The sequence below is a fragment of the Medicago sativa genome, chromosome 6, assembly GCF_051527215.1.
Source record: "Medicago sativa cultivar Bolivia chromosome 6, Bolivia_mono, whole genome shotgun sequence".
Taxonomy (NCBI): domain Eukaryota; kingdom Viridiplantae; phylum Streptophyta; class Magnoliopsida; order Fabales; family Fabaceae; genus Medicago; species Medicago sativa.
In genome coordinates this window covers 59954853-60026733 of record NC_140754.1, presented here as the reverse complement: position 1 = coordinate 60026733, position 71881 = coordinate 59954853, and the positions used below count along the sequence as shown (strand labels likewise).

Here is a 71881-nt window from a genome sequence, read left to right as displayed (position 1 = left end):
CTTGCCATTGACCAAAGATCATCCTTGGGAGTAACCTGCTCGTAACATGTATTGAAATAGACATTGACACTCATTTATTCATGCATGTTTCATTGAAATGTACCCTATTGCTCAGGTTTGCTTTCAAAATAGACAGGAAAAGATGTTTCAATTTTCAAAAATGTTTGTTTCAGACATTGACATTATCAAATGGAAAGGAAATATTTTGTATACAGCATTGAAAGTAGAAAGAAAAATAGAATTTCAAACAAATAGCACAGGCTCAAATTGATGTAGAAGAGTGAGGGTCAGCCGAAGGCATGACTTCACGGATTTACAAAGCTTGGAAAATGGTAATTTTATTGGTTGGTGATACATTGAACACGATGACCGCTACATTTCATAGAAATTTTGAATTCACAAGCACAGAAGCCTCTGATGAAGACGATCATTGACAGTTGCAGATGCCCCAAGGAGTGATGGTGATTTGCCAGATATAGTTACTTGTCTTTTATTGACCTCATTTTTGCATGAACCGCCCTTTCGGGTTTTCGGCTCATCGAGGCGCTCATTCTTGCCTGAGTTGCGTACAATCTCAGCGAGCTTTCCCATATTCATTTTTTTTGTCCCTAACTTTTGCCTGGATCGCCCTTTCGGGTTTTCGACCCACCGGGAAGCGCATTTTTGCCTAGGCCGCCCTTTCGGGTTTTCGACCTACCACGCTGTTCTTTTCTTTTTAGACAAAGTATTTCTTAACTATATCGGCATTAACAGGATTTGGAAGCTCAACACCATCCATGTGTGTAAGAATCAAAGCACCACCAGAGAAAGCCTTCTTGACAACATAAGGACCTTCATAGTTAGGTGTCCACTTGCCCCTTGGGTCGGGTTGCTGACTTATCCTTCTTTTCAATACAAGTTCGCCTTCCTTGAATTCTCGAGGTCGGACTTTCTTGTCAAAAGCATTCTTCATTCGCACTTGATACAACTGTCCATGAGTTATAGCATCCATACGTTTCACTTCAATCAGATTCAATTGATCATACCGACTTTGACACCATTCAGCCTCAGTTAATTTCGCTTCCATGATTACTCGAAGAGATGGAATCTCCACTTCCAGAGGGAGAACTGCTTCCATGCCATACACAAGAGAGAAAGGAGTTGCCCTGGTTGAACTACGCACTGTAGTACGGTAACCATGCAAGGCAAACGGTAGCATCTCATGCCAGTCTTTGTAAGTAGTGACCATCTTCTGAACAATCTTCTTGATGTTCTTGTTAGCGGCCTCGACTGCACCATTCATCTGAGGTCTATAAGGAGAAGAGTTGTGATGTTCAATTTTGAATTCTTCACATAAAGCTTGCATCATGCTATTGTTCAGATTGGAACCGTTGTCAGTGATGATCTTGTTGGGAACACCATATCGACAGATGATGTTATTCTTGATGAACTTGACAACCACTTGCTTGGTCACATTTGCATAGGAAGTAGCTTCGACCCACTTGGTGAAATAGTCAATTGCCACCAGAATGAAACGATGTCCGTTGGAAGCTTTTGGCTCAATCCTTCCGATCATGTCAATGCCCCACATAGAGAAAGGCCATGGGGAAGATATAACATTGAGGGCATGTGGAGGCACATAAATATTGTCAGCATAAATTTGACACTTGTGGCATCTCTTAGCATGTTTGTGGCAGTCACGCTCCATGGTTATCCAGTAATAGCCGGCTCTCAACAATTTCCTTGACATGGTATGACCCGAAGCATGGGTCCCAAAAGTACCATCATGTACATCATGCATCAATTTCTCAGCTTCTTGTTTGTCAACACATCTCAACAAGACCATGTCATAGTTCCTCTTGTATAGGATTTCTCCGTCCAGAAGGAATTTACTGGCCCATCGTCTTAAGGTCTTTTTATCCCTGTTGGAAGCACCAGGTGGATATTCACGATTCTGCAAGAATTGCTTGATGTTATAATACCAAGGCTTTTTATCATTCACATCTTCATCAGCCCGATCTGGCGTATTTTCAATAGTGAACACATGAGCGGGTCTATCAAGACGCTGTACTTTGATTACGGGCACATCATTCCAGTGATTGACACGAAACATAGAAGACAAAGTAGCAAGAGCGTTGTTTTATCTTGGTTTTCGGGTGTCAAACATTGATTACGTTTGAACCTTTTAAACCGGTGATATCTTATTTTTTCTTGGGAAAGGAAAAAGTAAGCAAAACCCTTGAGAATCGAGGTCCGGGAGTTGTTTTCGCTACGGGAAGGTGTTAGGCACCCATAACGACTATAGTATCCTATAGGAACCGTCTTCATTTTCTACGCGCGCGCTTTATTTTTAAATGCTATTTTGAAAGTAATTATTAGGCCTAAGAGTTTCTAAGTGAAGAATTGGAGGGAGAAGAGTGTTTTTGGATTTTTTATTTTATTTGAATTGAAGGAATTTTGTTCCCTGCCTACGTACCCGTTTAAGGGATCAAATCCACCGTAGTTCTCTCTCAAAAAATGTTTTTGTTTTTGTTGGTTGATTTTAAGTTTGAAAATTGAATTTTGAAGAATAGAAAGAGGCCTCAAGGGCATGAGATTATGAAATTGTGAGGTTTGATTAGTGATTTGCAAAAGAGAGTCAAAGTAGGATTAAAGTTCATTGAAATTTGATTAAGAAAATGAAGAAAGGGAAATACAATGGGATTTGGATCCCAAGGTTTATTTTGAAAATGATTTGAGTGATGTTGTTCACATTTGTTTGGAAAATTGGTTTTTTTAAGTATAAATCCTAGGCATTCATCTAAACATACAATCCTAAACATACATCTAAACATGCATATTCTAGCTATTTATCTAAAGTGGAGTGTGTGCATGTGTCGGTGCTTGTGTCGGTGTACATCATTAGAGTCCATTGTCCTTTACATCATACCCTAGATACATTCTATGGCCTCTTTGCCAAGAAATTAAAAGTGACATGAAAGTGAAATGTTACAAAACTCCTAAATATTTACATTCTAAACTTGGCATGAATTCTAAAGGGTAGAAAAATAAAAGAATGAAGATGTGAGATGGGGAGAGAAATGCTCACGATGTATGAAACACAATGGAAGAAATGGTTAGTAATATGAGGCATAAAAAGAAGAGACATAAGCAAGTAAAGCTATTATAACCAAAAGGAGGAAAAGAATGGATATGAAATAAGCAAAAGTAGTGTAAAATAGACCTAAAATTCCTCATCAAGGCAAGGCTAACTATGACCTATAATTCCCATGGTTCAACACATTTTTTAAGATATGAAATTCAAGACTTAAAAGAAATGAGAATCTAAGAGTCATAGTAAGCCTCACACCTTAAGGTGAACTTAGACCTATTTTACACTAACATTACTTGCAAAACAAGTAAGTAAACCACATATGCATATGACCAGTAGAAAACACATTCAAGTTATGGTAAACTCTTCAAAAAAAAACACACATCATGAATCTCAAATGCACATCAAGACTTAGAAGCAAAATTAAACCAATTTCTACCAATTTTTAACAATAAAATTCAAGAGAATAACTCTAAAAATGTCTATGTTTTTTTTATCAAGTTTTTAGTGTAAAAACAACACAAGAACATCACAAAAGAAACACTAAGAAAATTCTATAAATTTCCTAGGATCTTATCAAAAAAATTTTAAACCTGCAGTGGTGCAAATAACAAATTAAAGTGTCAAAATAGCAAAGAATAAGGGCAAAACGAAGACTGTAAGAATATTAGGCCCAGGCCCAAGGGGAAAACGGATTCTGGATCATCCAAGTGCCTCAGAGGCGTTGGATTGATCCAGATCAGTTTTAACCTGGATCCAACAGTCAAGAACGTACAGCATACCATAAGCCATAACAGACACGCACAAGGATTAAATCTACACCATACACGTCTTTGAAAAGCAGATCAAACGGACACAAACACGCAGCACACCATAAGACCAAACAGGAACACAGAAACAACGCATCAGGATCATCCACGTGGAGGATTGAGGATCTGACGAAGGAGATTGGGAGATGGAATGAACCGAATTGAACCAGACCGGTTCAAGTGCCTATATAAGCACAAAGAGACCGGTCCAGTTCATTTCTTCTTTCCCTCTCTCTCACTACAAAATTCTAGAGAGAGATGCTCTGCAATCTCTCTTCATCTTCTCCGATGAACACGACGGCGGAGGTGTGGTGGTTCGCCGGCGGCGCCACCACACCTGGACATTTTTTCGAAACTTTTTGCACCATCGTGTTCATTTGAGTCTCCTCTTTACGATTCTTACACTCGTTTTTCAAAATAAGGCATGGATTCGAATAGATCTACACTTGTTTCTACGTTTTAGGGATTCGAAAATTTTCTTCAATCTTTTCGAGACTAAACCCTATCTTGACTTATTTTACATGCTGATGATGAATCTATGCTTTATTTCGAAGAATAAACAGTGAATCTTCATGATTTTTGAAATTAGGGTTTCGTTTCAATTTTTTTTGAATCTTTTCGAATTTCCACTTCAATTCACCGTTTAATCTTTCAATTAGAACCTTCAATGATGATTTACGAACTACACGAGAAGGTTTACATGAATTTACCTGGATTTGTTTGGAGATTCGAACAAAAGAGATCCTGCGTTCGTTCTTGATTGTTCTGGTGAGTATTCGAAGCCTCTTGGACCGAAAATAAATCGGTGAATCCTCTTCTCTCTCTTGACCGGTTCAATTCTTCTTCAATTCTTCTTCTTCTCTCTCTTGACTGGTTCAATTCTTCTTGTGATCGTTTCGAACTTGAATTGCAAGAAGATGCGAAAAAGAACGTTCGATGATGATGATTTTCGTGGAAAATCAACTGAGAACAAACTTAATTCTATGAAATACTTCTTCGAATTGGATGCTTCAGTCCTTGTTTTCTGAGAATTTGTATTGATTTTCTGTATGAATTTGATGAAAATTGATGCTAATTTGAGTGTTTGTTATGGTGGTTTAATTCGGTTACGGTGGTGACTGTGGTGGCCGTAATAGTTTGTTACGGTGGAGAGAGTTGGAAGAGAGAGAGAAATGTGACTGTGTTGTTGATGATGTGTAATCTGATGTATGGTGATTTTTTTTGTGCAATGATGAGTTGGCCCTTATTTATAGGTGCCAAGTGTGATGACTGGACCAATAGGAATTGGACACCTGGACTTGGACTTGAAATGGCTCGGCCTTGGCTTATTTTGGACCTGGGGACCTTTCTGCAAATTTTAAGACCTTGGGGACCTTCCTGCAATGACTTGAAAAAAAGACTAAATACCAAAAAAATGGACTTGAAGGACTGAAATTCGAATTAAAAAACCTAGAAAAGAAATAAAATGAAATAGAGGGACTAAAAAGCAATTTTCGAAAGTTTTTAGGACTTAAAATAAAAATGAACTAAAATTGGTAACTGGAACATAACGTAAAGAGAAACAGTTAAAATTGACAAAACGGACTAAAACGAACCAATGGCCTAAATGAGGTACTTTAAAGTAACCTCTCTCTGCCGAAATTTCGTGTGAAATGGCCAAAATGCCCCTAGGGCTTAAAACGACTGAAAATGACTCAGATACGAATCTTAAAATGGATTTTTAATAAGAGATTGAAGCAAAGACTCATACAAGCAAAATTAAAAGACTCAGAGACAATTTTTTAGGATTTAAACAGGGCTTTGACATTTGAAAAGACTAAAATGCCCCTAGGGGCAAAACTGACTTAAAATGACTTCAAAGGCAATTTTTAAAATGGATTTTGTCATAGAATGAAATGAAGACTTATTCAAACTATTTAAAAGGACTCAAACAAAATTTTGAAAGACTGAGAGAAAATTGACATAGGAAATGACTAAAATGCCCTTGCATGTGAATTTTGCAAATAATTTTGAAATAAAGTGCAGAGAAAGATGCAATTGATCAGAGACATGTCCAATGACTTGAAATGCAAGATAAGAAGAATTGAGTTAGTATTTTTAGGTCCAAAATTAGGGTATAACAGCTGCCCCTATTTAAGTTTCTTTGTCCGGAGAGTCAAGAGACGAAGTCTTTGATTTGACGGGACGAAGATACTTAAATATTAACATTTGCACTGCTTTTGGACATAAAAAATACACTTTCAGAGTTTCAAAGATATGAATGCCATGCAATACTTTGATTATGAATGCAAGACAAACAACTGGAGTCTATGGAACCTGTCATGTCACTGGGGATTCAGGTGGACATTGACAGGGTAGACAAACCAGGGAGCAGAAAATAAGGTGCAAGTTGTTCTTTGGGTCGAACTAGCCACTTGACCAATGAATACAAAACAAGAGATAGGTACAAGTTGTTCTTGGGATTGAACTTGGCACTTGACCGGAAACATAGACATATAGGCAGATACAAGTTGTTCTTTGGATCGAACTTGACACTTGATTGAAGATACAAACAGATAGGCAGACACAAACTGTTCTTTGGGTTGAACTGGCAGTTTGGCTGGAGACATAGACAAAAAGGGTAGATACAAGCTGTTCTTTGGATCGAACTTGCTTGTTGGATTATCACCACGTCATGTGGGAGGGTGCAAACTGTTCTTTTAGATCGAACTTGCCGTTTGACCGATAACAAAGCATAAGCTGGGTACAAACTGTTCTTCAGATCAAACTTGCCGTTTGTCCGGAAGCATAGGTGTATAAGCAGGTACAAGTGGTTCTTTTTGGATCGAACCTGGCACTTGACCATTAACAAGATACAAATTGAAAGTCTGGTTTAACAAGATACCGATTGAGGGTAAATTGTCATTGACCTGGTTTGAAAATAGACATGACCATTTCGGTTGGCCCAAGAGTAAATTGAGAGTGAATTGACATTGATTTGAATTGAAAGTTGACATTGAAAGAGAGGTTGAGAATTGAGATTGAGCAGAGACATAGACATAGACATTGTATAAGATTGGATTGAAATTGGATTGAAAATTGACATTGACATTGGCATTGACATTGAGATTGGAATTGAAATTGGAGATTGACATTGACATTGGCATTGAAATTGGAGATTGACATTGAAATTGGAATTGAGATTGCTTCGAATTTGACATTGAATTGAAATTGAGATTGGAAATTGCTTCGAATTTGACATTGAATTTGAGATTGAGATTGGAAATTGCTTCGAATTTGACATTGAATTTGAGATTGAAATTGGAATTTGAGAGTTGAGATTGCATTGAATTTGACAATTGAAATTGAGTTGAATTTGACAGTTGGAATTGGATGATTGGAATTGAAATTGAGTTTGACAGTTGAAATTTGGATTGAATTTGACAGGATATGCAACATGTATGTATGGCATAACAAGATTATTGGATGTATGAGCACATAAAATGCATGATTATGCATGTATGAATGCTGGAAATGCATGATTGGTTTGTAATTTTGACAAAGGAGTTTCACAAAGGCAGACAAGACATTGGAAGATTGGGCACGTAGTGGCTCGTGCTGCAACATATTCACAGGGGAAAACCTCTTTGGAGAGACCGTCGTTGAGACGTATCAAAACCATGGCTGAGGGCAATAAAACTTGTAGAGGAGGGAACCTTTGGAAGATTCTTGGATACAGGTCGCCGTTGCTAGGCGTGTCAGTGCTGGGTAAACATTGGATGTTCGCATCTGTGGTCAATGCTTTTATATTCTTTCATTTTTCATTTTCAAACCCCATTTTTGCCTGAACCGCCCTTTCGGGTTTTCGATTCACCGGGGAATAGATTCTTTTCATTGCCCCATTTTTGCCTGAATTGCCTTCATAGGTTGTCAATCAGCGGGGTGCTCATTTTTGCCTAAGCCGCCCTTTCGGGTTTTCAACTTAGCGAGCTTTTTCATTTTCATTTTCCATTTTTCATTTTCATTCTGTTTTTTCATTCTTGCCATTGACCACAGATCATCCTGGGGAGTAACCTGCTTGTAACATGTATTGAAATAGACATTGACACTTATTCATTCATGCATGTTTCATTGAAATGTACCCTATTGCTCAGGTTTGCTTTCAAAATAGACAGAGAAAGATTTTTTAGTTTTCAAAAGATGTTTATTTCAGACATTGACATTATCAAATAGAAAGAAAACATTTTGTACATAGCATTGAAAGTAGACAGAAAAATAGAGTTTCAAACAATAGTACAGGCTCAAATTGATGTAGAAGAGTGAAAGTCAGCCAAGGGCATGACTTCACGGATTTACAAAGCTTGGAAAATGGTAATTTTATTGGTTGGTGATACATTGAACACGATGACCGCTACATTTCATAGAAACTTTGAATTCACAAGTACAGAAGCTTCTGATGAAGACGATCATTGACAGTTGCAGATGCCCCCAAGGGGTGATGGCGATTTGCCAGATATGGTTACTTGTCTTTTATTGACCTCATTTTTGCATGAACCGCCCTTTCGGGTTTTCGGCTCATCGAGGCGCTCATTCTTGCCTGAGTTGCGTACAATCTCAGCGAGCTCTTTCATATCTTTTTTTGTCCCTAACTTTTGCCTGGATCGCCCTTTCGGGTTTTCGATCCACCGGGAAGCGCATTTTTGCCTAGGCCGCCCTTTCGGGTTTTCGACCTACCACGCTGTTCTTTTCTTTTTAGACAAAGTATTTTTTGACTATATCGGCATTAACAGGATTTGGAAGCTCAACACCATCCATGTGTGTAAGAATCAAAGCACCACCAGAGAAAGCCTTCTTGACAACATAAGGACCTTCATAGTTAGGTGTTCACTTGCCCCTTGGGTCGGGTTGCTGGCTTATCCTTCTTTTCAACACAAGTTCGCCTTCCTTGAATTCTCGAGGTCGGACTTTCTTGTCAAAAGCATTCTTCATTCGCACCTGATACAACTGTCCATGAGTCATAGCATCCATACGTTTCTCTTCAATCAGATTCAATTGATCATACCGACTTTGGCACCATTCAGCCTCAGTTAACTTTGCTTCCATGATCACTCGAAGAGATGGAATCTCCACTTCTAGAGGGAGAACTGCTTCCATACCATACACCAGAGAGAAAGGAGGTGCCCCGGTTGAACTGCGTACTGTAGTACGGTAACCATGCAAGGCAAAAGGTAGCATTTCATGCCAGTCTTTGTAAGTAGTGACCATCTTCTGAACAATCTTCTTGATGTTCTTGTTAGCGGCCTCAACTGCACCATTCATCTGAGGTCTATAAGGAGAAGAGTTGTGATGTTCGATTTTGAATTCTTCACATAAAGCTTGCATCATGCTATTGTTCAGATTGGAACCATTATCAGTGATGATCTTGTTGGGAACACCATATCGACAGATGATGTTATTCTTGATAAACTTCACAACCACTTGCTTGGTTACATTTGCATAGGAAGCAGCTTCAACCCACATGGTGAAGTAGTCAATTGCCACTAGAATGAAACGATGTCCATTGGAAGCTTTCGGTTCAATTCTTCCGATCATGTCAATGCCCCACATAGAGAAAGGCCATGGGGAAGATATAACGTTGAGAGCGTGTGGAGGCACATGAATCTTGTCAGCATAAATTTGACACTTGTGACATCTCTTAGCATGTTTGTGGCAGTCCCGCTCCATGGTTATCCAGTAATAGCCGGCTCTTAAAAGTTTTCTTGACATGGTGTGGCCCGAAGCATGGGTCCCAAAAGTACCATCATGTACATCATGCATCAATTTCTCAGCTTCTTGTTTGTCAACACACCTCAATAAGACCATATCATAGTTCCTCTTGTATAGGATTTCTCCGTCCAGAAGGAATTTACTAGCCCATCGTCTCAAAGTCTTTTTATCCCTGTTGGAAGCACCAGGTGGATATTCACGATTCTGCAAGAACTGTTTGATGTTGTAATACCAAGGCTTTCTATCATTCACATCTTCATCAGCTTGATCTGCCATATTTTCAATAGTAAACACATGAACGGGTCTATCAAGACGCTGCACTTTAATTACAGGCACATCGTTCCAGTGATTCACACGAAACATGGAAGACAAAGTAGCAAGAGCGTCAGCCATCTAATTTTCATCCCGAGGGATGTGGTGCAGCTCAACCTTTGTAAAGTATGTCAACAGACGTCTTGCATAGTCACGCTATGGGATCAGCTTCTCATGATGAGTCTCCCATTCACCCTTTATCTGATTAATAACAAGTGCAGAATCTCCATAGATGTCAAGGTGCTTAATTCTCAAATCAAGGGCTTCTTCAATGCCCAAGATGCATGCTTCATACTCAGCTATGTTGTTTGTGCATTCAAAAGTTATTCGAGCGGTGAAAGGAATGTGGTGCCCCTGTGGGGTTACAATGATGGCCCCAATTCCTTTACCATAAGCATTAACAGCACCATCAAACACCAATCCCCATTTGCTATTGGGGTCTGGCCCTTCATTGATCAGCGACTCTTCACAGTCTTTTGCTTTCAGATACATAATCTCTTCATCAGGGAAATCAAACTTAATTGGCTGGTAATCATCAAGAGGTTGATAAGCAAGATGCTCAGCAAGGACACTTCCTTTGATTGCTTTCTGAGCTTTGTACACAATATCAAATTCAGACAACAACATTTGCCAACGTGCAATCTTTCCAGTAACAGCAGGCTTTTCAAAGATGTACTTGATCGGATCCATTCGGGATATCAACCAAGTTGTATGATTCACCATATAATGACGCAGGCGTTTGGCAGCCCAAGCTAAAGCACAACAGGTCTTTTCAAGCATCGTATACCGAGTCTCACAGTCGGTGAACTTCTTGTTCAGATAGTAGATAGCATGCTCTTTCTTACCAGTCTCATCTTGTTGACCGAGAACACAACCCACTGAATCATCTAACACTGACAAATACATGATCAGAGGCCTTCCTTCCACTAGTGGGACAAGGATGGGTGGTTCCAACAGGTATTCCTTAATGCTATCAAAAGCTTCCTGACATTCATCATTCCATACAACAGGCTGATTCTTTCTGAGCAATTTGAAAATCGGACCACAAGTAGTAGTCATGTGAGATATGAATCTTGAAATATAATTCAGACGTCCGAGGAAACCTCTGACTTGCTTTTCAGTTTGAGGGGCCGGCATTTCTCTGATGGCTCGGACTTTGTCAGGATCAACTTCAATGCCTTTTTGACTGACAATGAAGCCTAGCAACTTTCCAGATCGTACACCGAATGTGCACTTGTTAGGATTCAACCGTAGCTTGTACTTTCTCAATCTTTCAAACATCTTTTTCAAATACACAACATGCTGCTCTTCATCACTTGACTTCACAATCATATCATCAACATATACTTCAATCTCTTTGTGAATCATATCATGAAACAGAGTGGTCATACCTCTTTGATAGGTAGCACCAGCATTTATCAAGCCGAACGGCATCACTTTATAACAGAACGTTCCCCACGGAGTAATGAAGGACGTCTTTTCTCTATTTTCAGGAGACATTCGTATCTGATTATAACCAGAGAAACCATCCATAAAGGAGAACACTTTGGATTGAGCAGTACTGTCAACAAGCACATCAATATGAGGCAATGGGAAATTGTCTTTGGGACTGGCTTTGTTCAGATCTCTGTAATCAACACACATTCGAACTTTCCCATCTTTCTTTGGTACTGGTACGATGTTGGCAATCCACTCAGGATATTCAGCTGTCATGAGGAAACCCGCATCAATTTGCTTTTGTACTTCAGCCTTGATCTTAAGAGCCATGTCTGGACGAGACCTTCTCAATTTCTGTTTGACGGGAGGACATTCAGGTCTTGTCGGTATCCGATGTTCCACAATCTTGGGATCTAGACCCGGCATATCTTCATAGGACCATGCAAAGACATCTGGATAATCATGGAGGAGCTGAATAATCTTCTTTTTCACTTCTGGCTCAAGTGCAGCACCAATCTTGATCTCTCGCTTGTTTTCTTCAGTACCCAGGTTGATGAGTTCAATCTCTTCCTGGTGAGGCTGAATGGCTCTTCTTTCTTGCTCAAGCAGTCGAGTGATCTCATATGGTATCTCTTCATCATCATCATCCTCATCTTCAGCTTCATATACAGGGAATTCAAAATTTGGAGGAACCATAGGGTCATTGTGTTCAACGGGTTTATTATGGTTCAATCTGCATAATATGATTGGGATGATTTTAGAAAAATGTTTTTCATGCAGATTTTTGAAATTAATAAGAAAACAACAAATGTTTTGGTTTTTTCTAGCATTACCATTATTTCCAAGAAAAAGGCACTAGAAAGTAAAAAAACAAAGAGTCGTGAGAAAGACGACAACTTTTTATTGATTAACGACAATGCCGAAACAAACACGCCCTTACAATGATATCACTTTCGCCTTGGGCAGAGCGAAAGGATTGTTATTTTGAAAACAAAAGACATGAGCAACAAAACACATTACATGGAAGCATGCATGACTAAAGGAACATCAATGGCCTCCCAATTTCTCACAGTGCCTCCTGGTATAACAAATGTAGGCACATGACTACTCTCAGTAGCATCTTCAGTAATAGCATTGATGAACCCAGCACTGTAGAAAGTTCCCTTTGAAACACCAGAGGTTGGGGAGAATCCAAGGCCCTCCTTACGCTTGTTTTCCAGAATCTGAATCACTTTGCCCCAGCCAGCAGCTTGCCCTTCCCGAACAGCCTTCTGTGCATCCTTTAGTGAAGCCATGCTAGTACCAGCCCTCCGGGGTTCTGCACCCTCAACAGTCAAGCCTTGAAACGACGTCCCTTCAGCGGACCCTGCTTCAACACAAGAGAAAGATGATACTTGGCTAACTAGGTATGCTTCCTCACCATACACAGTGACAATCTTACCATTCCTCATGAACTTAAGCTTCTGGTGCAAGGTAGAAGTTACTGCTCCAGCGGCGTGGATCCATAGTCTTCCGAGGAGACAACTGTAAGAAGCATTGATGTCCATGACTTGGAAAGTAATCTGAAATGTCTCAGGACCAATGGTAATTGGCAAGTCTACTTCCCCGAGAACATCTTTGCGGGATCCATCAAAAGCTTTAACCAGATAGCTGCTACCCCTCAGGGAGATTCCATGATGACTCAATTGCCTTAGCGTGGACTCGGGCATTACATTCAACGATGATCCAGTGTCCACCAACACGTTGGATATCATATCAGACTTGCAGTGCACCGAGATATGTAAAGCCAAGTTGTGATGCTTCCCTGCTTCGGGGAGTTCATCGTCACCGAATCCCAAGCTGTTGCAAGCAGTGATATTACCCACTATTCCATTGAATTGCTCCACAGAGACTTCATGATCAACATAGGCCTGCTCCAGTATCTTCATCAACACCTTCCTGTGAGCTTCCGAGCTCATGAGCAGAGACAAGATGGATATCTTTGATGGGGTTTGTAGCAGCTGGTCAACAATCTTATAGTCACTTTTCTTGATAAGCCTCAGGATTTCGTCCAGGTTGGACTCCTCAATAGATTGGCCTGCTGGGCCGGTGTTCTTGTCAACAGGAGGAGCGACTGGTGGAGTTATTGTGGCAATGGGTGTCACCACCTTCTTTTGAAACAAGGGTGGACGGACTTTTCCGCTTCTCAGAGTTGTAATTTCACCGGCAACATTGTCAACTGTAGCTGGGGATACCAGAGGCACCTCCACTCCGTTCTCAATCATGGTTGCATTGTACTTGTAGGGAATTGCTTTGGTAGAGGTATAAGATACCGGACCAGGTAACCTGATCACCAAAGGCTCAACATTCTTTGCACTTTCAACAAGAGAGTCATGAAACACTGGGATAATCACACATACATCACTGGCAATCAAGTGTTTGTCATCCATCAGACTCTGGATATCATCTTGCACAACACGACAGCCCATAGGATTTTGCAGACACCCTAAACAGGAAGCATGATCATGATTGAACAAAGAAGCCTGGCAGAGCTTGACATGTAACGGTACCAAGGGAGTAACAACATTGCGGACATCCAACATAGGATCCTCTTGAGGAACGGGGACCCCTTCAAAAGCCTCAATCATATTGACAGCAGCATGGTTTGGAAGCGGGTTGTCAAGAACATGCGGAACACTATTCTAAAAAGTTAACCGTCCTTTTTCTATCAGGTCTTTCACAATATACTTCAGAGCAAAGCAACCTTCAACATCATGGCCTTGAGCGCCCTGATGGAATTCACATGTTAGATCCTGTCGGAATCTAGGAGGCAAAGGATTAGGCGGAGGCTTGCCTGGTCTAGTGACACAGTGTCCCTTAGCCAGTAGAGTTGGAAGCAGCTCACCATACCGCATTGGTATTGGTGGAAAAGAAGGTTTGGGTCGGGGACCCTGTTGTTGCTGCCGTTGCTGTTGAGCAGGAGGCTGTTGTTGTACTTGCTGAGCGATGGCATTGACGGGCACTGGTGGTTGTCCCGGTGGCAGAGGATATTGCTGGTAGAACGATGGGAAGAAAGGGTGTTGAGAGTACTGCATGTAGTGATAGGGCAGAGGTAATTGTGTAGCAGCTGCAGATGGGTTACCAGACACCATCCCTACATCAGATTCTTTCCTCTTGTGATGACCGTTACCGTACTTCTTTGGTGCACTGGTTGATGATTCACCTTTCTCAAGGATAATAGTACCATCTCGGACGGCCTCCTCTAGACGAGTTCCCATTGTAACCATATCAGAGAAGTTGTTTGGGGCAGAGACTATCATTCTCTCCTTATATTCCTTCTTCAGAGTCTTCAGGAATGTCTGTGTCAACTCTTCCTCATCAAGTCGTGGAGAAACACGGGCAGCTGCCCCTCTCCACCTCTGGGCATATTCACGGAAGGTTTCATCTGATTTCTGAGACAGAGCCTTGAGAGAGTCCCTGTTTGGCCACAGACGGGTGTTGAATTCATATTGTCCTTCAAAAGCAGCAGCAAGTTCCTCAAAAGTGTGGATGTTGTCTTTGCTCAGACTAGTATACCAATCTGCTGCATCATCTGTCAAACTACTCTGGAAGCAGTGGATCATCAGTGCATCGTTGTCTGCGTAATTAGCCATCTTTCGGACATACCGGATGACATGGTTGTGTGGGCAAGAAGTCCCATTGTATTTGTCGAATTCTGGCTCTTTGAATTTCTTAGGAACCTCAAATCGGGATACCAAGCATAGATCACGAGCTTTAGCAGGAGCACCATTATTTCCCCGGCTAGCCTTGACCTCACGGAGTTCTCCGGCCAACTCCTGTAACTGTCTCTTCATAGCTTCCATTGCGGGATCTTGTCCACGCGGAGTGTCAACATCAATCACCTGTTGCACAGTGTGTACAATAGGGTCGGTAACAACAGTAGTCACTTGAGGCATAGCAGTGGACACAGGAATCTGTCCTTGACCAGCAAAACCAGAGACACCAGCAGCAGTATTAGGAGAATAGAAAGGTGGGAGTCCATAAGGACGGCCGTTGGGCATAACAAACCGAGCATCAGTAGCCACAGTAGACAGTGGGATAGAGGGAATCACCTCAGTAGTAACTGGAACAGAAGTGGCTGGTTGTTCCTGTGCAGCCATCATAGTGGACATAGCGTCATGAGCCTTAGCCAGATCTTCTTTCATAGCAGCCAATTCGGCACGGAGCTGAGCATTTTCTTCTTCAAAGTTAGCCATAATCCTTCTCTTGTGAAATCTTGTCTGATGAATTCTATCTGGTTGGTAGACTTTGCGAGTACGAGCCACTTTTCAGACTGCGGCGAACAAAACCAGGAGGCAATGAGCACGAGAGAAGTTTTTTGTGACCAATGGATGCATATGATGCATGAGATGTGTTAATGCATATGCAAAAAGACTCTTTTTATGTGTTATCGAAGGGTTTTAGACAAACTAGAAACTTGTAAACATTACTAACAACAATCAACATGAATGGGAAACAAACAACCAACATATAGTTTTACAAGACAAATTCAACATAAACAAATGGAAATAACAACAGGAAATGGAGGTCCTCAGGCATAGGAAGTGGAAGCATCATCCTCAGACTCAGACTCATAGTCGCAGTATCGTGCATAGAAGTCACGGGCACCCCTAGCCCTCTTGGAGTCCCTCATAAGCAACCTATCTTTCTCTTCAATCTCTCTCTTAGCCTTAGCTAACTCTTTCTTCAGTGTCGAGACCTCATGAGTCTGCTGCTCATCCTTTCCATCCAAAGTCATAATCAAGTTCTCGGCCTCATAGTATCTAGCCCTCCACTGATGCTTCTCCCGACTCTCCATAGCTAGATGCTCCTGATACATCTCCTGGGTAGGTGGGAGTAGAGGCAAAGGCATGGTAGGAATAGATGCAGACACATATCTCATAGAAGGGTAAGGCATACCAATCTCCTCAGCTTGGTTTATCACCCACTGTGTATAGGCCTCTTGAGCAACACCGGACCTTACACCCATATGCTTCACCTCTTTCTTCCGAAGTTTAGACCAAGCTTCCATGAAATCCTCTCTAATTCCGGTGGGAGCACTGGAGTAGTGAAAGAAGTAAGGAGCTGTAGCAAGATTGATGGGTTTATCTTTCATCGGGAAACCAAACTGTCGCAAAGCAAGCTCCGGGTTATAGTTGATTCCACCCCGGGTACCAAGAAGAGGTACATTAAGAAACTTTCCACCACCAAAGATGATTTCCTTAACCCTAGAAGCGGGAGTAAGCCAAACCACTTCATTAGGAGTGAGAGCCATAATCCTTTGTGAAATAGACCAACTCTCCGGGTTGTCGTGGAAAGACTCCGGAAGGTGCGAAATAAACCACCTATAGAGGAGAGGCACACAACAATGAATGTATCCACGACCCTTGCCGGAACGATGGTGAATAGCATGATATGTGTCCGCTAGCAAAGTAGGAACCGGATTCTTGGAGTGGAAGATCATAATAGCATTCATGTCCACGAAGTCATCAAGATTTGGAAAGAGAATAAGCCCATAGATGAGAAGTGCAAGAATAGCCTCGAGAGTCTCCTGACAAGTGGTATTGAGGTTGGCTTTCCCAAGAAGATACTCTGAAGTGAACCCTCGGATACGTGCCTTAGTGATAAGATTCTTGGAGACATCGGAGGTTGTAAGATGGAGATCCTTAGCAATAACCAGAGAAGTAGGAGGATGCTCAAGTCCCGCAAAGGGTACCCCCTTAGCAATAGATAGACCCATCAAGTGAGAATATGCCTCTAGAGTAGGCATCAACTGAAAGTCTGGAAAAGTAAAGCACCGATACCCCCGATCATAGAATTGCACTAGAGTGTGCACAAGCTTCTCATCCACATTAGTATGAAGAATAGGAAGTAGAGCCCCATAACGGTGTCGGAAACCAGTCGGATCCTCAATCTTGAGTGCCAAATCTCTCAAACTAGCCAAATCCACTTCCTTGAACTTGTAGGACTTAGTCATCTTCATCCCTGGATTGTTTACAAATTCAACTTGTCTAAGCCCTTCGATAACGATGCATGACAAAAGGTTTATGCATGAATGCATGTATGCATGAATGCATGATTATGTTCAAGTTCGGAGAAAACATGGTGGGTTAAAGTTCAAAGTCGAGGAGTCATGGGTGGACACGATGTCCAGTGAACTAGGGCTTTAGGAGATAGTAACCGGGTTCTAAAAGGGTTCCCAAGTTGCAACCTCTCCGACGTATATCACGGTGTCACGAGACAACACTCGCTCCATGATTATGCGTGGAAGGTCTAACTTGAGTGTAGTATCGCGTGACGACTAAAACTCGAGACAACACTCGGTTTAGCCACCGCACTACATCCTAGAAAATGGCCATGGATGGGTTCGGTTATCTACGGTTCATAGCGTCATAGAACAATTAGAAGTAAAGTGCCTAAACGCGACAACACGCGCCGACAACATCACCCCCAAAATGCCTCAGCTATGTGGGATTGATCGCATAATCCAAAACACGAGGCAACCCCCAGAATGAATTGTCGATTATATCCCTCCTAAATCCTAAGTTCACTCAGCCCGGGTGCAGGACTTTTGATATTCTCACCCCACACGTTTGCAAGAAATTAAACATTTATTCTCATAGGAAAGCAAGTAAAAGAAACAAGTAAAAATAGCGCAAGCGTGGAAATAAAGACTAGGCGTAGCTCTCGAATCTCCCTAGTGAAGTCGCCAGCTGTTTTATCTTGGTTTTCGGGTGTCAAACATTGATTACGTTTGAACCTTTTAAACCGGTGATATCTTATTTTTTCTTGGGAAGGGAAAAAGTAAGCAAAACCCTTGAGAATCGAGGTCCGGGAGTTGTTTTCGCTACGGGAAGGTGTTAGGCACCCATAACGACTATAGTATCCTATAGGAACCGTCTTCATTTTCTACGCGCGCGCTTTATTTTTAAATGCTATTTTGAAAGTAATTATTAGGCCTAAGAGTTTCTAAGTGAAGAATTGGAGGGAGAAGAGTGTTTTTGGATTTTTTATTTTATTTGAATTGAAGGAATTTTGTTCCCTGCCTACGTACCCGTTTAAGGGATCAAATCCACCGTAGTTCTCTCTCAAAAAATGTTTTTGTTTTTGTTGGTTGATTTTAAGTTTGAAAATTGAATTTTGAAGAATAGAAAGAGGCCTCAAGGGCATGAGATTATGAAATTGTGAGGTTTGATTAGTGATTTGCAAAAGAGAGTCAAAGTAGGATTAAAGTTCATTGAAATTTGATTAAGAAAATGAAGAAAGGGAAATACAATGGGATTTGGATCCCAAGGTTTATTTTGAAAATGATTTGAGTGATGTTGTTCACATTTGTTTGGAAAATTGGTTTTTTTAAGTATAAATCCTAGGCATTCATCTAAACATACAATCCTAAACATACATCTAAACATGCATATTCTAGCTATTTATCTAAAGTGGAGTGTGTGCATGTGTCGGTGCTTGTGTCGGTGTACATCATTAGAGTCCATTGTCCTTTACATCATACCCTAGATACATTCTATGGCCTCTTTGCCAAGAAATTAAAAGTGACATGAAAGTGAAATGTTACAAAACTCCTAAATATTTACATTCTAAACTTGGCATGAATTCTAAAGGGTAGAAAAATAAAAGAATGAAGATGTGAGATGGGGAGAGAAATGCTCACGATGTATGAAACACAATGGAAGAAATGGTTAGTAATATGAGGCATAAAAAGAAGAGACATAAGCAAGTAAAGCTATTATAACCAAAAGGAGGAAAAGAATGGATATGAAATAAGCAAAAGTAGTGTAAAATAGACCTAAAATTCCTCATCAAGGCAAGGCTTAACTATGACCTATAATTCCCATGGTTCAACACATTTTTTAAGATATGAAATTCAAGACTTAAAAGAAATGAGAATCTAAGAGTCATAGTAAGCCTCACACCTTAAGGTGAACTTAGACCTATTTTACACTAACATTACTTGCAAAACAAGTAAGTAAACCACATATGCATATGACCAGTAGAAAACACATTCAAGTTATGGTAAACTCTTCAAAAAAAAACACACATCATGAATCTCAAATGCACATCAAGACTTAGAAGCAAAATTAAACCAATTTCTACCAATTTTTAACAATAAAATTCAAGAGAATAACTCTAAAAATGTCTATGTTTTTTTTATCAAGTTTTTAGTGTAAAAACAACACAAGAACATCACAAAAGAAACACTAAGAAAATTCTATAAATTTCCTAGGATCTTATCAAAAAAATTTTAAACCTGCAGTGGTGCAAATAACAAATTAAAGTGTCAAAATAGCAAAGAATAAGGGCAAAACGAAGACTGTAAGAATATTAGGCCCAGGCCCAAGGGGAAAACGGATTCTGGATCATCCAAGTGCCTCAGAGGCGTTGGATTGATCCAGATCAGTTTTAACCTGGATCCAACAGTCAAGAACGTACAGCATACCATAAGCCATAACAGACACGCACAAGGATTAAATCTACACCATACACGTCTTTGAAAAGCAGATCAAACGGACACAAACACGCAGCACACCATAAGACCAAACAGGAACACAGAAACAACGCATCAGGATCATCCACGTGGAGGATTGAGGATCTGACGAAGGAGATTGGGAGATGGAATGAACCGAATTGAACCAGACCGGTTCAAGTGCCTATATAAGCACAAAGAGACCGGTCCAGTTCATTTCTTCTTTCCCTCTCTCTCACTACAAAATTCTAGAGAGAGATGCTCTGCAATCTCTCTTCATCTTCTCCGATGAACACGACGGCGGAGGTGTGGTGGTTCGCCGGCGGCGCCACCACACCTGGACATTTTTTCGAAACTTTTTGCACCATCGTGTTCATTTGAGTCTCCTCTTTACGATTCTTACACTCGTTTTTCAAAATAAGGCATGGATTCGAATAGATCTACACTTGTTTCTACGTTTTAGGGATTCGAAAATTTTCTTCAATCTTTTCGAGACTAAACCCTATCTTGACTTATTTTACATGCTGATGATGAATCTATGCTTTATTTCGAAGAATAAACAGTGAATCTTCATGATTTTTGAAATTAGGGTTTCGTTTCAATTTTTTTTGAATCTTTTCGAATTTCCACTTCAATTCACCGTTTAATCTTTCAATTAGAACCTTCAATGATGATTTACGAACTACACGAGAAGGTTTACATGAATTTACCTGGATTTGTTTGGAGATTCGAACAAAAGAGATCCTGCGTTCGTTCTTGATTGTTCTGGTGAGTATTCGAAGCCTCTTGGACCGAAAATAAATCGGTGAATCCTCTTCTCTCTCTTGACCGGTTCAATTCTTCTTCAATTCTTCTTCTTCTCTCTCTTGACTGGTTCAATTCTTCTTGTGATCGTTTCGAACTTGAATTGCAAGAAGATGCGAAAAAGAACGTTCGATGATGATGATTTTCGTTGAAAATCAACTGAGAACAAACTTAATTCTATGAAATACTTCTTCGAATTGGATGCTTCAGTCCTTGTTTTCTGAGAATTTGTATTGATTTTCTGTATGAATTTGATGAAAATTGATGCTAATTTGAGTGTTTGTTATGGTGGTTTAATTCGGTTACGGTGGTGACTGTGGTGGCCGTAATAGTTTGTTACGGTGGAGAGAGTTGGAAGAGAGAGAGAAATGTGACTGTGTTGTTGATGATGTGTAATCTGATGTATGGTGATTTTTTTTGTGCAATGATGAGTTGGCCCTTATTTATAGGTGCCAAGTGTGATGACTGGACCAATAGGAATTGGACACCTGGACTTGGACTTGAAATGGCTCGGCCTTGGCTTATTTTGGACCTGGGGACCTTTCTGCAAATTTTAAGACCTTGGGGACCTTCCTGCAATGACTTGAAAAAAAGACTAAAGACCAAAAAAATGGACTTGAAGGACTGAAATTCGAATTAAAAAACCTAGAAAAGAAATAAAATGAAATAGAGGGACTAAAAAGCAATTTTCGAAAGTTTTTAGGACTTAAAATAAAAATAATAATAAAAATGAACTAAAATTGGTAACTGGAACATAACGTAAAGAGAAACAGTTAAAATTGACAAAACGGACTAAAACGAACCAATGGCCTAAATGAGGTACTTTAAAGTAACCTATCTCTGCCGAAATTTCGTGTGAAATGGCCAAAATGCCCCTAGGGCTTAAAACGACTGAAAATGACTCAGATACGAATCTTAAAATGGATTTTTAATAAGAAATTGAAGCAAAGACTCATACAAGCAAAATTAAAAGACTCAGAGACAATTTTTAGGATTTAAACAGGGCTTTGACATTTGAAAAGACTAAAATGCCCCTAGGGGCAAAACTGACTTAAAATGACTTCAAAGGCAATTTTTAAAATGGATTTTGTCATAGAATGAAATGAAGACTTATTCAAACTATTTAAAAGGACTCAAACAAAATTTTGAAAGACTGAGAGAAAATTGACATAGGAAATGACTAAAATGCCCTTGCATGTGAATTTTGCAAATAATTTTGAAATAAAGTGCAGAGAAAGATGCAATTGATCAGAGACATATCCAATGACTTGAAATGCAAGATAAGAAGAATTGAGTTAGTATTTTTAGGTCCAAAATTAGGGTATAACAAGCGTCAGCCATCTGATTTTCATCCCGAGGGATGTGGTGCAGCTCAACCTTGGTAAAGTATGTCAACAGACGTCTTGCATAGTCACGGTAGGGGATTAGCTTCTCATGATGAGTCTCCCATTCACCCTTTATCTAATTAATAACAAGTGCAGAGTCTCCATAGATGTCAAGGTGCTTAATTCTCAGATCAAGGGCTTCTTCAATGCCCAAAATGCATGCTTCATATTCAGCTATGTTGTTTGTGCATTCAAAAGTTATTCGAGCGGTGAAAGGAATGTGGTGCCCCTGCGGAGTTACAATGATGGCCCCGATTCCTTTACCATAAGCATTAACAGCACCATCAAACACCAATCCCCATTTGCTATTGGGATATGGCCCTTCATTGATCAGTGGTTCTTCACAGTCTTTTGCTTTCAGATACATAATCTCTTCATCAGGGAAATCAAACTTAATTGGCTGGTAATCATCAAGAGGTTGACAAGCAAGATGCCCAGCAAGGATGCTTCCTTTGATTGCTTTCTGAGCTTTGTACACAATATCATATTCAGACAACAACATTTGCCAACGTGCAATCTTTCCAGTAACAGCAGGCTTCTCAAAGATGTACTTGATTGGATCCATTCGGGATATCAACCAAGTTGTATGATTCACCATATAATGACGCAGGCGTTTGGCAGCCCAAGCTAAAGCGCAACAAGTCTTTTCGAGCATTGTATACCGAGTCTCACAGTCGGTGAACTTCTTGCTCAGATAGTAGATAGCATGCTCTTTCTTTCCAGTCTCGTCTTGTTGGCCGAGAAGACAACCCACTGAATCATCTAACACTGACAGATACATAATCAAAGACCTTCCTTCCACTGGCGGGACAAGGATAGGTGGCTCTAACAGGTATTCTTTAATGCTATCAAAAGCTTCCTGACATTCATCATTCCATACAACAGGTTGATTCTTTCTGAGCAATTTGAAAATTGGTCCACAGGTAGTAGTCATGTGAGATATGAATCTTGAAATGTAGTTCAGACGTCCGAGGAAACCTCTGACTTGCTTTTCAGTTTGAGGGGCCGGCATCTCTCTAATGGCTCGGACTTTATCAGGATCAACTTCAATGCCTCTTTGACTGACAATGAAGCCTAGCAACTTTCCAGATCTTACACCAAATGTGCACTTGTTAGGATTCAACCGCAGCTTGTACTTTCTCAGTCTTTCAAACATCTTTTTCAAATACACAACATGCTGCTCCTCATCATTTGACTTCACAATCATATCATCAACATTACTTCAATCTCTTTGTGAATCATATCATGAAACAGAGTTGTCATACCTCTTTGATAGGTAGCACCAGCATTTATCAAGCCGAACGACATCACTTTATAACAGAATGTTCCCCACGGAGTAATGAAGGACGTCTTTTCTCTATCTTCAGGAGACATTCATATCTGATTATAGCCAGAGAAACCATCCATGAAAGAGAACACTTTGGATTGAGTAGTACTGTCAACAAGCACATCAATATGAGGCAATGGGAAGTTATCTTTTGGACTGGCTTTGTTCAGATCTCTGTAATCAACACACATTCGAACTTTCCCATCTTTCTTTGGTACTGGTACAATGTTGGCAATCCACTCAGGATATTCAGCTGTCATGAGGAAACCCGCATCAATTTGCTTCTGCACCTCTGCCTTGATCTTAAGAGCCATGTCTGGACGAGACCTTCTCAATTTCTGTTTGACAGGAGGACATTCAGGTCTTGTCGGTATCCGATGTTCCACAATCTTGGGATCTAGACCCGGCATATCTTCATAGGACCATGCAAAGACATCTGGATAATCATGGAGAAGCTGAGTGATCTTCTTTTTCACTTCTGGCTCAAGTGCAACACCGATCTTGATCTCCCGCTTGTTCTCTTCAGTACCCAGGTTGATGAGCTCAATTTCTTCCTGGTGAGGCTGAATGGCTCTTCTTTCTTGTTCAAGCAGTCGAGTGATCTCATACGGTATCTCTTCATCATCCTCCTCATCTTCAGCTTCATATACAGGGAATTCAAAATTTGGAGGAACCATAGGGTCACTGTGTTCAACGGGTTTATTATGGTTCAATCTGCATAATATGATTGGAATGATCTTTTTAGAAAAAGTTTTTCATGCAGATTTTTGAAATTAATAAGAAAATACAGATGTTTTGGTTTTTTCTGGCATTACCATTATTTCAAAGAAAAAGGCACTAAAAAGTATAAAAAACAAAGAGTCGCGGAAAAGACGACAGCTTTTATTGATAACGGCAATGCCGAAACAAACACGCCCTTACAATGATATCACTTTCGCCTTGGGCAGAGCGAAAGGATTGTTATTTTTGAAAACAAAGAAAAACATGAGCAACAAGACACATTACATGGAAGCATGCATGACTAAAGGAACATCAATGGCTTCCCAATTTCTCACAGTGCCTCCTGGTACAACAAATGTAGGCACATAACTACTTCCAGCAGTGTCTTCAGCAATGGCATTGATAAACCCAGCACTATAGAAAGTTCCTGTTGAAACGCCTGATGTCGGGGAGAATCCAAGGCCCTCTTTACGCTTGTTTTCCAGAATCTGAATCACTTTGCCCCAGCCGGCAGCTTGCCCTTCTCGAACAGCCTTCTGGGCGTCTTTCAATGAAGCCATGCTAGCACTAGCCCTCCGGGGTTCTGCACCCTCAACAGTCAAGCCTTGAAATGACGTTCCTTCAGCGGACCCTGCTTCAACACAAGAGAAAGATGACACTTGGCTAACCAGATATGCTTCTTCACCATGTACAGTGACAAGCTTACCATTCCTTACAAACTTGAGTTTCTGATGCAAAGTAGAAGTTACTGCCCCAGCGTCGTGAATCCACGGCCTTCCGAGGAGACAACTGTAAGAAGCATTGATGTCCATGACTTGAAAAGTAATCTAAAATGTCTCAGGACCAATGGTAATTGGCAAGGCCACTTCCCCAAGAACATTTTTGCGAGATCCGTCGAAAGCCTTAACCAGATAGCTACTTCCCCTTAGAGAAATTCCATGATGACTCAACTGTCTTAGTGTAGACTCAGGCATTACATTCAAGGATGATCCAGTGTCCACCAGTACATTGGATATCATGTCAGACTTGCAGTGCACTGAGATGTGCAGAGCCAAGTTGTGGTGTTTTCCTGCTTCGGGGAGTTCATCATCACCAAACCCCAAGTTATTGCAAGCGGTAATGTTACCCACTATTCCATCGAACTGATCCACAGAGACTTCATGGTCAACATAAGCTTGTTCCAGTACTTTTATCAACACCTTTCTATGGTCTTCTGAGCTCATGAGCTGGTCAACAATCTTATAGTCACTCTTTTTAATAAGCCTCAGAATTTCGTCCAGATTAGACTCTTCAATAGATTGGCCTGATGGGCCGGGGCTCTTGCCAACAGGAGGAGAAACTGGTGGGGTTATTGTGGCAATAGGTGTAACCACCTTCTTTTGAAACAAGGGTGGACGGACTTTCCCGCTTCTCAGAGCTGTAATTTCACTAGCAACGTTATCAACTGTAGCTGGGGATACCAGAGGCACCTCCACTCCATTCTCAATCATGGTTGCATTGTATTTGTAAGGAATTGCTTTGGTAGAGGCATAAGATACCGGGCCAGGTAACCTGATCACTAAGGGCTCAACGTTCCTTGTCTGAGATGTAGTTTCAACAGGAGAATCATGGAACACTGGCACAATCACACAAACATCACTGGCAATCAAGTGTTTGTCATCCATCAGGCTCTGTATATCATCTTGCACCACACAACAACCCATAGGATTTTGAAGACATTCTGAACAAGAAGCATGATCATGATTGAACAAAGGAGCCTGGCAAAACTTGACATGTAGCGGTACCAAGGGGGTAACAACATTGTGGACATCCAGCATGAGATCCTCTTGAGGAACGGGGACTCTTTCGAAAGCCTCGATCATGTTAACAGCAGCATGGTTTGGAAGTGGATTGTCAAGAACATGAGGAACACTATTTTCAAAAGTCAACCGTCCTTTTTCTATCAAGTCCTTCACAATATATTTTAGAGCATAGCAACCTTCAACATCGTGGCCTTGAGCGCCCTAATGGAATTCACATGTAAGATCCTGTCGGAACCTGGGAGGCAAAGGATTAGGCGGAGGCTTGCCTGGTCTAGTGACGCAGTGTCCCTTAGCAAGCAAAGTTGGGAGCAGCTCAGCATACCGCATTGGTATTGGTGGAAAAGAAGTTCTGGGTCGAGGACCCTGTTGTCGCTGCTGCTGTCGTTGAGCAGGAGGCTGGTGTTGTACTTGTTGAGCAATGGCATTGACGGGCACTGGCGGTTGACCCGGTGGCAGAGGATATTGCTGGTAGAACGGCGGGAAGAAAGGATGTTGAGAGTACTGCATGTATTGATAGGGCAAGGGTAATTGTGTAGCAGCTGCAGGTGTAGACTGATTACCGGATACCATCCCTACTTCGGATTCTTTCCTCTTATGGTGGCCATTACCATACTTCTTTGGTGCACTGGCTGAAGAGTCACCCTTTTCAAGAACAATGATACCCTCTCTGACAGTTGATAGGGCCAAACCGCAAGTGCACGGCCTATCGAAGTAATAGTAGTAAGAAAGAGTATCGTTCCGCTAGGGAGTTGTGAATTCAATTATCTTTTAGAGAATGATTAGAAGAGAAGAAAGATTATAAAATAGGGAGTTAATTGCTGAAAGTAAATAAAAATAATAATAAAAGAGCCTTGGGATCATTGGTTCATCATAACAACGAATCGTTTCACAAGCAAGCCTTAAACTTATAATTATGCGTCATTCTTAATTCCTAAGGGCAGGTTTCTCTTTGGCATATCAAAGCTTCTCTCGAAGTCAGTGAGTGTATCCCTCCAACAACCACACCTATTCTCATGGGTGATTGCCTTTGGGACCCTTGAAGATCGAAACTTTATGTGTCCCAAGGTTTGCTAGACTATTCTCTTGTTTCGCAAACCTTGTCTAAATTCACTTGTTCGAATGTCAAAGCTCCGCGTTCGCTTTATGAATTGATATTTGTGATGATGAATTAACCATTATCAAACCCTCCGCGTTCGCTTCCACAGTTTGATAATAATTAATTCATGTTAAAACGGTGAATTTAGATAAGAAATTAAGGTAACATATAATTAGGGTTTAAGGCTTGGATTGATCCGGATTACGTCATTAGACTTATCCAACAATCCCAAGACAAAGAAGAGTCTACTCACTAACGTTCATTGTAGACATGGGGGAAGAAGAGAGAAAGCAATAAAGTAAAAGAACAATAATATAAAAGTGAACTTTTATTTCGAGAACAAAAGATGATTGTTTATGATGGAGTGCTACTCTATTTATAGCTTTACAATCGACTTAGAAACTAAGCAACTAAAAGGGCAAAACAGTAAAACTACAACAGAGTAACTTGGGCTCGAAGAAAAGCAGCAAAAGAGGCTTCTGGGAGGTGGCACGGCCGTGCCACATGTTGGCACGGGCTGTGCCAAGCTTCTGGTTAGAAGGGATCATATTTTTGTCCCATATCTTCGTATTCTTGCACCGTATTTGCTCCAGTCCTCTTTCTTTTGCTCCAAGACACCTTCCACCATATATTTGTTCCTAAAATAAAATAAAAGACAATTTAAAGTAAAATATTCTAAAAGGAAATAAAATGCAATAAAATAAAACTAAATCTTAAATAAAACTAAAGTAAATAAAGCAATAAATTAGACTATCTATGACTCATCAACAGCCTCCTCTAGACGAGTTCCCATAGTAACCATGTCGGAGAAGTTGTTTGGAGCAGAGATTATCATTCTTTCCTTATATTCCTTCTTCAGAGTCTTCAGGAATGTCTGTGTTAATTCTTCCTCATAAAGTCGAGGAGAAACACGGGCAGCTGCCCCTCTCCATCTCTGGGCATACTCACGGAAGGTTTCATCTGATTTCTGAGACAAGGACTTAAGAGAGTCCCTATTTGGCTTCAAGCGGGTATTGAATTCATAATGACAAAAGCAGCAGCGAGTTCCTCAAAAGTATGGATGTTGTCTTTGCTCAAACCAGTGTACCAATCTGCTGCATCATCTGCCAAGCTATCCTGGAAGCAGTGGATCATCAGTGCGTCATTATCTGCGTAGTTAGCCATCTTTCGGACGTACCGGATGACATGGTTGTGTGGACAAGAAGTTCCATTGTATTTGTCAAATTCTGGCTCTTTGAATTTCTTAGGAACCTCAAATCGGGATACCAAGCATAGATCACGAGCTTTAGCAGGAGCACCATTCCCGCGGTTAGCTTTGACCTCACGGAGTTCTCCAGCTAACTCTCTTAACTGTCTTCTCATAGCTTCCATTACAGGGTCTTGTCCACGCGGAGTATCGACATCAATCATTTGTTGCACAGTGTGTACAATAGGGTCGGTAACAACAGTAGTCACTTGAGGCATAGAGGTGGATACAGGAATCTGTCCTTGACCAGCAAAACCAGAGACACCAGCAGCAGTATTAGGAGAATAGTAAGCCGAGAGTCCATAAGGACGTCCATTGGGCATAACAAAATGAGCATCAGAAGCCACAATAGATAGTGGGATAGAGGGAATCCCTTCAGCAGAAACTGGAACACATGTGGCTGGTTGTTCCTGTGCAGCCATCATGGTGGACATAGCGTCATGAGCCTTAGCCAAGTCTTCTTTCATAACAGCCAATTCGGAACGGAGCTGAGCATTTTCTTCTTCAAAGTTAGCCATGATTCTTCTCTTGTAAAATCTTGTTTGATGAACTCTATCTGGTTGGTAAACTTTGCGAGCACGAGCCACTTTTCAGACTGCGGCAGACAAAACCAGGAGGCAATGAGCACGAGAGAAGTCTTTTGTGACCAATGAATGCATATGATGCATGGAATGTGTAAATGCATATGCGAAAAGACTCTTTTTTTGTGTTATCGAAGGGTTTTAGACAGATTAGAAACTTGTAAACATTACTAAACAACGGGAAACAAACAACCAACATATAGTTTTACAAGACGGTTCCCTTTGAAATGCTAAGCCAAGGGATGGACTTTGAAATGTAAATCAACACAAACAAATGGAAGTAACAACAGGAAATGGAGATCCTCAAGCATAGGAAGTGGAAGCATCATCCTCAGACTCAGACTCGTAGCTGCAGTATCGTGCATAGAAGTCACGGGCACCCCTAGCCCTCTTGGAGTCCCTCATAAGCAACCTATCTTTCTCTTCAATCTCTCTCCTAGCCTTAGCTAACTCTTTCTTCAGTGCCAAGACCTCATGAGTCTGCTGCTCATCCTTTCCATCCAAAGTCATGATCAAGTTCTCGGCCTCATAGTATCTAGCCCTCCACTGATGCTTCTCCCGACTCTCCATAGCTAGATGCTCCTGATACATCTCCTGGGTAGGTGGAAGTAGAGGCAAAGGCATGGTAGGAATAGATGCAGACACATATCTCATAGAGGGGTAAGGCATACCAATCTCCTCAGCTTGGTTTATCACCCACTGTGTATAGGCCTCATGAGCAACACCGGACCTTACACCCATATGCTTCACCTCTTTCTTCCGAAGCTTAGACCAAGCTTCCATGAAATCCTCTCTTATTCCGGTGGGAGCATTGGAGTAGTGAAAGAAGTAAGGAGTTGTAGCAAGATTGATGGGCTTTTCTTTCATCGGGAAACCGAATTGTCGCAAAGCGAGCTCCGGATTGTAGTTGATTCCACCCCGGGTACCAAGAAGAGGTACATTAAGAAACTTTCCACCGCCAAAGATAATTTCCTTGACCCTAGAAGCGGGAGTGAGCCAAACCACTTCATTAGGAGTGAGAGCCATAATCCTCTGTGAAACAGACCAATTCTCCGGATTGTCGTGGAAAGACTTCGGAAGGTGCGAAATAAACCACCTATAGAGGAGAGGTACACAGCAAAGAATGTATCCGCGACCCTTGCCGGAACGATCGTGAATAGCATGATATGTGTCAGCTAGCAAAGCAGGAACCAGATTCTTGGAGTGGAAGATCATAATAGCATTCATGTCCACGAAATCGTCAAGATTCGGAAAGAGAATAAGCCCATAGATGAGGAGTGCAAGAATAGCCTCGAGAGTGTCTTGATAAGTAGTTTTGAGATTGGCTTTCTCAAGTAGATACTTCAAGGTGAACCCTCGGATGCGTGCCTTAGTGACAAGATTCTTGGAGACATCGGAGGTTGTAAGATGGAGATCCTTAGCAATAACCAAAGAAGTAGGAGGATGCTCAAGTCCCGCGAAGGGTACCCCCTTAGCAATAGATAGACCCATCAAGCAAGAATAAGCCTCTAGAGTAGGCACCAACTGAAAGTCAGGAAAAGTAAAGCACCGATACTCCCGATCATAGAATTGCACTAGAGTGTGCACAAGCTTCTCATCCACATTAGTCTGGAGAAGAGTAAGTAAAGCCCCGTAACGGTGTCGGAAACCAGTCGGATCCTCGATCTTGAGTGTCAAATCTCTCAAACTAGCTAAATCCACTTCCTTCAACTTGTAGGACTTAGTCTTCCCCATCCCTACAATGTTTACAAATTCAACTTGTCTAAGCCCTTCGACAACAATGCATGGAAAAAAGTTTATGCATGTATGCATGAATGCATGATTATGTTCAAGTTCGGAGAAAACATGGTGGGTTGAAGTTCAAAGTCAAGGAGTCATGGGTGGCCACGGTGTCCGGTGAAACTAGGGCTTTAGGAAATAGTAACCGGGTTCTAAAAAGGTTCCCAAGTTGCAACCTCTCCGACGTATATCACGGTGTCATGAGACAACACTCGCTCCCTGATTATACATAAGAAGGTCTAACTTGAGTGTAGTATCGCGCGACGACTAAAACTCGAGACGACACTCGGTTTAGCCTCCGCACTACATTCTAGAAAATGGCCATGGATGGGTTTGGTTATCTACGGTTCATAGCGTCATATAACAATTAGAAGTAAAGTGCCTAAACGCGACAACACGCGCCAACAACATCACCCCCAAAATGCCTTAGCTATGTGGGATTGATCGCATAATCCAAAACACGAGGCAACCCCCGAAATGAATTGTCGATTATATCCCTCCTAAATCCTAAGTTCACTCAGCCCGGGTGCAGGACTTTTGATATTCTCACCCCACACGTTTGCAAGAACTTAAACATTTATTCACATAAGAAAGCAAGTAGAAGAAACAAGTAAAAAGAGCGCAAGCGTGGAAATAAAGACTAGGCGTAACTCACGAATCTCCCCAGTGAAGTCGCCAGCTGTTTTATCTTGGTTTTCGGGTGTCAAACATTGATTACGTTCGAACCTTTTTAACCGGTGATAGCTCATTTTTTCTTGGGAAGGGAAAAAGTAAGCAAAACCCTTGAGAATCGAGGTCCGGGAGTTGTTTTCGCTACGGGAAGGTGTTAGGCACCCATAACGACTATAGTATCCTATAGGAACCGTCTTTACTTTCTACGCGTGCGCTTTATTTTTAAATGCTATTTGAAAGATGATATTTACACCTAAAAGTTTACTAAGTGAAGAATTGGAGGGAGAAGGATGTGTTTGAATTTTTATTTTATTTGAATTGAAGGAATTTTGATTCCTTGCCTACGTTCCCGTTTAAGGGATCAAATCCACCGTAGTTCTCTTCCAAAAATGTTTTTGTTTTTAGTTGGTTGATTTTAAGTTTGAAAATGGAATTTTGAAGAATTAAGAGAGAGGCCTCAAAGGCATGAGATTATGAAAAGAGTGAGGTGGAATTAGTCAATTGCAAAAAGGTCTAAGTATGATTAAAATTCTTTAAAATTTTTGTTTAAGAAAAGAAAAGGAAAATTCAATGGGATTTTGATCCCAAGGTTTATTATGAAAAAGGATTTGAGTGAAGTTGGTTCATATTTTTTGGAAAATTGATTTTTCTAAGGGTAAAGCCTAAGCATTCATCTAAACATACAATCCTAAACATACATCTAAACATGCATATTCTAGCCATATACCTAAAGTGATGTGTGTGCATGTGTCGGTGCTTGTGTCGGTGTACATCATTAGAGTCCATTGTCCTTATTACATCATTGGCCTAGATACATTCTATGGTCTTGCAAGAAATTTAAAGGCATAAAGTAAAATACAAGAATTCCTAAGCTTTACATACTAGGCCTTGGCATGGAAATTAAAGTGCAAGAAATAAGGAACTAAAAACATAAGATGGAGGATGAAATGCTCATGGATGAATGAAATATGAAATGAAAGGGTTAGTTAGCACAAATGATGTAATAGCCAAAGATGAAACAAGTAAAGTATAACAAACAAAAGCACATTGAAACTTGACACTTTCTAGACATTTTAGAAGGGTAGAATCATGGAAAAAAAAGAGTAATGACATAGAAGTAATCAAGGGATTGTGAGCACATATTTGGACACTTTTTGAAAACAAGAATTCATCAAGAGCAAAAAGATTAACATGCAAGAAACCAACATAACAACATGCTTAAAATAAATCATTATGGATTTTGTAAAGTATGAATCCAATGACCTAATATCATAACCAAATTTTCAGTCATGATACGAGGATCAAAGGGGGTAATACCTCACAAAATTCACAATGATTCCTAGGAACATAGTTACCATGCTTATTTCTACATTTTTTACCAAGATTCAAGTACAAACTTAACAAGCAACAAGAATGAGAATCTCATGCACTTTCCATGTTTTTGGAGGTGGGATTTAACATACATGAATTCAAGAAACGCACACAAGAAAATACTATGCAAGAAATACATGATTAATTTGGAGTTTTTTCAATATTTTAACAAAAAAACAAAAAGACCAATGGATTAACAAAGAAATCAATATATTTTTCGCATGTATATTTTTTTTAAAATCCAAATTAACCATGTATTAATGCTAAAACAATTAGAATTAATCAAGAAAAGCCTTTGCAAAATTTTTAGAACCTCTTTAGTATAAGGATTGATCAAACAGGGGGGTGTATACTGCAAGATTCAGCACAAACGTAATAAAAGGGGGGGTTCCTATAGCAGGAGGCCTGGAAATTGGGTTCAAATGGCAAAAGGCCGGTTAGGGTTAAAAAACGGGTCGAACCGGTTCACAGGCCTATATAAGACCTTGAACCGGTTCCATATGCCATTTCCAACCCTAATTTCTCTCTCTAAAGTTCTCCCTCTCTCACTCTTGCTCTCTCCAGACACAACACGTCGGAAGTGATGAAGTCTGGCCGAAAACTGGAGAGTTCCGCTGGAAACTTCATCGTCTCCGATGAACAAAAACCCTAAGCCTACGAATCTGAGCCAAATAGACATCAAAACGCTCGGATTTTAAAGTTAAACATCAATCCGAACCTCACAAGCACCAGAAATGAATAGATCGGCATAGATCGAGGGAAATCGCTACGGCTTCGAAGTTATTTGAGTCTTTTTTGTTTTTTAAACAAATTTTTTTTGAAATAAACACTCGCAAACCTTCGATCTATGCTGATCTGTGAAGGGTGAACAAGAACGAACCCTAGATGTTTGAATTTGTGAAGAAGCAAAGAGAACGACGGAAGAAAAGGGACTAAGAACTTACTTCGGTGAAAATGGAGGAGGAAACAAAAGGAGAGGACGATGGAACACCTCGATCCTCTTATTCGTGCCTCTGGTAAGAACTTTCTAGCTTGAACACCGAAAATAAATCGGTACTTCTCCCTCTTCCTCCTCTTCTCACTTTCGCGAACGTTCTTGAACTCTTCTGGTGATTTCAAAGTTGTTGAGTATTCTGTGGTGTTGAACTTCGTAGAACATGATGAATTCGAAACTGATTTGGTGAAATGTTTATTGAATCGAATTCGTTTATGGCGGAATTGATGAGAATTGATGGTTCAATAGTGAATTGGCGACGATCTGAGGTGAATTTGATGTTCTGGAACGGTTCCTTGTGTGATTGATGATGATTGTGATTTCTGGAACTTTATTGCTGTTGAAGATGAATATTCATGAAGATTCATGCGATATTCATCTTGTTCTTGAGTTTTTTGGCTCTTTGATCCGTGTTTGGGTGGAGAGAGAAAAGAAAAGTTGTTATGATGATGTGTAAAGAAATGAATGGATCTCTATAGTGTATGTGATGACTGGGCTATTTATAGCTGACACATGTGACTGCTGGACCAATAGGACACTGCCACGTGGCACTGGACCTTGTAACAAACTCTTATGGACAAATGAAAAATTGACATGTGGACTGGACTCATAACAAACTTTTGGACCTATTTGCAAATGACTAAAAATAATGGACTAGACTGCAAAATGACAAAAAAGGACTAAAAAGGTAATTAAAATAAAATTGGTAAAAAACGTAATTTGAAAACAACGTAAAGTGAAACCAATAAAAGACATAAAATGGACTAAAATGAACCAACTACTTAAATGAGGTACTTCAAAGTAACCTCTCTCTGCCGAAATTTCGTGTGAAAAGACCAAAATGCCCCTGGGACTGAAAATGACTCAGATGCAAATTTTAAAATGGATTTTTAACAGGGAATTGAAGCAAGAGCTTGTATAAGCAAATTAAAAGGCTCAGAGATAATTTTTAGAAATTAGACAGGGTTTTAACACATGAAAAGACTAAAATGCCCCTAGGGGCTAACCTGACTCAAAATGACTTCAAATGCACTTTTTGAAATGGATTTTGACATAGAATTGAAATGAAGACTTATTCAAACTATTTGAAAGGACTCAAACAAATTTTTAAAGGACTGAAAGAAATTTTAACATAGGAAATGACTAAAATGCCCTTTTTCATGAATTTTGCAGACAACATTGAAACAAAATACAGAGAAAGATGTAATTGATCAGAGACATATCAAATGACTTGAAATGCAAGAAAGGAAGAATTGAGTTAGTATTTTTAGGTCCAAAATTAGGGTATAACAGAAACTGAAAAAAAATATATTAAGAATACATTGAACACATTTGTTCCTTTTGATTACATTTACTGTACTTCAAAAGTCATTATTGATTTCCAATGCATATGAACACAGTAGTTACTAATTTACGTTGAGTCCCAAGGTTCGCTGCAACGTAATTCTAAGAGGCATAGACTAATTTGCCTTTTTGTTTGGTATGTACAGTATAATTACTTAAAAACTCTTTAAATTAATAATTATTAATTTATCGATAAATTAATAACTCTATAAATTAATAAATTTCTCCGGTCCTGACATTATTAATTTATAGAGTTTTAACTGTATATTATCTGTCTTTCATTATCACTTCTTTCTTTAACCAGTTTAATATGTGTGTAAATTTTTCATTATGTGTCTTTATATGTGTGTAAGTTTCTTTTCCATAATGTGTGTAATTTTTTTATTTATCAGGTAGTCTGGTGGCAAGAAATTAACCATTTAAATATGGATAAGTGAAAAATGTAGGGTTTAAATTTTGTTCGCTATATACTGCAATGTCTCTACAAACTCAACTAAGCTCTCGGGACATGTTTCTAACTTTTATTATTATGTCGTTGACTGTTATACAAAATATTTAGGCAAATGAAAAAAATTACTATTTTTTTTAAGTTTTGATAAAATATTATATTTTATGTTAGCTAATTAGAGTTTTGTTTATGGTTATATTTCTTTATAAACATCTTATAATTTATTTATTTTGTATTTTCATTCACTCTTTTTTTATGCAATTTTTCTTCACTTTTGTAGCTTTGAAATTTTGCTAAAATATCATCCTCCTTTCAAATTTTAAAAATTTCTAAAGTAATAAAATCTTAAATGTGTTACAAATGCATTGATCAAAATCCAAACTTACACAATTCTACTTGTAGAAAAGAAATTAACACATTTTTACATAGTCTTCTAAAATCTTCAAAAAAAAAATTCTTTTGCAAATGACATGACTCGAGAACAAGTAGTTTAATCATATTTCACATGTTTTTTAACAAACCTGTGTTGATTAAGTTGTCATTGGAGTTCATGCTCCACTTGAACTAATGTTTATTTTTTTTTTTTAAGGATTTAACTAATGCTTATGTGATAACACATTTAAATATTTACGTTCAACTACTCTTTTTTTAATGATTTTACTATAAAGCTATGAATATTTTGTAATTATGTGAGTTTGTTTTAGAAAACACATTTAAATGTAAATACTGTTATCAGAGGATCGGGAGACATGTCTTCGCTATGGTCAGTGTTCATGCGAAGCTTATGCCTCAGTTAGTTGCCTATATTTTTACTAACAACAATAACAAGGAGATGATAATGAAGGAGGGTGAAGTTGTAAAATCTGAACAACATCAAATTTTGAATGTCAAGATGCCTCTTTACATGAATCTCACTGATGATTCAATATGTGGGTCGAATATTCAATAACATGATTTTTATTTTTTTGACCTGAAACACTTTTGCATGTAATATTTTTCGGAACGAGTTTTCTTCTTCACAAGCCTTAAGAAGACACAAAAAGGCTCATAAGGATGAGAGCACACTCACAATGCATCACCAAGAGAACAACTACAACAATGTGGTGACTATTAAGAAGAAAGAAGTTGTAATTGAAGCTCATAAACCTTCAAGTTTCAAGACACCTCTTTACATAAATCCCATCAATGATTCAATATGTTGATCAACGATGCAAGAACATGATTTTTACACTATCCCAAATACTTTTTCATGCATCATTTGTTAAAGAACGTTTCTGTCTTTACGAGCTCATTAGAGAAAATCGCTTTGCGGGTCTAAGCTCACCCTTAAGAGCCTTTTTGTGTCCTTCTAAATCTTGTGAAGACAAAATATTTCTTTGACAAATGATGCATGAAAAAGTATTTGAGGTACTCCCTCCGTCCCGGAATAACTGACCCATTTTCGGAAAAAAAGTGTCCCAAAATAATTGACCAATTTCAATTTTCAATACAACTTTCATCATTCCCAATACAATATAACACTAAATAATACTACTTTTATCATTCTCAATACAATATATTCCACTTTCCCCTTTATTTATACATTTTTCTTAATAAGTGTGAAATGAGCCAAGGGGTCAATTAATTCGGGACGGAGGGAGTAGTGTAAAAATCTTGTTCTTGCATCATTGATCTACAAATTGAATCAACATGAAGATTGATGTAAAGAGGCGTCTTGAAGTTTGAAGATTCACGCAGTTCAGTTTTTACAACTTGTTTCCTATTCATAGTCACCATTGTGTTGTTGTTGTAGTAATTGTTCTCGGTGATTTTGTGAGTATGCTTTCATCCTTATGAGCATTTTTGTGTCTTCCTAAGGCCCATGAAGAAGAAAACTCTCTCGACAAATCCTGCATGAAAAAGGGTCCGAGGTCCCGAAAAAAATCATGTTCTTGCATATTTGATCCACTAATTTTTTTTTTGAAGAAGTTAAATTAGTCCACCCAAATTGACACCGATGAGAATCGAACCTGAGACCTCGAGGAGGAGCACACTCCCAGGTCCCAAGCCAATACAAATAGGCCAAACCCAAATGGGTTTTTATTCGATCCACTAATTGAATCATCAGTGAGATTAATGTAAAGAGGTATCTTGACGTTAAAATTTGATGTTCAGATTTTACAACTTCATTCTCCTTTATTATCACACCTTTGTTGTTATTAGCATAAATAAAAGCACCTAGTTGAAGCATAGGCTCCTCATGAACAAGGTTATCAAAATCGGGACTTTACTCCAAATCGAAAGGGAGTAGCAAAATCGGGACTCGTAAAATCGCAATCAAAATCGAAGGATTTTACTCAAGGACTTTTGTAGAATCGATGTAGGATAGCAAAGTCGGGACTCGTAAAATCGCAATCAAAATCGAGGATTCTACTAAAACAAAAATAATTTTAAATATATGTTATAAATTGCATATAGTCATAAATGACTAAAGTTCAAAGTCCACAAAATACATATACATAAATGTGGGGGAAGTGAAAGAATGAAAATTTTTGGCCTTCTGGGTATTTATAGAACGGGTCATGGATTCAAATCGGGTCAATTTACGATCCGGGTAAAAAATTGACCCTTATCAAAAAATGAACAAAATCCTTCAAAATCCATCAAAATCCTGCGATTTTGAATGGATTTCACGATTTTGTGCGATTTTGTGCGATTTTGATAGGATTTTGCCTGTTTTTGGGACTTTGCTATGAATTTGAGTCGTTGAAGCTACGCAAAGTCGCAAAAACCAGGATTTTGGGACTTAAGTCGCGTTTTTGATAAGATTGCTCATGAACATTAGACCATAGTGAAGACATGTCTTCCCTTGCATTTGATCATCTGATTACATTATCTTCATTCAAACGTGTTTTCTAAAGTAAATTCACTTTAATACAAAATAATGGCGAATGGAGTATGTGATAAATGGAAAATTTTAGTAAGCTACATCAGCATTGTTCAATCCTTAAAAAAAACATTAGCTCAAGTGGAGCACTAAATTCATTGTCAAATTAAGCAGCAGAGGTTTGTCAACAATCAAACTTGAGAAACATGGTTTCACTACTTTTTCTCTAGCCATATTTGCAATAGAAGAAAATTGAAGATTTTAAAAGACTATGTAAAAGTTGCAAAAAGAAGAAAATTGAAGATTTTAAAAGACTATGTAACTATGTTTTATCACAATTTAGATATTATTACAGTATAAAATTTTAAAATTTGAAAGGACGATTAAATTTTAGAAAACATTAAATGCTACAAAAGTAAACGAATATTTTATTACAATAAAATTTTTTAAAAATTGAGAGGACAATTAAATTTTAGCAAAATTGCGTAAAAAAAGAGTGAACGAAAATATATAAATTATAATATTTTAATAAAGAAATATAACTCTTGTCATACCCTAATTTTGGACCTAAAAATACTTGCTCAAAATGATTTTCCTCTTCTCTGAGATGGGTCTTTGACTCTTGAGAGATTGTAATTGACTGTTGTTTTACTCTGATATTTTACTCTACTTTATCTGAAATTTACTGCTGTTACTTGAAAATGTTTAATTGTGATTTTGTCTGTGGTTTTCTTGCATTTCAAGCCAGCCAAAAGGTTTTTCTTGCATATCAAGTCATTTGAAATTGTCTCTGATCAATTGCATATTTCTCTGCATTTTATTTCAATCTTATTTGCAAAAATCATGAAAAAAGGGCATTTTAGTTATTTCATGCATTCAAACTCTTTTTAATCCCTGAAAATTGTCTCTGAGTCTTTTCATTCGGTTTGTATAACTTCTTGCTTTAATTCCATGTTAAAATTCATTTCAAAAATTGCATTTGAGTTCATTTTGGGTCAATTTAGTCCCCAGGGGCATTTTGGTCATTTCACTCAAATTTTTGGCAGAGAGGTTACGTTGAAGTACCTCATTTTGTATTTGGTTCATTTTAGTCCTTTTTATGTTTTTTATTTGTTTCACTTTACGTTATATTCAATTTACCTTTTTTTTTTTAAACCAAATTTTATTTTTATTTTCACTATAGTCCTTTTTTCATTTTATTTTCCTTTTAAGTCTTTTTTCAATTTACATTTTAGTCCCCTGATTGTTTAAAATTGTATTTTTTAGTCCTTTCTTAAAATTGCAGATTGGTCCTTTTAGTTTTTAATTTTGCAGAAAGGTCCTTAAGTCATTTCAGTCCAAGATTGGTCCAGGTTTACGTGGCAAGCGCCTATTGGTCCGGAGGTACAATTGTCAGCCTATATAAAGGCCAGTCATCAATGCACAGTGCCATAACCATTGATTACACGCCAACTCACACAAACACCTTTCCATTCTCTCTCCAAAATCAAACAGATCAAAATCCAGAAAAACTCAAGAACACGATGAAGGTTGAAGCCAGCTTCAAACCCTAACTGTTTTCTTCATCCACAATTCCAACAAAAATCACCAAATCCACACCTAAATTCACCAATTCACACTGAATTCAACATCACAGAATCACTGAAACACTCAAATACGATCAATTCAACCAATTTTCACGGATTCTCGACGAAGATCACATCGGTTCTCAGTGATTCTCTGTGAGAATCTTCATCACGGAACCACGTTCTCTTCTTGCAATTCAAGCGTAAAATGCGATCACAAGAAGAGGTTCGAGGAAGAGAAGAAGAGGATCGAAGAAGTGGAATTAAACCGGTGAAGAAGAAGAAGAAGAACACCGATTTATTTTCGGTTCAACGATTTATGAGAAAGCTTTCTCGTGAATCTTTTGTTCGAATCTCCGAAATTCAAAGAGGTAAACCTTTGAAATCACCTTTTATTTTCCAGCTTTCAATTGCATGAGTCGTGTTCTTCACTAATCGGTGTAGATCGAACAAATACGAATGATCTTGTTTCAGAAAAATTATTGAAAGCTTTTGAAAAAACTTTGAAACCGAAAGGTTTGGATGTAGATCTACACCGATCCAGTGAATGTTTGGAAGAACGAGTTAGGTTTTCAAACTCAGGAAGAAAAGACGAACACACCGGTTAAAAAAGCTTTCAAAAACGATCAAGAATAGGATTCCGGCGCGGCGGTTCCGTCACCGGAAACCTAACCGTCGCCGGAATCTTCATCGGTGTTCATTGTTTTTTCCAGAAAACATGACGTTGAAGATCACTACTAGAAAAATCCAAATTAGAGACGGGCGAAATCAGTCTCTAAAATGCAAAAAATCCGTCTCTAAACAAGTTGGAGACAGAATTGGAGACGGAATTGGATCCGTGGTTAATTTCCTCGTCTCTAAGCTAATTGGAGACAGATTTACAGATTCCATCTCTACCAGACACGGAAATATTCCGTCTATATTAGACACGGAAACATTCCGTCTCTATTAGACACGGAAACATTCCGTCTCTGAATCATATATTCCGTGACTACAAAGAAACCAAATTCTGTCTCTACATAAAATAAATTCCGTCTCTACAGAGACAGAATTTATATTCCGTCTCTAACTTCAATGTTTTTTTAAAAAAAAATTAACCAAAAGTGCTCTAAAAATACATAAATATAGTTTGCAAATTTTGATCAGCATAATAATGTCTCATTCAAGAGAAGAGTACTCTTAAAAATACATAAATATAGTTTGCAAATAACTGAACAAATCAAAGTAAAACTATTCATCACCTAAAAATAATAATATGATAATGAATCTAAAATTTTCCAAATCTCTAAATTGTTGTTACTATCCCCTCCTTCATTTACATTATCATTCTCTCATGCTCTTAACATGTTCTTGAGCTAATTGACAAAGCTTCGGAATAATGTCTAAGCTAAATAGGTAACTTCCATCAGCCTGCAAAATTTAAAATACGTGGGTCACAAGCATAGTTTTTGTTGTTTTCAATAATTAGGCCAAGGAAACAAAGCAATGTCAATCAAGCTAGTCAACAAATTTTCTTTAATAGTCCTTTATGTATAGAACAATAAACAATTAGAGTTACAGAATGACTCAACTGAGAGAAAACTTACATGTGTAGCATGGATTTGGAGGCGGAAAATCACCTTACGTTCTGTTTTCTCAATCTTCCCCCAAGTAACCCAGACATTGTTCTAGTAAGTTAATCACATTTAAGATGCATTATTGCCAAAACTTGAAGTCATATTCAAAAACAATATATGTAGTGACATGAATGCAAAGGAAGTAAAAATTTCACAATCACTCATATCCTTTTGTTTAGACATAAACTAATGTTATTCTACTAACATGATTTCATGCACAAATAACCAAACCTTAAACAAGTAGTTGATATTATCCTTGCAAACCAACTAAAGTCAGTCAGCCTTCAAAACACAATATCCTACATAACAAAGACAACCTTCAAATCATGTTCTAAATCAAACACTAAACAATAAACTTATTGAAAAAATAAATAACATGGATTAAAATTTAGAACTAATATCTCACCTTTTTAGAGACAATTGTACTAGATATGGAATGCTATTAAATCAATCAAAGATAGAAAACTTCAATTTGGTAAAGATGCTGCATAAAACAAAGAAAAGGTGTTAATTGTTATTATCTAAGGTTTCTAAAAAGTTTAAATTTAGTATATTGAATAACTGCCCATGAGGGGTTCAATCGTAAGTCTCAACTTCACAAAATACATAAATCTTCAAGTTGGGATTATAATCGAAAACACGCTAACAAACTACAAAGCTATCAAGAAAACATACAAAACAAAATTTCTTATGAATGAGCAGAAAAAGAACAAACTAATCACTTGCCTTGGTCTTGTCTAAACACTTGTAAGCGAAATTTTAATCACTTACCCTGCTGCTGCAACTAAACACAGACAGAGAGCGAGTTGGTTGGTAATTTAAAGTAACTAGGTCAGTTTCAAATCACTTGTAAGTTGTAATGCATATAAAATAACTAGTGAAGTTTCAACTAACTTCAAATAATCCCCATCTTGACTTACTCACATAATCCATGTATTTCCCATGTAAACTAAATGTTCCATCAGCAACTCTAAGGATCATTACTTGCTAAGATACCTGTTGTGTAGCAGAGACAACCTTTCTCTCATCCGCTATTTCTTGTATATTCATCATTCCGTCATTAACTACATATATTTTGTGTAGCAAAAACTCAGCACCTCAAAAACTCACAAAAACAAAGACTCACAAGTGTATATATGTTCTTCTATATACCAAGTAGACACAAACACACATCCTATACATATATTTTGTGTAGCAAAAACTCAGCACCTCAAAAACTCACACAAAAACAAAGAGTCACAAGTGTATATATGTTCTTCTATAAACCAACATACTATTTTAATTTTATTTAACATTAAAAATTTAACACAAACAGACCTTGACACATTCTCAATCAGCCAATGAAGTTACTAATCAGCACCCATAAAAAATAAAACCAATTCATTGAGTTATAAAAAACAGAGTTATATAAGGTCAGAGTGTCGCCGACAATAGTTTTGTTATGGGTCTCACTCTTTCTTGAACTCCGCCTCAGCAGGAGCTTCATAGATTGTACATTCATATAAAAGATGTGTTCTTTACATGAGCATTAAAATGGCCATAACATAATAATATTTATTGATATTCATGTCATCAAGAGAGAGAAGAGCATTAAAATGGCCATAACCATAGACTTGGTCTTCTAGATTGTATTATCACTCCAACCTACATGGAATCAAATTTCCCATGTAACAAATCAACCACAATGACGAGAGAAGAGGGTTTGTGTAATTTAATAATAAACAATGACCTTAAACGCAAGTCCTGCAATAATAAGCACAGTGAGCCGAAAGCCACAAAAACTGCCCTCTCCGAATGATACACCAGAAAAACAAACAGAGCACTGCCAGGCACCAGAACATAATCGCCCCACCAGAAAAGGAAAAAAAAAAACAGCAGCAAACCTAATATGTAGCCAAACAAACAGGCAATAGCTTTGAATAGAGACATAGTTGTCATAGCAATGCCATTAGAAAAGTGCAACTCCTAATAATTTCACAAGTAATTATACAAGTATCTATTCTATAGTGGCAATACAAATATCAACAACTCTAAATTCCGGGATACGTAAGTTACGATAAACACACACAACATGGGACAAAAAATTTGCATACTCTAAATTCTGTTGGTAATATGAATTTTCGTAGTGGTGTAATTATAAAGAAAATTATAGTTTCAGAACTTAACTTTTTTGAAGAAAGAAATATATACCTAGTTGCATACACCAGTTGTTTGTCTCTAAATGGGGATCATTTACGTGCTTTCTTGTTTAACTTTCCACTATGTGTTCGTTGTACTAAGCTTGTCATGTAACTACATGAATGATGGTGAATATCCTGCTCAATACCCCTGCTGAACATGAACATAATGTATGACATTTGGACTAAGCATACAAGTATCAAGATTGCAAAAATGCACCTCATTGAGAGTCATCCATCAAATTCAAAGCTTTAGTAGTTTACAACTTTATCGTGTCAACATTTTATTAAGTTATTGAGTAATTAGAGTTGATAAATCCCAATAGACTATAGTCTATAATCATGGTAGTCTAAAGCTTATCTAGAAGAAGAGAAATCCAATTAGAAACTTTCCAATAAAGGCTCATACAAAAACGCAAATAAAAATAAGGATAAATTTATCTGGAAACCAAAATATATACACAATAAATAGTCTAAAATTTGTTGAGTACATGTTAAAAATAATTATAAACTATTTTACTTATTGAAATGTACTATCACACATTGAATATCATGACAAAGCAACTAATTGAAACTAACCTCACTATAGTTGCTGGAATATCAACCACCAACCTAAAGTTCATTGAGAAAAGAGTGTTAGGATTAGTTAACAATTTAAAAAAAAAAAGTAAATAAGAAACTTGGTGTGACATCATTAATATCACCAACCTGATCTTCCCTGGAAAACTTTCCACTACGACTTGAATTATATATTTTCCACAACCCAAATAAGAATTTTAGCAATATAATTAATCCAATTCCCTTTTGCCAAAATTGACAACTTCAATTTGAGATTTGGCTAGTAACACAATTTTCCCCCAAATCAAAAGAAAAGAAAAACCCTAAAATCCCCCTGAACCACAAGAATAAAATTCATCAATAGAATTTCCACAACAAACAAGAATAAAATAGAGGACAGTAAAACAACAAATACTCACTCAAAAATTGATGGTCGTGAAAGTGGAACTCACATGAAGAAAAATCATTAGGTGCAGAGGAGACCCTTGAAGCTTCGTACCCTATGCAAAACAAGGATGAATGAAGGTGAAGGAGAACAAGGGTAGAACAGAAACATGCTTTTGACTAAGCATAAACCGCAAATGGTCGCCAACATAGCGAGATCAGTCGAAGACAGGGAAAACGAGGGTGATGGAGGGTCGTGAATGAGGATTTCCGGAGAACGAGGGTTTTTGTGAGTGAACAAGAACTACAATTGAGAGGCTTTTCAGTGAGTGAGGGAAAAAATGAAAGTGAATGGGAGCAAATTTTGATTGAGAGGGAAGCTGAAAATTGTTTAGGGTTCTGACAAAATATGAACGGATGGGGGGAAGTTTTGGGGTTGGATCTAGTGAAATTTTTTTTTTTTGGAGCCAATACAAAGATAAATGAGGTAAAATTTTGTTTTAGTAATTTTTTATTGAGAGACATAATTAATCTGGTCTCTACTCCCTTCCGTCTCTGAACTCCGTGTCTACATATAGTTTGTTTTTAAATTTTTTTATTTCAGAATTGTTAGAGACGGATTTAGTCACGGAAAACACTTGTGCCGGATATTTCTGTCTCTAATTCCGTCTCTAATGTTGGAATTTTAAATTCCGTCTCAGCTTATTATTTTCCGTCTCTGATTCCGTCTCAGCTAGAGACAAATTCAATTCCGTCTCTAAATTCCGTCGTTATATGAAACTTTTCTAGTAGTGGATGAAGATCATGAGGTGAGAAGAGAGAGCTTCTCTCTCTAAGGTTTAACCTAGAGAGAGAAACGAAGGAGGAAAGTGATCAAAAAACCGGCGTGGTGTTTATATAGGTTGTGAACCGGACCGGTTCACACGAACCAGTCCGGTTCATTTCGGTTTAGTTGTTCCTTGGTTTTACACCGTCAGATCTAGGGTCTGATCCGTTTGGATCAATCCTACGGTCTTTGTTGCATCCTGTTGAATCCGGATCTGTTTTGTTTGGGCTGGGCCTTGCGTTGCTATGTTTCCTTATTTTCTTGCTGTTTACACACTGTATTTTGCTATTTGAACCTATGCCATGCCTAAAGTGTTTTGGAAAATTCTACAAAAATTCATGTGTTTTTCTTGTTAATTTTGTGATGTTTTTGTGTTAATTTTGTACTGGAAACTTGATAAAAAATAATGTGATGATTTTTTTTTGCTACTTTGTGATGTTTTATGTTAAAAAGCTTGTGAAAATTGCATGATCATGATTCCAATTCTTGATATATGTTCTTAATTTGTGATGTGTGAGTTTGTGATGAATTTACCTCTATTTTGTTATGTTTTTACTGAATGTCAATGAATAGTGTTTAGTTACTTGTATTACAAGTTTTGTTTGTGAATAAATAATGTGAAATTTGCCTAACTTTGGTCCTAAATGCTTGGTAGGGTGTATTCCTTTAATCCTCTTTGTGAAAACTGAATTGATACTCTTTGAGAACTTGTTGAAATATGAGGATTATAGGTCATGTTCAAACCTTGCATTAGTGATGAATTTTTAGGTCTATTTCACATTATTTTTGCTTGTTTTTTATGTTAATTTTCTTGCTTTTGTTATGATAGTTTTTACTTGCTTTATACCTTGTTATTATATCATGTGCTACTAACCCCTTTGTTTCATGTTTCATACATCATGAACATTCCATACTTCATCTCCCTCTTCACTTTATTTCTTGCACTTTTTTTTTTCTTTTTCTTTATGGTTCATTTTTATGCGAGATTAAGTTCTCGCAAGGATAGTAGTGTGTATCTAGGCCAATGATGTAAACGGACAATGGACTCTAAACATGTACACCGACACTCACCGACACAAGCACACACCTCACATGGATACTTTAGATGTATGTTTAGGGTATGCATGCTTTAGATGTATGTTTAGGGTTTGTATGCTTTAGATGTATGTTTAGGAATCTTGAAACTTAGAAAAATCCATTTTCCAAATAAACATGGATAATTTCACTTGAAAACTTTTTTATAATAAATGGGAGTCAAAACTCCCCTATTTTCTTTTTACTTTCTTAAGAAAAACCTCAATGAATTTTAATCATACTTAGACTTTATTTTGCAAAATGACTAATTCCACCTCACATTTTCCCAATGCTTATGCCCTTGAGGCCTCTCATCTCAATTCTTCAAAATTCCATTTTCAAACTTAAAATCAACCAACAAAAATAAAAACTCTTTTTGGAAGAGAACTACATGGAGTTTGATCCCTTAAAAGGGTATGTAGGCAAGAAGTCAAAACTTCTCCAAGTCCAATAAAACAAAAATCCAATCACATTCTTCTCCCTCCAATTCTTAACATAGCAAATCTTAGGTGTAAATAACATTTTCAATAAATAGCATTTAAAAGCAAAGCGCGTGCGTAGAAAGTAAAGATGGTTCCTATAGAATACTATAGTCGTTATAGGTGCCTAACACCTTCCTATAGCGAAAACAACTCCCGGACCTCGATTCTCAAGGGTTTTTCTTATTTTTCCCTTCCCAAGAAAAAATGAGATATCAAAGGTTAAAAAGGTTCAAACTTAATCAATGTTTGACACCCGAAAAACCAAGATAAAACAACTCTAAACAAATCTTTTAGTAGCTTATAAAAAATATAATATTTTAACAAAACTTAAAATAAAATTTGTAATTTTTTTTGTTTCTAAAAATATTTATTTATTTTTTTGAACGATGTTTCCCTAAATATTTTATATAGAAATTAACAACAAAATGATAAAAGTTACAAACATGTCCCATGAGATAATATAATGATAAAAATTGCAAACACGTCCCATGAACATAGCTGAATTGGCAGGGATATTACAATATACAATTAACAGAATTCGAACTCTAAATTTTGCAAACCGGTGATGATTGTCAATGATAACTTCAAAAAACCATGTTGGTGTTGTTACTTTTTTTTTGTCAAGTCGATGATTTTTTTTTCTTACTGCATCTGCAAGTTAAAAGTCATATTTTAATGTAATGACACACTTGTGAAGAGAATAATACATCTAAGCTCTCACTTCTTCATTTTTTATCTTGTATTTTAAATATATTATATAACAATGAGAGTAATATATAACATGTTATTTTTGTTTCTTCCAAAAAAAAATAGTATCGAGAGTTAAAGAAAATTTATCTTTCGTAATTTGAGGAGTATTTCGAGCAATATAGGTAGTACTATTGAGGGTGTTTGTTTGGTGAGTTCTTGTTATGCAGAGAGTACTCATATTCAAGGTTTTGGAGGGCTGTTTTAACTTGGGGATGATGAGGCAAAAAGAACTGCAACAACATTAAGGTAGAGCCGTTGAATGCTTTAAAAAGAGCGACCTAGTCTGTGAATCATCCAAATTTTATGACTGACAACACTATTTTTCGGTGTATTCGAGGTTGATTTTTTGCAGCAATTATTCGAAGTGTTTGACAAATGGAGCAGCAAGCAACAATTTCAAGTGTTCAAGAAATGTTCCAACACGACAAAAGGAGAAAATGTAAGTACCTCGTCGGCTTTGGTTAATTGAAGTTTTTCAACGAGTACAGTGCATCAGATGTGAGTGTCTTTAACCTGTCTTTGTTTACAAAAGGGGCAGCAAATTTGTTCTTTGAGTGTCTATTAATTAACAAATTCTACTGTTCTATTTCCATCAACATATATACTCTTCTACTTCCTTTATCTAGAAATTTTGAGTACTTCAAGTTTATTGCTACTTTTGACTTTTCATTTGATGACTGCCCATTATGCTTACTCAAGTCCCTCAAAAAACAAATCCCTATTCTGTCTTCCCAATGATGCATGCTTGTTAAGATACGGTACTCTGAAAAATATTTAAAGACTTTCCATCCCTTTGCCTCTCTTCAAACTACCATCACTATGGTCTTCTTCTGCTACTTGTCGTCGTTGCCATCATTATCTTCATCATCACATCAGCATCAACTGATTCGAGATGGTGGAGGCTGTGCCGTGTGTGCACTGCCTTGTTGGATGTTGGGGATATTTTCTATCTTGTGTTTGGATAGTATTGTCAGTCGGTTCTTTTGTTCATTACTTCATTTAATTTTATATGCAATATTCGGGACACTGCGGCACAACTAGAAGCCACACAGAGCGTTGTCGGAGCTGGAAGGTCGGTCTTTTTCTTTGGAGATGGCGATAGGTAGTGCAGCGTGCTAGTGAATTTCATGGATCACTGGCATGTAGAGATTGTACAAGAAAAGAAGGAGAAGAAAAAAAAACCATACGATGATGACTAAATGAACTTTAAGTAGCAATATATCAATGTTTGGTAGATTATGATTGGATTGTCAATATATTATATCTTAATGTTTTTTCCCAAGACCATTTATGTATTCCACAAAGCCTTGGGATAGTTTTTTCTTCTTATTGTAAAGAATCATAATACCTTTTTCACATATTTCATTTTGTGAACATATATTTTGAGATGATCCAATTTTTGATTGTTCATTTTGAATTGTATAATTTACATACATTTGAGGTTATCAAAACCCATTTTAGTAGTGATGACATAATGAGTAAATTTGTGATTAATGGCCTCTGCGGTCCTAAATCATGAATCATATGCTATTGTCCGATCACACTAGAAATTTATGTAAATGCCTTATCTAAATCATTCAATATTTTTTATTTTTTTATTTTCTAATGTTTAATGTCAATCTTTATTAATAAAGAATAAAAATAAGTTATAAGCAAATGTACTAGTGCATTTTATGTTTTAGTACACCTACAACTCATCGATAATACTCAACAAGAGACCAATTAATCATGTATATTTTGCGATAGATTAATCTGCATTTATTTATCTACAATTCACATTGCGTTCTATTTATGAAGGTAGATGAAGTTACATAGCAAGATCTTTGTGCTAAAATTATCTTGCAACTTTGATTTTGGCAGTTATTACTGTCCTCTTGTCCCACTAAATCTTTCCTTCTAAATACTCCTTTTTCCGTAGGTTTATCCTTCGTAATCATATTATGTATATGAGCTTAAGTTAGCATGTTACATTGAATTGTATTCTATTGAACAATTGTCCTGCTACAATAATGGCAATATAAATGACTATATAATGGTAGGGTCTATAGTATTATTTTTCCATGAGTAATTTAATTTGCTGCAGTTTATAATTTTTGCAACATCAGTCTTCTGTTTTGATTAATTGATAATTAGCATGTTTTCTTCATGTGGAGTGCCTATTAGAAAACTTTGGGTTTTGTGCATGAACATAGATTAATTTGTAATGCTCATTTGTGTTAATGTTGATTGATGGATTAACCAATTAACAAAAATTAAATGAAATTGACTACTCTAGTGTTTTTATGAAGTTAATGAAATTGATTTTATGTTGCTGCAACCATGTTTGAGGTTTTGACTGCTAATGAGAAAGAAGAACAGCTGAAGAAATATTGTAGGTCGTAGTTTTGTTATTCTAACTCTTGCCTTAATAGTGCAGGCTATGTTTGGTATGACATTTTTGGTACAACATTATTGTTCTATGTAAATTATTAGAGTATAGTGAGAAGATAACTTGGAGAGCAAGTTATCTAGATAGCTTGGAGAGCAAACAAGTTAGTTAAGGAGTTAGTTACTCCAAATCACTATAAATAAGCTACACCTATGTACTATTTCACTATCTTTTATTCATTTGTATCTTTGTAATGACTCCTAGAGAGAATTACACAATCTACCTTTCCATTGCATTTGATCTAGAACCATGGAATCCTCTGATTCATAACATGGTATCAGAGCGCTATGGAGATAGCGATTTTGATCCAGTTTCTGATGAAGAAGTTGATTCCGATGGTGATGAAGAAGAAGATCTTGAAGCTTCCGCATCAGAAAATTCTTGTTCTTCCGCTTCGCAAGCTTCAATTGTTTTCGGCAGTTTCGGCGATTCCGTTTCTGCTCCTCCTCCTTCATCATGGATCGCACCAGTCCTTGATGGATTAACCGTCAAGATCGGTTCAGTTCCTTGTTTTCTTGTTGATTCAAGTTGCAGCGATCAGAACTCTGTTTTTGAAGCTTCGGAAGAAAACCAGAACACACCGATTCTTGATTCGAAGTTGCTCGTTTCTGCTAAATCAACTAATTCGAACAATCACGAATCTGAGTTCATAGTTTCTGAAGCAGCGTTCAAGAGATCGAAGCATCTCATCATCCACACAAATTTCTCATGCTTTGGACCTGTTTACGACGTTTCTGCTTTCGTCGGAAAACAGGAACAAACGGTAATTGCAGTCAAGAATCAGTTTCAGTTCTTCAATCTACATGACGAATCAATTGTCGATTACGATCCCGGTGGAAGAATTGGTTCGTTCTTGCTGTTCTCTGTTTTCTTAGTTCTCCAACAAATCCATTTCCGTTTGTTGTGGATACCTTGGGATAGAGGAAAGAAAGGTTTGTTTTCGTGCGATTCAACACATGCCATTGTAGAAGCTTGATTTTCCGGTTACTTTCAACAAATTGATTCAGATTATTGTGAAAGGAAGAGCACATGAACTCAGAATCGTGTTTGATTACAGCGGATTCCAGAAGCAATGTTTTTGTATTGCGATGAATTCAGGTTCGTTTCAAAAATCACAGAAGTGTGTTTGTTATAAGTGGTTCTGATTCAGTTCAGAATCATGTTTGGATAATCACAAGAATCACAGAAGTGCGTTTGTTATAAGTGGTTCTGATTCAGTTCAGAATCATGTTTGGATAATCACAAGAATCACAGAAGTGCGTTTCCGAATTTCATTTTTGGAGAACCTGTTTTCAGCATCAATTTGTAGAATCATGTTTAAGCAGAAAGAAGAAAAGTGCTTTTGAGATAAGCTGCTTATGGTTCAACTGCGTGATTCAATAAGCTGTTTTTTGAGCAATTGTGTTCTGCACAATCATTATTTTTGGGAAAAGCTGGTTGAGGATTTTTTTTTTCAAAGAAGAAGCTAGAAACGTGTTTCCAGTTGCTACACAGATTCTCCAGATTTTCAATGCTCTCAACTGGCCATTACTGGGCTTCATTAGTTTTGTTGTTTTTTTTTCCCATTTACTTGTTTTACCCCGCATTTTACTTAGTTACTACTTCAGTAAGAATAAACTGTAATCTCAATTTATTTCAAACTCAAATTGGAGATTTTTCCCCATTTTGAGTTTGAGGGGGACTATTAGAGTATAGTGAGAAGATAACTTGGAGAGCAAGTTATCTAGATAGCTTGGAGAGCAAACAAGTTAGTTAGGGAGTTAGTTACTCCAAATCACTATAAATAAGCTACACCTATGTACTATTTCACTATCTTTTATTCATTTGTATCTTTGTAATGACTCCTAGAGAGAATTACACAATCTACCTTTCCATTGCATTTGATCTAGAACCATGGAATCCTCTGATTCATAACATGGTATCAGAGCCTGGTTATGAATCTTTGGGTTAGTTCAATGTAATGGTATGAGATATTCTACATATATGCAGGAAAGAAAGGATGCATATTATGTATATACTAGCGCCCAGACGGCCACTCCCGTGCCCGTCTGTCCGCTTTTTCTACTGCGCTATCATGTGTAACACATAAAAAACATGTTTTTGTTAAATGTTGGTGCACTTTTTTTTGATATATTGTAACACCCATACTAGACGTATCTAGAAAGTCTAGCATGTGTATTAGTTTAGTACTGAATACATTAAAAATTTACAACATGAAAACTTCGAATGAATATCGTATACAACAAATGCGTTTGTACAATAAGATTACAACTCAACTTTTCTAAAATATGATAAATGCATCCTTGAACATCCATTCATACTGCGGCTGGTACGAACGAACACTTGCTGAAACATCCATCCGGCTACTAGCTTGCTAAACCATCCTGATATCTGAAACAACTAAGGATTGGGATGAGACATAATGTCTCAGTGAGTTCCACCTAACCCTAGGCTATAGGCAACCACGGGGGGAAAACCTACGGTCACCACGTGTCTACAATACAACCTGCCGGTTGATTATACGTGTGTGGGGACTTGCTTTCTTAGACGGTCGTGCATACTAGGGCCGTCATAATATTCTTAACTTGTTATAGGCTTCTCTTCTATACATGTCATGGTGGTCAAGGGGAAACTAAAACCGCATTGCCAAGAATACACTCTATGCATCAAGGCTCTCATATACTTCTATCATGACACGATTCTAAACCGGACGATTAGGGGAAACCTAAGATCGTCATCGTCATATCTTTCTAATCTTGCTTCTACTTGCTTATTATGTTGTATCTACAACATATCATCTCTTATCACAAAAGTGATTCTTGCTATCTTATTACTTCTTGACGAACTACGCCAAGTCTCTACTTGTTCTTGACAATCTACGTCAAGGCTCTATGACATAACATAAACATGTATAATAATTATGCATAGTTAGCTTCATTGATTATGTTAGCGTGTAACAAACAACTTATCTGAGTTCATTTTACGGATTAGTCCCGAGTGGAGTAACCCCAGAAGATAATCCCTTACTACCGGTGAAATGCTTAGCAAGAGCGCACCGGACTCCCTTAGTGAACGTGCGGGTCCCTTACGGCTTACCCCGTTCCCCTTGGAGAACCTTTTGTACCCAACCTTGGATGGAATACAAAAGACACGACACCTTAGCTTAGTGAAATGCGGCTCCCTTGTGGCTTAACCATTCCCCTTGGGGAACCCCTTGAATCCAATTTGGATAACAAGAGACATGACACTCTTTCTTTCTTATAAGTCTTAGTCTTATGCATGAAAAATAAACTTAAACATGCCTTCTCTTTTACCTCGGACCCTTAAACGATCCCACTAGAGGTAAGCTTAATGCTTGCTTAACTTACTTCGTGGATGGATATGGAATCGATTCACGTCTTGCCATACTCGTATGTCACTTAACTCTTATGCGAAGAGATTACACTTCGCATCTTAACATTCTAGAGATTCTTGCTTAACTTACTAGTCCTCAACAACTATGTCGAGGCTCTACGTTCATGCCCTTTCTTATTTCATCACTACCCGGACATATTGCATAACATATCACTCTTGCGTATCATTTATCAACAAGTATTGATAACAATTTGCCATGCCTTTCCCTTGATTAAAACCTTGTTTGGAATTGTACTTTAGGCACTTAGAATTGAGGGGTTCATAGTTTAAAAAGATACTGCAAGATCGAGCCTCGGATAGCCCTCGCTGGCCACGAAACGAATTGACAACACATGCTGTGCAGTCAATTTCGCCTGGCCAAATTCTCTCCGCCATGGCAAAATTTTTCGCCGTGGCGAGCTAAATGGCGAGCTACTCCAGAGAGCCCTGATCCCCAGCTCGCCATGGCGAGCTAAATTCCGCCTGGCGAACTGTAGCAGTCCAGAATTCTGCAGAAAACGTGATTTTGCATAAAAACCTCAATTCAAGTGTTCTAATTCATTCTAATCATCCAAAACATCATAAAAACAGCTTATATCATGTGCATGGCATCAATTAACAATATTTGATCATAAATGGTACAAAAGGGGTACTAAACATAATACTTGGAACCTAGAATTTTCATGTTAATCTTTCATGACATAAACATAATCCCAAGGGTAGGATATCTATCTATGGAACTCACCTAACATGTTTCTTGCAAGTACTTCAAGCTTCAAGCTCAAACCCTAGCTTATGCTTCATCCATGAACTTTAACCAATTCAAGCTTCAAACCATTTTTTCTTGTTGTTTTCTTGCAATCTAAGACATCATGATCCTTGTTTGCTTATTTCTATTCCAACCCAAAACTTCCTTCACCAAAACCCTAATTTCATGATTCTTTCCTTGTGATGATAGAGTTGAAAGAATAAGCTCAATAGAAGCTTTTACTTGTTCATAAAACTTGGAAGTACCATAACATAAGCTTAATCTTTGAGAGGAATAAATTTTGGAAGATTGATGAAAAGGAGAAGAGAGATAGAGGCGTGGGAGTAGAGAGAAGTGAGAGGAAAAATCTTTCCCAAAACCTAGAGTGAGAAAGAATAGGAGAAAGTGAGATATTTTGGTGCCAAAACCAAATAAATATCCTTTCCCGTGCAATTACCAAATTGCCCTTGTCTTAAACGTATTAAATTCGACACTGATACTTTATCCGTATTAAGCTGACATCTCATAATAATATTCTCCATACTTACTTTCCTTGAATTTCAATCCTCTGGCACGATCGACTGGTAATATTCCGATACTGACAGGCGGGATATTACATTCTACCTCCCTTAAAGAAATTTCGTCCTCGAAATTTAGAAACCATCTACCAATCTCTGAGACTAAACTTGTCTTCTTCGGTTTTTAGTTAAACAAAATATGTCCATAGCCACTCCAAAGAGTTCGAAATATACTTTCCTCATCAAACATGTAACTCTTCTTCTTTCTTAATCCGCATAGAATCGAATATAGCCTCTTCAGTCTTACTCTCCTTCTTATAATATCAGAACTATCTTAGAACATCATGTTTAGAAACACACCTCTGCTACATGCGAATTGGTTGTCTTGGTTCCATTTCTCCTCTGCTTAGCATGAACCACTTATACAAGTAACCTTTCATTGACTGGAACACTCAGGATTCACCCTTTAATTGGAATCCTGCCGGAAACCAGGTTTGCCCTGCAGTGCTTCCGTGCATCTAACTCATGTTATCATGCATACATCTTACTATGCATACATAATCTTTCTTACCGCATCTTGCGACTTATGCCTCTTACTTATGTTACTTATCCTGATGATTATACAAATCTCTTATATTTTGTCAGAGTCTCAAGAAACCTTTCTATCTCTTCAAAACTTTTTGCACCCGAATACACGGGCAACTCGTCTAACTTGACATGAAGAGTGAAATCAATGATTCCGATTCACCGGATAATCCATTAACCTGTCTTGTGGTCCACTTGCTCTTGAAACTTTCTACTAAGTTCATTTGCACTTGCATTGAATGCTCTTAGCACAAATCCGTGCATCCCGTACGTTATTAGTTTCACATAATTTAGTCATTTCTTCATAAAACTTTATCCTCTACAGTTTCTGCATACTACCTAGTACCGCTTCTTGTTAGTTAATAACGATACTCATTCTAGCATTTTGCTTCTAAAATTTGTAAACTTTGGTACATAGGTTCTTGGAACAAACATTTACTTGACTAAAGAAAATCTCATTTTGAAACCGAGTTGCAATGGTACCGCAGAACCACAGGACGAGTCTCTAAATTTTATTAAAAAGGTTTTACGACTCGCCCCAAACTTGTCTATAACAAGTTGGTTCTGAAGTCTGTACGTCTTAAGTGAGCTTGCTCGCTTACGGCGCACCTCATCGGTTTCATTAATGATTAATATCATACTTTTAAAACAATTTCGTTCCCAAGTTCCTTAATACCAATCTTCACTTTAAGAAAATAATAATCAAAGCTTGAAACCATTCCATCTAGTATCGTTATCATTTAACAAGTTTGGTATAGGAGGGTATGTACTTCATCGTGAAAACCTCATGTACCTTAGTCCATTATCATAGCACATGCTCTTTCCGGACTAACCAATAGCTCTTCTACACATTTGACACCACCAGATAGGCAATCCGATTACTTCCTTTGTGGTAACTCTAGTCCTTCTCCTCTTACTTAAGCGAAGATACTCCCTTTATACTTCTACCTTAATCAACACTGACTGTGTGAGTATCAATACTTACTTGTCACATCGAGAACTCATCGTTCGTCTCATAGTACTCCTCATTAAAACTGTATTACCGTCTCGAATATTCTTCACGAGGATTCTTACTACAACATTCCATGTTCCATGGTCACTGTCCACAACTTTATCGGTTAATTTCCGCGGCGCTACTCTGATTCCCACCGGTTGGCTTTAACCAATACTCTAGTTCGTTGAAACAAGTGATACTTCAAATTCATTTTTACCACATGGTTCCATCTTCTTGGTCTATTCTCAAGATCTTCCACGTTGTAACCAACGTCGCAACCTTACACTTATTTATACCACTACCTTGTAAGATTAAATCTCATGATAACTTATCGTATACTCATAACATATTACTTGGGGACAGACCTTACATTCTTGCTGGTTAGGTTTACCTGCTGAGGTATACATATCATACTTAAACTTATTTCCAAGCAAATCTCGAATTCTTGTAAAAGACTCTTCTTGCACTTGGACATACCTTTCTTAAACATTTAACCCTGCACCTTTGCATTCTCGCATACTATATTTTGCTTAATCATTCCTATGCTTGCTCGTTGGTTTTTTTTTTTTAAAGAAAACTTCATAAATTAGCACACGGGTCATTGACGTTGATAACTTTCCCACTAGTTACAAAACACACTGAACCTAGGCCCTAGTCGTTACTCTAAAATCACAGATCGAGTTGATAACACATACTTGCCATCAAATCTGGGTTCTAATGAGTTTAGTCCGCTCCACGCGAATCGTAACGAGCCGGTACCTACAAAAATTTCTTTGGAATTTCAAAAAAGTCAACTTCAATCACCCATATGCATTTATCTTTCTAAACTCAGGTAAAATTTATGATTTATCATCATAAGGAGCCTTAACAAGTCAATTAAGCAAAACATAGGTTTGAGATATACTCATAATTCTACATAATTCGAGAACCTTACGATTTCATATAACTTTGCACCACTTTAACTTCTTACTTCATACCTTCACATCTATGACGTCCATTCTACGTACCGGAACCTCTAAACTCTTAGTCTATGCTCCTCCTTGACTCTTGATACATTAACTTCCAAAGTCACCTTAAACCGAATCGACTTCGTTAATGATTGTCCATGCCTTTTTCCTTTGGAAACTTTAGGATGTGATATGCATTCATCACTTGATGTCATAAAAGGTTTTCGTCGCATAAAAGATTATTGTGAAGACAACTCCCCAATAATCACTGCAGACCCTAGAGACGAACTGATGTTTTTTTGGAAAAGCAGAAAATTTTCGCCCCATGTTCGCTATTGGTGAGCTTCTTCAACTCAATTTTTCCGGAAATTATTCTTTACAAGAAAATTCTTATTTCTCAAGTAATCTAATGCACATCAATCATTCCTAACATCGTAGAATGCTTTATTATCTATGCATGGCAAACATCAACCTAATTCGATACAATTTTCGGCACGTCGGAAATTAACGCATTAGTCCTGATAACATAAAACTTTCACTTGAATCCTTAACTTCTCTCACTATGAGTAGCTTACCTCATCGTTTTGCCGCTTAACGCAACTTCCCGAATACTAAAACCTTGTCAACTCTGAACATACAAGTTTTTAACTTCAATCTCTTGATACCATTCCTGAGAGCCTACTAACTCCGTCAACATATGTCGACTTCTCCTTAACTTGTAGCCTTGTACTTACGTTCCCTAATATATATTTCCTTTTTCATACCATAAACCTGTTCCAACAACAATTCTTACCAAAGCTTTCGGCCTTTCTTAGATATATCCAGAATCTTTACTTACGGGTACACGAAGTATTACTAACATCTTACCCAACGATGTCGGAACGTACCTTCTTAACATCGCCTTACTTCCCCGAAGGATTCATACTTCTTCTTGCTTAGTTCACCGGCGGCCTATTGGCATGATCAACTTCTTACTAATACTCATTATGAGTCATTACTTCTGAATTCACACTCTTCAGTGCATCTTCATCACATACTTTATTCCTCCTGGGTCCTATTCAGCTCTCAGGCATCTGTTCTAATCGTCGAATGCTAAATTGAGTTGATCAGGCTCAACTAACAATGACAACTAGAACATTTACCCGGAACCCAATGGTCCCACTACCTTTGTTGTAACTTAATGACCCAAGGCACGATCTGAATCGACCTGCTCTGATACCAAATGTAACACCCATACTAGACGTATCTAGAAAGTCTAGCATGTGTATTAGTTTAGTACTGGATACATTAAAAATTTACAACATGAAAACTTCGAATGAATATCGTATACAACAAATGCGTTTGTACAATAAGATTACAACTCAACTTTTCTAAAATATGATAAATGCATCCTTGAACATCCATTCATACTGCGGCTGGTACGAACTAACACTTGCTGAAACATCCATCCGGCTACTAGCTTGCTAAACCATCCTGATATCTGAAACAACTAAGGATTGGGATGAGACATAATGTCTCAGTGAGTTCCACCTAACCCTAGGCTATAGGCAACCACGGGGGGAAAACCTACGGTCACCACGTGTCTACAATACAACCTGCCGGTTGATTATACGTGTGTGGGGACTTGCTTTCTTAGACGGTCGTGCATACTAGGGCCGTCATAATATTCTTAACTTGTTATAGGCTTCTCTTCTATACATGTCATGGTGGTCAAGGGGAAACTAAAACCGCATTGCCAAGAATACACTCTATGCATAAAGGCTCTCATATACTTCTATCATGACACGATTCTAAACCGGACGATTAGGGGAAACCTAAGATCGTCATCGTCATATCTTTCTAATCTTGCTTCTACTTGCTTATTATGTTGTATCTACAACATATCATCTCTTATCACAAAAGTGATTCTTGCTATCTTATTACTTCTTGACGAACTACGCCAAGTCTCTACTTGTTCTTGACGATCTACGTCAAGGCTCTATGACATAACATAAACATGTATAATAATTATGCATAGTTAGCTTCATTGATTATGTTAGCGTGTAACAAACAACTTATCTGAGTTCATTTTACGGATTAGTCCCGAGTGGAGTAACCCCAGAAGATAATCCCTTACTACCGGTGAAATGCTTAGCAAGAGCGCACCGGACTCCCTTAGTGAACGTGCGGGTCCCTTACGGCTTACCCCGTTCCCCTTGGAGAACCTTTTGTACCCAACCTTGGATGGAATACAAAAGACACGACACCTTAGCTTAGTGAAATGCGGCTCCCTTGTGGCTTAACCATTCCCCTTGGGGAACCCCTTGAATCCAATTTGGATAACAAGAGACATGACACTCTTTCTTTCTTATAAGTCTTAGTCTTATGCATGAAAAATAAACTTAAACATGCCTTCTCTTTTACCTCGGACCCTTAAACGATCCCACTAGAGGTAAGCTTAATGCTTGCTTAACTTACTTCGTGGATGGATATGGAATCGATTCACGTCTTGCCATACTCGTATGTCACTTAACTCTTATGCGAAGAGATTACACTTCGCATCTTAACATTCTAGAGATTCTTGCTTAACTTACTAGTCCTCAACAACTATGTCGAGGCTCTACGTTCATGCCCTTTCTTATTTCATCACTACCCGGACATATTGCATAACATATCACTCTTGCGTATCATTTATCAACAAGTATTGATAACAATTTGCCATGCCTTTCCCTTGATTAAAACCTTGTTTGGAATTGTACTTTAGGCACTTAGAATTGAGGGGTTCATAGTTTAAAAAGATACTGCAAGATCGAGCCTCGGATAGCCCTCGCTGGCCACGAAACGAATTGACAACACATGTTGTGCAGTCAATTTCGCCTGGCCAAATTCTCTCCGCCATGGCAAAATTTTTCGCCGTGGCGAGCTAAATGGCGAGCTACTCCAGAGAGCCCTGATCCCCAGCTCGCCATGGCGAGCTAAATTCCGCCTGGCGAACTGTAGCAGTCCAGAATTCTGCAGAAAACGTGATTTTGCATAAAAACCTCAATTCAAGCGTTCTAATTCATTCTAATCATCCAAAACATCATAAAAACAGCTTATATCATGTGCATGGCATCAATTAACAATATTTGATCATAAATGGTACAAAAGGGGTACTAAACATAATACTTGGAACCTAGAATTTTCATGTTAATCTTTCATGACATAAACATAATCCCAAGGGTAGGATATCTATCTATGGAACTAACATGTTTCTTGCAAGTACTTCAAGCTTCAAGCTCAAACCCTAGCTTATGCTTCATCCATGAACTTTAACCAATTCAAGCTTCAAACCATTTTTTCTTGTTGTTTTCTTGCAATCTAAGACATCATGATCCTTGTTTGCTTATTTCTATTCCAACCCAAAACTTCCTTCACCAAAACCCTAATTTCATGATTCTTTCCTTGTGATGATAGAGTTGAAAGAATAAGCTCAATAGAAGCTTTTACTTGTTCATAAAACTTGGAAGTACCATAACATAAGCTTAATCTTTGAGAGGAATAAATTTTGGAAGATTGATGAAAAGGAGAAGAGAGATAGAGGCGTGGGAGTAGAGAGAAGTGAGAGGAAAAATCTTTCCCAAAACCTAGAGTGAGAAAGAATAGGAGAAAGTGAGATATTTTGGTGCCAAAACCAAATAAATATCCTTTCCCGTGCAATTACCAAATTGCCCTTGTCTTAAACGTATTAAATTCGACACTGATACTTTATCCGTATTAAGCTGACATCTCATAATAATATTCTCCATACTTACTTTCCTTGAATTTCAATCCTCTGGCACGATCGACTGGTAATATTCCGATACTGACAGGCGGGATATTACATATATCATATACAAAATTAAAAGAAAGATCATACATGTACTTGATATAAAAAATTCAACCTCTTAAAAAAGGTAAGATATATGTCTACTTTCAATACTTGAAGTAATCCAATAATGAATTTTGATTAATTAAAACTAAAAAAAATTGTGTTCCCCAAAAAAAAATTATCAATGAAATTAAATTCCATATCGTGATTAATCAACACTTTTAATATGTTGTAGTAATGTTAATTATACATTTGACAGTATATCAGATTGTGCCATAATACTTTATCATCTATATCTTCATCCCATCACTCCGGTGACCATTCGTAGGTTTTGTTGGTTTTAGTTTTGTTTGTATGCATTTTACTATGTTTCTCATTGAGCATGAAGAGAACATATGAAATAGCACCACCAATTTGGTTCAAGTTTGCTCATTTGGAGGCTATGTTGGAATATTTTATTATTTATTATATTCCAATATCATTATGTGGGCAAATATCGTAATAATAATTATATTAGCTATTTATCAATTGTGGACCTTAGTTGATTAGTGATCAAATTAAGTGATAAGGCTATTAGATTTCTAATTGGATAATTAATTAAATATTTAATTAGTTGATATGGACTCAATGAGTGGATGTCTGGATGGCCCATTAACGGAATAATGGGAAACCCTAATGGCCATCCAATATAAAAGAGGCTATGGTCCCCAATATACCGTACATGGCAAACGTTCTTCTTCTCCCCATCTGAAGAGAACTTGAGGCATAAAGGTACCGGTTGAGGAAGAACCAAATCAGCCGCCGCTAACCGATGTTTGTTTCAGATCACCTCATCTCTTTATCGTTGTTGTCGAGAGGGTAGCCACCAAAGCTTCATCTCCAGGTATTCCTAATACCCTAATTCTTAATATCCTTGATAAATCAAACATGTCGTAGATCCGATCATAATCATGTTCAATGTTTTGTTTGCTTCCGCTATTGATTCATAATTGTTGAACATGGTTTATGAAATCTGTTTTTATTATTAAGACCTAAATTTCCAACAAGTGGTATCAGAGCGGTCTTCATGTTTGATCTATTGAGATATTTTTTTTTTTTTTTTTCATGATTCACGTTTGTTCGGTCGATATATACATCAATCATCCGAATTGGTTAAAGGTTTTAATTGTTTTGGCTGATATATTTTTCGATGATTGTTGTTTTATTAATCGATAATTTTATATATATCGTAGCTATCATGAGGTTTAAAACCGTGATGCTATATGCCCATGTGAAATCTTGGTTTTCTGATACTCCTTAATTTTAATATTTTCATGAAACCTTATGTTTTAATTTGGAGCTTTGCTTGATTCGGTTATAGAGAGCATAATTACGATCCATGATTGATTGTTTTTTCTTTCTTTCTGTATATATTCCTTCCATGAGTTTGGAATCATGGATCCAGATGCAATTATATGTCACGGTGATTGTTTGATCAAATTGTTTCATGACTTTGTTTTACGCTTTCTATGTTATTGGCATAATGTTTGGTCGATGCCCTTATATCCATATTGGCGTGAATTTTTTGTCAAAATCTTGTCCAGTGTCTATGCCATTTCAATCGGAGCTTTAAGTTAATTGTTTCAATTGGTTTGATTTTTTTTTTTTGTTTGAAAATTTGTTTAGAAACATACGCTTGCAGTTGAAACAAATTTGTTTTAATTGATGAAACCATTTTAGACATGATCTTAAGCATATAAAAGTTCTTATATATATTTAAGAATTATTCATGTATTTTTGAGGGAATTATTCCTGTATTGTATGCGGCACTTTGATTATACATATGTAAAATATCAAATTTCCGATCAAATAACAAAGACAATTCTTTTATATATATTTGCTTATTCCAGTTTGATTATAAAGCAAATTCAGTCACCGCTAATTGCATAAATTGTGGATCGGCTATTTGTGTATTCCATTAATGTCATTTTCTTATTCTCACACTTCATGAACGCGTACTAAATAAGGATTTGAATATGGAAGTGATAAAGATTTGAATTTTATTTTGATTTTGGTGATTTGATTTTATATTAAATCTTTTGGTAAAAATAATTTTCAAACATTGTTATCATATCTTGTAGCTTAATTTCTATTTGAAATTAGTTTTGATTCACAAAGATTTTGTACATAATGTTTGTTTTGAGAAGTAGGCAAATAAAGAGTTAAAATATATTTGTGATATATATGTTGCCTTTTAATAATGAATCTCAAAATATTATGAATAAATTTTTAGTATAGAAAGTAAGAATTTGATTCCTTAAAGTTTGGGAAATAATAATTCTAGTTTTGTTTGTTTATTTATAGACATATAAAGTTTGTTTCCTTTATTTTGGAAAACATTTGTGCTAGAGTTATGTTTTATTTTGTTTAAAGAATCATTCAGTTTATATATGTGAATCAATTATAGCATGAATATTTTTGGTACATATAAAAATTCAATTTTCTTGTGATTTAAAATTGAATATTTGGTTTATAGCATGATTGTGATATTTGAGTTTATTGTTATTAAGTTTTCTACAATAATATTTTGTCTTATCATGCATTTTGAATATATTTCATGCAATGTTTGATGTTGCTTTTATGCGATATATGGAAATGTATTGTCATACACACATTGGTGTGATTTGTGACTTGCATCTTCTTTCAAATTTGTGAATTTGTCTTCACACTTAAGTATTGTCATACATACACACATTGGTGTGATTTGTGATTTTTATCTTCTTTCAAATTCGTGAATTTGTCTTCACACTCAAGGGTTGTCGAGTGACCTTATGGTTACTTAGCAACATAATGAACTAATTCGGCCTACATTATGTCGGTAGTGCCTTGTAAATTTAAGACATTTCCCATTTGCATTGTAAAATTAAGACCATTCCTATTTAAATTCATTTATTGAATTGTCTAGTAATTCTGGTTGTTTTGGTTGAAACAACAAGTTGCAAAAGTAACCTCTGTTGAATAGATTTGATTCAATTGGAATTACAAAAGGTGTAGTATGGAATTGTTCATGCGAGCTGTTTTAGTCGGCCAAAAGGAAGGCACAGCTTGGCCGGATAATTACATACCTGCGATGGTAAATATGCGGTAATTATTAAGTTTTTCCATGTGGATAATGAGGATGTCAAAAGGCACCCATTATCTGACCGGACTTCTTAAGTTTTATCCATGTGGATAATGAGGATGTCAAAAGGCACCCATTATCTGACAGGACTTATTACCATATTTGATCATTGCATTGAGATTACCGTTTGCAGTTAATTCTTAGCAGTCAAAAGATTGTGTTTTAATGGTGCTTTGGTATCTTGTTTTTGGTCTTTTAATTTACAACTTGTGATGTTAAATATGTGGTAATTTTTTAATTTTCCATGTGGGTAATGAGGATGTCAAAAGGCACCCATTATCTGACAGGACTTATTACCAATATTTGAACATCGCATTGAGAGTACCGCTTGCAATTAATTCTTAGCAATCCAAAGATTGTGTTTTAATGGTGCGCTTGGTATCTTGTTAAGGTCTTTTATTTACAAATAAAGAAGCACGTTTCTTTAATATTTTACTGACATGTGTGATGATGCTGTGTTAGTGTAAACTTATTTAAATATTTAAGAGTTTACATTCACATATATTATGATAAACATATGACAATTATAAGAATTTATTCTTTGTTAAAGTAAATTGTCATTGTTTGATCATTCCTGTAAAATACCACTAGCAATTGATATTATTGTTTAAAGACTTGATATTGATGGTGCACTAGGTATTTTGGTGAGTACTTTTGCTACTCTTGTTCTCTTTAAGCTAATATAGTTTAATGTATTTGTTAATTTAAGTTAAATTTTTTAAATCTTAAAAGTTCTAACTTTTAGGAATTAAAGAATAATATTAACATTATCCTTGGATCTAGACCTTAGATAAGGGTGGTGAAACTCACATTCTCTCACAAATTCAGTATCTAATGTGAGAATCAAGTTTGACAAGTGAGTATACACCAACTCTCAAATAGGTCATATGTGATCATAAAGCTGAAATATCATATAGATTAGAGGTGTTATTTAAGATGACAAAATTTTTGTCATATTTTCTTTGCTTAAACTAAGGTGCTTTTAAAGCAATATAGAGAAAGACAAGCTCTCATTGGAGAGTGGGTATTTCATGAAGATTATTAGGCAAAGAAAATGTAAGAAGCACATTATGTAAATATTTAATCTTGCTAAGACACTATAATTTCGACTATCTATGACTTGTTCGAAAATTCAGTAATTTCGACTATCATATGACTTGTTCGAGAATTCAGTATTTAGTATTCTCTTTGCACAATTAAGTTTATAACTATTTCAGTTAGAAATGATCATTTAAATGATCAATTCATAAAGTGTGCAAATAAGGAAAAGTTGAAGCAAGAGAAAATAAAATAGTGCTCATTCAGAAAATACCTCAAAAAGATAAGGGCAAATAAAGAAAAGTAGTCTTGATTGACTTATGTCTGATGATGTTGAAAGATATATCAATTTAGAATGGACAAAGTCGATAAAGATTGCTTTATTTATTTTTTGAACTATTTTTAGATTGTCATTAATGGATTATTTTTTGTATTTAAAAGACTATTTGGTGAATCATTGCTTGGATTTATTATTATTATTATTATTATTTTTTTGTTTTAATTTCTCTCTTTGAATGAATCAAGATATTTTAAGTTTTTTATTTTATGATGATTCAATGTGTCTTTTAAGTTCAATTATTAGAGTCAATTCAGTTATGACTTGTGACATTCTATATTGTTTAAGGTTTTAAATACTATAAGTTTTCGTCCCACAAATTAAGAATATTTTGAGACATAAATTGTTAAGTTTTCTTGAGGAACTATTTCATATAGATCAAACTCAACACCCTCAAGAACTAGGGATTCTAGTGTCATTAAGAATTGACTGAAAAGAAAAATTCTATTTAGTATATTTGAAAGACTCTATTAAGACAGTCATGATACTAGTTTGCTTATTATAATTATGGAGATGGATTTAAATATAGTGTTTCTTAATGGTGACATTAATGATAGAATATGGTGCAGCCGAATAAAACTTTTGTGTCAATTGATACAGAGTAAATGATTTGCAAAGTCATGATCCACTTATATGTTAAGAAATTTGTCTCTTTAGTGTTACCACAAATTCTCATAAAGTAATTGTCTCATTTGGTTTTGAGATAATATTATGGAGAATTGTGGATTTAGCAAGTTCAGTGGGAGTAAGTTTATATTCCTAGTTTAATATGTCAATTTTATTTTATTTGGTCAACTATGATATATGTTTGTTATGTGAAACCAAGGAAGTCTCTAACAAAAGTTAGTGATGAAAGATCCTGGGGACACCTCTTTTGTATTAGGCATTTCAATACTTAGAGATTCTTCTCAAGGTATTATTCGGATATCACAAAAGAGTTATATCAATAAAGTTGAAAATGAAATGACATAATTTTTGGATGACCTCAATCACCGAGAGAGACTTTTCAGTCTCAAATATTTCCCATTAGGAAGTATATGAATTCAGAAATTTAAGTATTTTCCTAAGCTTTGCCTATAGGATTCTTATATATGATTTTATTATACGCATTTGGAAATAGCGGATATAATAAGATTGTTTGGCAGATACTTGAGCAATTCAAAGTTTGAATTGTTAAAAAGGCAACCATAAGGATTATTAAAGAGAACAAGAGAGCTTATGCTCACATTAGAAATATGACAATTTGGAGATCATTAGTATGTCAGACTCTGGCTTTTGGATGTCTGTATATAATACACATCCTGATTCAGGAAATTACTGTAAGTATTTATGTCACTTAGTTATATACTGTTAAAGGTATTGAAAGACCACTCAAGTTATATAGTGACATAATTCAGTTGTATATTTATTTGATAACAAAGTTTATAAGGTTCATTACCTTTGTTGTTAAATGATAGAACACATAGAGACAAACTTTATGCTAGCTATACCACTAATCAAAGACATGACACATAAGGTCTTTCATGTGGTTGTTGTCATTAAGGATGTCTTGGATTAGTGGGAGTCTCTTATTTTATGTTCTATACTTTTGTTTTGATATTGATACAGACTTTATGTTATGATTTTCTGCAGAAATAAAGTTCATGAGGTTATTAATGCTATAACCATTTCTGTATCATTTGTGCAAATTTTAAATTTGCAAAACTTCAGTTTGATCTCATTAAAGACTTTAGTTGGATCAGTTGGAAATAGGCATGATTTAGAGATCACATTACATGAAATTTTCATGCCACTCATCCATATCAATCTATGTCATCAAGTGCATTGATATGGTGGTCGTCGGGGTTCCGTCACGTTATACGTCAGTGACGACAGCCGCGGTGGTCCCATTATTACTGTATGAGGTGGACCAGATTGTAAAGTTGAAATCTAAAGATAAATAGCATTCAGTTGCGCGCCTAAAGAATTCTGATATAATTATTAAGATATGTAGCCCAAGTGGGAGATTGTTGGAATATTTTATTATTTATTATATTCCAATATCATTATGTGGGCAAATATCGTAATAATAATTATATTAGCTATTTATCAATTGTGGACCTTAGTTGATTAGTGATCAAATTAAGTGATAAGGCTATTAGATTTCTAATTGGATAATTAATTAAATATTTAATTAGTTGATATGGACTCAATGAGTGGATGTCTGGATGACCCATTAACGGAATAATGGGAAACCCTAATGCCCATCCAATATAAAAGAGGCTATGGTCCCCAATATACCGTACATGGAAAACGTTCTTCTTCTCCCCATCTGAAGAGAACTTGAGGCATAAAGGTACCGGTTGAGGAAGAACCAAATCAGCCGCCGCTAACCGATGTTTGTTTCAGATCACCTCATCTCTTTATCGTTGTTGTCGAGAGGGCAGCCACCAAAGCTTCATCTCCAGGTATTCCTAATACCCTAATTCTTAATATCCTTGATAAATCAAACATGTCGTAGATCCGATCATAATCATGTTCAATGTTTTGTTTGCTTCCGCTATTGATTCATAATTGTTGAACATGGTTTATGAAATCTGTTTTTATTATTAAGACCTAAATTTCCAACAGGCTAAAATAACATGTTTATTTAGTTCTTTTTGTCTCACTTTCAGAAAGCGAAAGAAAAAACTTTGAAAAAGAAAACTTACTTTCAAATATGATCAATGGATCATTGACCTGCTATTTTTCTAACATCTAAATGAAGGCAACATAAAAATGCTTTAGAATCAGACAATAAACTTAGGATAGTCTTTACAATGTGAGGCAGGTATATGAAGATACTACACAATGCATACATTCAACATGAAAAGACAAAAGCAAGAATAACATGAATTATCTGAATCCAATATTTGCAGCAGAGGAATATGTAATGATTTAGATTTCTAAACTCTTGTAGCATTACCTAGTTTCGGAACCTTTGAACCATTTGAAAAAGTAAGGCTCACCAGTTTCCATGATAAAAATCACATAGAATTATTAAACATGATATTGCTATGCAATATAGTTTTCTATTCCATGGGCAGAACTGTTGGTCATACTTTTGACATTATTCCAAATTGTGTATTGTATACATATATCTATCCATCACTGCATGGCCTTTTCACCAAATTATACATGTCTTGGCTTTCAAGTTGTTTGCACCTTCCCTTGGTAATTTCAAATACATAGTGCCTCCTTTTTTTAATCTTTCTCCTTACTTCCGTCTTTGATTCAAGAAATATACAATTCTTCAATACATAAATAAAAATAGGTTAATACATTCAAGCAATACAATCATAGAAGGCAAGGATGTTCACAAAAAATGGTTCCCTTACAAACGTCAGTCAAGAAGTTCCATTACCAAATGAAAATTGTAAAACTGTCAACTATGTTTAAAAGGTAAAATAAAAATTCAAAATAAAACATGTTGAGAAGCAAAATTATAGAAGAAATGATATGTAAATTTCAGAGGAAAAAAACATTGACTTTACCGCTTAGATTTGGTCTTGTTTCTGGTGCTTTATTATTGTTTTTGAAGTTTTCTGCGGCAGATACTCTTAATGTGTATGATTTCTGATTTTTCCTCTATCAAATGCCTTCAAATGAAAAATGATCTATAACACAAATCATCATGGAATAAAGATTGAAGAAATGACCATAACATAAAAGGAAGCCCATATCGCAATATTTGTAGATCCTTCCTGTTGTTGCGGGCATATCGTGTGCTCATGTCTTTGTCGCCGATGTGAGTAACCATTCTAGTATGTCGCAGCTTTTTTACGGTGGCCAAAAATAACACAGTCTGACCATCCCCTTCCCGTTACGGTAGCCAAAAATAACACAGTCTGACCATCTCCTTCCCGTTTTCTCATGTCTTTATATCCAGGGGCGGTTTCACCGCCCGGCGACCCCCGGCGGTCGCCCTGGCTCGATCAATAATTTTTGCATATATGACCCAATCCAAAAGTCCATTAACACACTTTCAAAAAGAAAAATTTGGGCAAAATCTGAAAATTCTCACACGCAAATAAGCTCGGAAAAGACATTTACCTCCTAATTTTATTTAGCACACTATTGACGGGTTCATCTCTCTTATTTTAACGGGTGAATTGTTCAAATTGACCCTGTAATATACATTATGTCTGAAAAATGACCCTGCAAAATACAAAACATATATTCTAGCATTGTAACTTGAATTTTTCTTATTTTTGACCACCCTATAATATACGCGTAGTCTAAAAATTTGATCACAGGTTGACTTTTTTAACTATTTTTTTTCATACATGTTTAGCACGTTAAAATATAGCTTTACACAAAAAATTAAATTCCTTCGACCAGCGATAAATTAATTATGAATTTTTATTACCTCATAATTATGAATTTCTTAAACAATTTATAATTAATTTGTATCTCGTTTAAAAACTACAAAATTTCATTGTGAAGGTTCTTATCATATTCTAGTCATGCCTATAAAATTAGGGAACTAAATTTGACTTGTGAGTATACGCTTACGCGAAACAAAATTTCAATTTTGCACGTTTTGGTTGAAAAATCAAAATAAATTTAAACGACTTCGAAATGCTATGAAACTTTACAGATCCTTTTTATGTATTTTTATAGATGTCTCTACAAAATAATGAGCTCAAAACTCGATTTATAGATCTAGATTTCCGTTGTTTTGTTTTTTGAGCTTTTGACACTTTAAAAATTCATAATTAATTTGTCATTTGTCGAAAATTTATAATTTTTTCTGTATAAAGCCATATTTTAACGTTCTTAACTCGCCTCTAAGAAATGATGGAAAAATTCACTCTCTTGGTTTTTTTTTGGACTTCGCGTATATTACAGGGTTATAAATAATAAAAATCTCGAATTACAGGGTCAATTTTTCAGACTTCACGTATATTACATGGTCAATTTCAATTAATAACTCTATTTTAAATTGTACTTTTGTTTTTTTTTTTTGAAGAAGCTAAAATGAAATTTATTAGAATCACAATGAGTCCTGACCAGCACAAGAGGTGCTAGGCCAGAAGTCGTAAAATAGCAACATACAAATGATAGATGGGGAGCACCCAATTGTAAACCCATAGACCCCTGCATCTAAGACAATCTGAAAAACCCACAGGAAACATCACCTAACAAATGACTATCTTCGAAAACAGTAAAAGGAACACCAAATTCGAAGACAACCCTCCGCAACAACATAAACAAAAGTTGTGCCAAATCACTCAAACATCCTCACAAGCCGCCACAAAATCCAAAAACTAGATTATCCAAGCCCTACCCCATCCATACCACTATGCAAAAACCACAACTTCAAAAACCCCCCAACCATCACGCAAGCAACTATCTCCATCACACCACGCAAACACCAATAATCTCGCTAACCCCTCTCGTTGGCTACCACCCATTTTGCCACCGTTTAAACATCACTGAAAACAACCGTAAGAAATGATACCGATGCTCCGTCTTTCTACTGCATCAATCCCTCAACTTGATTGTATCCTTTGGCAACCAATCTTGCTTTGTATCTCTCAATAGTACCATCTGCATGATGTTTGATCTTGTATATCCACCTACATCCTATTGGTTCACTACTAAAAAAATTGAAAATAACGACGGGCAAAATCCATGTCTAAAACATGTAATTTCCGTCACTAAACAGACTAGAGACGGAAATAGAGACGGATCCAGGTCTGTCGTTGAATTCTCGGTCTCTAAGCTATTTAGAGACGGATTGTAGATTCCACCTCTGATAGAGACGGAACATTTCCGTCTATAACCACAAAAATCCGTCGCCAGCATATAAAAATAGAAGAAATTAAATCCATCTAGAGACGGACTCCAAATTCCGTCTCTAATAATAAAATATTTTTAAAAAAAATAATTTTAGCTTTAAAATAAATTTCATGTTGGTAATTTGGCAACTATATAATATATAGGTGTAAGCCTGCATATTCTAGATAATAAACAATAAACTAACATAATTTAAATTAACATCGTACAATAAGTTGTTTATTTACACCATCTTAACTAAGCTTCACAATTCACATTCTAGATAATGTATAGACTATAGTAGCTGTACAAACAATATTTGCAGCAAAGATGTTAAAGTAATTTCGGTGAGTCAAGAGCTTTGCAAT

General features: G+C 37.0%; 1 protein-coding gene and 2 long non-coding RNA genes across 8 annotated transcripts in view; 1 reads left to right on the top strand and 2 right to left on the bottom strand.

The window, feature by feature from the left end:
- Positions 1-40997: 40997 nt before the first annotated feature.
- Positions 40998-45399, bottom strand: LOC146916013 (uncharacterized). Of its 5 annotated transcripts, XR_015014844.1 has the most exons (8): positions 44674-45399; positions 44243-44275; positions 43677-43814; positions 42483-42550; positions 41893-41970; positions 41718-41785; positions 41457-41537; positions 40998-41280 (listed from the first exon to the last, which is right to left on the bottom strand). It is a non-coding gene; the product is annotated as an uncharacterized LOC146916013 (long non-coding RNA). The 5 variants fall into 5 exon arrangements; XR_015014843.1 differs by lacking the exons at positions 44243-44275; positions 44674-45399 and adding an exon at positions 42213-42270 and having other exon boundaries at positions 43677-43815; XR_015014845.1 differs by lacking the exons at positions 43677-43814; positions 44243-44275; positions 44674-45399 and adding an exon at positions 42696-42752 and having other exon boundaries at positions 42483-42583.
- A 4959-nt stretch (positions 45400-50358) lies between these two features.
- LOC146916012 (uncharacterized) lies at positions 50359-51141 on the top strand. The gene has a single exon (XM_085721512.1). The coding sequence runs from the start codon at positions 50359-50361 to the stop codon at positions 51139-51141; it is 783 nt and encodes a 260-aa protein (XP_085577638.1).
- Positions 51142-71714: 20573 nt separating this feature from the next.
- LOC146916011 (uncharacterized) overlaps positions 71715-71881 on the bottom strand; it is a 6671-nt gene continuing 6504 nt past the window's right edge. For both annotated transcript variants that reach the window (XR_015014838.1, XR_015014839.1), the window contains exon 7: positions 71715-71881. This exon is cut by the window's right edge and continues 30 nt beyond it. This is a non-coding gene — a long non-coding RNA (uncharacterized LOC146916011).

Coding starts and splice junctions, on each gene's coding strand:
- LOC146916012 (XM_085721512.1), top strand. CDS start 50,359: ATGACTCCTAGAGAGAATTACACAATCTACCTTTCCATTGCATTTGAT.